At 36.6% G+C, this 72,089-nt stretch overlaps 2 protein-coding genes and 1 long non-coding RNA gene across 7 annotated transcripts; 1 reads left to right on the top strand and 2 right to left on the bottom strand.

The window, feature by feature from the left end:
- Window positions 1-5,371: 5,371 nt before the first annotated feature.
- LOC140183825 (uncharacterized) lies at window positions 5,372-7,366 on the bottom strand. The gene is made up of 3 exons (XR_011880073.1): window positions 6,872-7,366; window positions 5,958-6,130; window positions 5,372-5,867 (listed from the first exon to the last, which is right to left on the bottom strand). It is a non-coding gene; the product is annotated as an uncharacterized lncRNA (long non-coding RNA).
- Window positions 7,367-42,815: 35,449 nt separating this feature from the next.
- On the top strand, window positions 42,816-47,669 carry LOC112790841 (uncharacterized). 5 transcript variants are annotated; one of them, XM_025833429.3, is made up of 7 exons: window positions 42,816-43,432; window positions 44,140-44,448; window positions 44,534-44,686; window positions 45,540-45,880; window positions 46,118-46,625; window positions 46,706-46,738; window positions 46,893-47,669. In XM_025833429.3, exons 1-7 carry the CDS (start codon window positions 43,264-43,266, stop codon window positions 47,414-47,416), a joined length of 2,037 nt encoding a protein of 678 aa, XP_025689214.1. In that variant the 5' UTR covers window positions 42,816-43,263; the 3' UTR covers window positions 47,417-47,669. The 5 variants fall into 5 exon arrangements, with proteins under 5 accessions (XP_025689214.1, XP_025689216.1, XP_025689215.1 ...); XM_025833431.3 differs by having other exon boundaries at window positions 46,706-46,773; XM_072233249.1 differs by having other exon boundaries at window positions 43,004-43,432; window positions 43,508-44,448.
- On the bottom strand, window positions 46,892-49,641 carry LOC112790842 (protein LURP-one-related 17). Its single transcript, XM_025833432.3, has 2 exons — window positions 48,429-49,641; window positions 46,892-48,351 (listed from the first exon to the last, which is right to left on the bottom strand). The coding sequence occupies exons 1-2, from the start codon at window positions 48,717-48,719 to the stop codon at window positions 47,959-47,961; spliced, it is 684 nt and encodes a 227-aa protein (XP_025689217.1). The 5' UTR covers window positions 48,720-49,641; the 3' UTR covers window positions 46,892-47,958.
- Between the last annotated feature and the right edge of the window lie 22,448 nt (window positions 49,642-72,089).

The raw sequence follows: 72,089 nt of genomic DNA, 5'->3' as shown, positions 1-72,089 counted from the left end.
CCAACCCCATTCAACAAGTCGGAATCTTAATGGTTCAAGAGTTCTATGCCAATGCATGGATCACCAAGAACCATGATCAAAGTGTGAACCCGGACCCAAAGAATTGGCTTACAATGGTTCGGGGGAAATGCTTAGATTTTAGTCCGGAAAATGTAAGGTTGGCATTCAACTTGCCCATGATGCAAGGAGATGAACACCCTTACACTAGAAGGGTCAACTTTGATCAAAGGTTAGACCAAGTCCTCATAGACATTTGTGAAGAGGGCGCTCAATGGAAGAGAGATTCAAGAGGGAAGTCGGTTCAACTGAGAAGGCATGACCTCAAGCCCGTGGCTAGGGGATGATTGGAGTTTATCCAACGCTCAATCATTCCCACTAGCAACCGGTCCAAAGTTACTATAGACCGGGCCATCATGATTCATAGCATCATGATTGGAGAGGAAGTAGAAGTTCATGAGGTTATATCCCAAGAACTTTATAAGGTGGCGGACAAGTCCTCTACCTTGGCAAGGTTAGCCTTCCCTCATCTCATTTGTCACCTCTGTTATTCAGTCGGAATTGACATAGAGGGAGACACCCTCATTGATGAGACAAGCCCATCACTAAGAAAAGGATGAAGCAAACAAGAGATCCCACTCATCATGAAATCCCTGAGATGCCTCAAGGGATGCACTTTCCTCCACAAAACTATTGGGAGCAAATCAATACCTCCCTAGGAGAATTGAGTTCCAACATGGGACAACTAAGGGTGGAGCACCAAGAACATTCCATTCACCTCCATGAAATTAGAGAAGATCAAAGAGTCATGAGAGAGGAGCAACAAAGGCAAGGAAGAGACATTGAGGAGCTCAAGCACTCCATAAGATCTTCAAGAGGAAGAACAAGCCGCCATCACTAAGGTGGACCCGTTCTTTAATCTCCTTGTTCTTTATTTTCCTGTTTTTCGAATTTTTATGCTTATGTTCATCATCTATGTTTGTGTCTTATGATCATTAGTGTCTTAGTGTCTATGCCTTAAAGTTATGAATGTCCTATGAATCCATCACCTTTCTTAAATGAAAAATGTTCTTAATTAAAAAGGAGAATAATTGCATGAATTTTGAATTTTATAGCAGATTAATTATTTTGATATGGAGGCAATACTTTGACTTCTGAATGTATGCTTGAACAGTGCATATGTCTTTTGAATTTGTTGTTCATGAATGTGGGCTCTTGAAAGAATGATGAAAAAGGAGACATATTACTGAGGATCTGAAAAATCATAAAAATGATTCTTGAAGCAAGAAAAAGCAATGAATTCAAAAAAAAAAGAGAAAAAGAAATAATAAAGTTGTGATCCAAGGCAAAAAGAGTGTGCTTAAGAACCCTGGAAGACAGAGTGCTTTGGGCCACGGCCAAGACTCATAAAGTAGCTATGTTCAAGAATCATCATACTTAACTAGGAGAATCAATAACACTATCTGGATTCTGAGTTCCTATAGAAGCCCATCATTCTGAATTTCAAAGGATAAAGTGAGATGCCAAAACTGTTCAGAGGCAAAAAGATAAAAGCCCCGCTCATCTAATTAATACTGATCTTCATAGATGTTTTTGGAATTCATTGCATATTCTCTTCTTTTTATCTAATTTGATCTTCAGTTGCTTGGGGATAAGCAACAATTTAAGTTTGGTGTTGTGATGAGCAGATAATTTATACGCTTTTGGCATTGTTTTTAGTATGTTTTTAGTATGTTTTAGTTAGTTTTTATTATATTTTTATTAGTTTTTAGTTAAAATTCACTTTTCTGGACTTTACTATGAGTTTGTGTGTTTTTCTATGATTTCAAGTATTTTCTGGCTGAAATTGAGGGACCTGAGCAAAAATCTTATTCAGAGGCTGAAAAGGACTGCAGATGCTGTTGGATTCTGACCTCTCTGCACTCGAAGTGAATTTTCTAGAGCTACAGAAGCCCAATTGGCACGCTCTTAACTGCGTTGGAAAGTAGACATTCTGAGCTTTCCAGCAATGTATAATAGTTCATACTTTTCCTGAGATTTGATGGCCCAAACAGGCATTTCAAGTCAGCTCAAGAATTCTGGCGTAAAACGCCGAAACTAGCACAAGAATGGGAGTTAAACGCCCAAACTGGCACAAAAGCTGACGTTTAACTCCAAGAAGAGTCTCTACACAAAAATGCTTCAATGCTCAGCCCAAGCACACACCAAGTGGACCCGGAAGTGGATTTTTATGTCATTTACTCATCTTTGTAAACCCTAAGCTACTAGTTCTCTACAAATAGGACCTTTTGCTATTGTATTAGACATCTGGGTAGCTATCTTTGAGTAGTCTTATCCTATCTTAGATCATGGGGGCTGGCCTCTCGGCCATGCCTAGACCTTGTTCTTATGTATTTTCAACGGTGGAGTTTCTACACACCATAGATTAAGGTGTGGAGCTCTGCTGTACCTCGAGTATTAATGCAATTACTATTGTTCTTCTATTCAATTCAGCTTATTCTTGTTCTAAGATATCACTTGTTCCTCAACTTGATGAATGATGATCTGTGACACTCATCATCATTCTCACCTATGAACGTGTGCCTGACAACCACCTCCGTTCTACCTTAGATTGAGTGGATATCTCTTAGATCCCTTAATTGGAATCTTCGTGGTATAAGCTAGAATTGATGGCGGCATTCAAGAGAATCCGGAAGGTCTAAACCTTGTCTGTGGTATTCTGAGTAGGGTTCAAGGATTGAATGACTGTGACGAGCTTCAAACTCGCGATTGTGGGGCGTTAGTGACAGACGCAAAAGAATCACTGGATTCTATTCCGACATGATCAAGAACCGACAGCTGAATAGCCGTGCTGTGACAGAGCGCGTTGAACTTTTTCACTGAGAGAACGGGACTGTAGCCATTGACAACGGTGATGCCCAACATACAGCTTGCCATGGAAAGGAGTAAGAAGGATTGGATGAAGACAGTAGGAAAGCAGAGAGACGGAAGGGACAAAGCATCTCCATACGCTTATCTGAAATTCTCGCCAATGAATTACATAAGTATCTCTATCTTTATTTTATGCTTTATTCATAAATCATTCATAACCATTTGAATCTGCCTGACTGAGATTTACAAGATGACCATAGCTTGCTTCATACAAACAATCTCCGTGGGATTGACCCTTACTCGCGTAAGGTTTATTACTTAGACGACCCAGTGCACTTGCTGGTTAGTTGTGCAAAGTTGTGATAGAGAGTTGAGATTGCAATTGTGCGTACCATGTTGATGGCGCCATTGATGATCACAATTTCGTGCACCAGTCATGATTTTTTAACTGTAGCCTATTCTAGCGTGGCCATAGACATATGGCCATGAATTTTTTTATCTATAGTCACGGTTTCTATGGTTACGGTTGTAGTGATCAAATTCTGGCACTTTAGGCCACGTTTTTTTACCGTGACCATAGGCTACTCTATGGTCATGCATAAAAACTATGACCATAGCTTACACCTCTTTATTACAACCGTGACCATAGCCTAATTTATAGTCACAGTTTTAGCGTGACCATAGTTTATCTATGGTAACTCTTTTGTAAAACCGCGACTATAGCTTACTCTATGGTCACCCCTATTTTATACCATGACCATAGCCTAATCTATGGTCACAGTTTTAGGGAGACCATATGTATCTATGGTCACCTTACTTTAAAACCGTGACCATAGCCTAGTCTACACTTTTTGTGAAAATCGTGACCATAACTTTATCTTTGGTCACAGTTTTAGCTCATCCATCGTCACTCCCTTTAAAACTGTGACCATAGCCTTATCTATGGTCACGGTAATTATCTATGGTCACCCTTCTTTAAAACTATGACCATAGCCTTATCTGTGGTCACAATTTTTAGCCTATTCTATTTTATGAGATTTATTTATTTAAAGCATAATCGCATCCCGAATTTATGATAATCACAGAATAAATCTAAAAATGAGAAATTCAAGAAATCTAGATCGTAAAATTTACATTATAAGTTAGATATATTTTTAGTCCAAACAACATAAATCAAAATACAGTGTAATTTATCCATTACATGTAATACCGGGTAAAGTTTGTTTACAAAAAGTACAGAACACATCAAAATATTACATTGATAACTAAAGTATATATATATATATATATATATATATATATGAGACCCACCCCATCTCATATTGCTATGGAGAATATTTCTTTATATCATATCCTCTTGCTAGCAAAAGAAATAAACATGTTAGAATAGAGAAATCAAGTTCAAACACTAAATAGCAAGGAGCATTTGCTAGAATTTTGAGCCACATAAAAAGAAAACCTTAGCCAAAACCTATACATATACATGTAATAGAAGTTGTTCACTTGTTCAGAGCCTATATAAAGAGTATTCTTCTGTGTCTACACCTTAGCTTAGCCTCTTACATAAAATGGACTTGTAATTATCATGCACATAAATTAATGAGGATACTTTATAATACAGTACCCGCAATTAACCAACATTAATTAATATATAACATGAATCAAATAAAGAGGAGACAAATTAAAACACCTGGGTCTATATTAGTGAGTTTATTATTTAAAGGAGATATGACAACATCAAAATTCCATAATTAACTACTACAGTAGTCTAGTACATACTACTTACAACAAGAACAAGCAACCTTCTGCTAACAAACTAGATTATAATATAGATTTGTTTATAGCCAATAAATCAATAGTAAAATTAACATGAATAGCAATCAGCCACTATTAATTTAACTACTAATTTGAACAGTACTTACTTTCAACTTATAAAACAAAATAAAAATACATATATACGTTTTATGGACCTTTTGTCCAAGAAAAGTTCTGGAATCTAAAAATGCTTTCTTGTTTGATCATCCCCACTATATATTGTTAAAGTTTATTGAAGTAATGTTAAAGTCCGCGTGACATATAGTATATAGTACGAAAATTTCTTATCTACTCTATAGCAAATCCATTTTTACTCCAAGTTGTGAACTACTATATGTCTATATATATCATGGTGCTCACACATGCGCACATGTGCACACACACATATATTAAACTGACTTTTTATAAATCAAATATGTATAATAATAGTAATAGTGTTAAGATGATATATAAAATATTTTATTTTTATGATTGTTAAAGAGTATTTTAGAAAAGAAAGTTTTATATTAGATTTCTCCTATACTCTCTTTATGTATGGTAAGTACATAGTATATAGTAGATTATATATAGTATATAGTAGATAAAAAAGAGTGTAAATATTTTTTCTACGTGTATTTTGTACACCTACTTATGTAGCAATTTTGCTGAAGTATATGCTGCTAGTGCTAGTAATGGTCTCTCGAGAGGATATGCAACACTACTACATTCGAGAAATGAAGATTGTTATGATCCTCTAGGCACTTCATACATTTTTCCTCCATAAATCTATAGCTTCGGATGCTCTTAGTTACATGTTGGACAATAAGACCAAAACCTCAGCAAATATATGTTATGTTGGGTCCATGTTATGTTATGCACAGCATAATGTAACACATATAGTGGATAAAGGACAAGCAAGAATTTCATTTGTAACACAACTAGATGAATGAAGTCTAAAAATACTTACAAGATCAGACTTTCCTTTTGCACTTGTGAGTCTTCAATTGCCTGATAATATATTGGATAATTTCTTTTAGTGTGGCACTCCTTCCTTCCTTCCAGCTCCAAATTTCTGGCACAGTGTACCTTCCACTGGAATTGTATTCTTCTATTTCCATCAATGCATCTATGACAGCCTTGTATACCACTTCACCATGCTTATCTCTTAGCAACTTCAGCTTTTCATCATTTTCATCTATTATCTTCTAAAATTACCAAAATTTCTCAAAATAATTACCTTGTCTTCGGTAGCATTCTTCACAATAATCTAACACATGATTGAAAATATTGTATACCTATAAAATGCCATTGACCTCAGTTATTTTGAAAGGATGCCAAGCTGAATTCTTCAGATTGTCCTCCCATGATGAACATAGCATGGCGGATATCTCTTACCATGGTTCATTTGAGTTTTTTGGGAGCATGAATCTCCAAGTTGAGATCAACTACAGAACATGTCTTGTAAACTCTACAAGAAAATATGATAAATAATATGCATCTAAGATAGTTAATTGTGGCAGTGTTCAAATTACGAACACTTTCTTTATCACTTTCTACATCATTCTAATTGTGTAACTCTCTTCTTAACTGTATGAACAGTCAAAAGTATATATTCAAGGAAGAAAGTATCAACAAAGATAGAAATTTAGATACAAGTTAAAGTATTCAATTGTACATTCAGATTAAAGTTCCTTCTTTGAGTCATATTTCACATGTAATTGCAAGTTTAAGATCCCTAAGATTCTCAAATTTTTTTGTCATATTCTCTTCTTGCTATTATTAATAGAAAACACAGATTTTAATTTTAACTTTGAAGATATGGATGGACACGAACTTTAGCTTCTAGGAACCATCTTAGCCAGAAAATGCTATTAAATACTAGTAACTTTGAAGATACTATTGAATGCAAAACAAAACAGACAAAATGCTAAGAATATGAATTTTCAACCAAGTTATGTAATTAAACTGCTACAATACTTGATGCGAATGTTTGATCACAAGAAACCACATAAGCATCCTAAATAATCAATAATTGAAGGATATGATCAATTGTGACAAAGCAAAGCTTCTATCATCAAGCAGTGACAAAGCAAAACTAATCAACTAATAACGAATTTAAGCACTAAGCAGAGCAACCATTATCTTTGCTAAGTGAAGGAAGTGAATAGAGTATGAGGAAGAGTAGTTGAATGCGATGGATGATGGCAACCTAGCGATGACCACCACGATGACAACCTTGCGATGACCACGATGACAGACCACAGGCGAATAGTGGCAGAATAGGTCCCGTGGATATTGCGATTGGCAAATCTAGGGTTTGGTTTGAGGCTTTAAGAACAATGAGACAAATGGTGAGGGGTTTGGGACTTTGAGAGACAACCACGATGGACAACTCCACAGACGATGACAACGAGGGACAGTGGGCTGGCGACTGATGAGCAGAAGAGAGGGACTGGCGACAGTCGATGCTTTGATATCCACGAGGAAGGAGCTGGTGACTTGCAAATGACGAGAGGGGCTGGAGCAGGAATAGAGGTGGCGTCGTGCGTGATGGGGAGGAGGGTGCGTGGCTAGGAGAGAGGGAATGGGAATTTTGGCACCAAGGGTTATCTTCACCCTTTTCTCCAGTGAAAAATGACGAGTAATGGAATGGAGATTTTTGGGTGGAAGGATGGGGGGACGGGGGGATTGGGGAATTCAGTGGAGGAAACGACGCTGTTTGGGGAGGGGTTTAAAAAAATTAAAAAATCGTACTCTATGGTCATCCCCCAAAACCGTGACCATAGGCCACTCTAAGTCACCCCTTAAAACCGTGACCACCCATTTAGGTCACCCCCAAAACCATGACCTTTTAGGTCACCCTTTTTTGAAAAACCGTGACCATAGACCTCTTTAGGTCAGTCCAAAAAACCGTAATCATAGACCCTTTTTGGTTACCCCAAAAAATCGTGACCATAGACCCCTTTAGGTCACCCCCATAAATCGTGATCATAGTCCCTTTTAGGCCACCCTTTTTTAAAAAACTATGACCATAGGTCCCTTTTTTAAAAAAACTATAACATAGCTTTTTTCGTCACGGTAAAAAACCGTGACCATACCTTCTACCGTGACAAAAAAAACTATGGCCATAGACCCAAAATGTTATAGTGGCGTATAACTCCAAATCTTTTATGATGGAATTACTCATGCTTCAAGGAATTTAATGGAGTCCTTAGCTGAAGGACCCATGCACATGAAGACATCTGAAGAAGCCTTGGAATTAATTGAGATAGTGGCCAACAATCAATACTTGTATTCTTTCGAAAGAACAATGAAGAGAAGAGTGATGGAATTGGACACACTAGACATTATTTTGGCACATTATAAGGCTATGTCCCAACATATCAGTGCTCTCACTAAACAACTAGGACACATGTAATTTTCAATAGTGGGAATACAAGGCATCACCCGTGACATAAGTGGAGGAAACCATCAAAATGAAGTCTTTCAAAGTGAAGGTTGTGAGCTACTTAACCATGACCAAGTCTCTGTTGAACAAGTGAACTACATAGGAAATTCCTTTAGGCCATTACAGAATGACCCATTTTCCAAAACTTACAACCCTAGATGAAGGAACCACGCTAATTTTGGGTGGAAAAATCAAGGCTAAAAAAACAACAACTTTAACAACTTCAATACTCTTTACCAACAATAAACATCTACCACACAACCATCCCAAAATCCTCAAAAATCCTCCCCTCTTGAGAATGCCTTGGAGAAACTCTCTCAAAACACATCCATATTTATCCAACAAATCTCAAGTTTTGTGCAAGAAACTAGAGCTAATTTCAAGAATCAAAAAATCTCTATCAGAAACTTAGAATTACAAGTGGGCTAACTTGCCAAGCAATCTGCTGAGAGACCCATAAATACTTTTCCTAGTGATACCATTCCAAACTCAAAAAAAGAATGCATGGCCATTAATTTGAGAAGTGAAAAAGTGGTGGGTAAAGAAGTCACATGCAATGACAAGCAAGCTGAGGAAGCCATGGAGGAAGCCAACCATCAAGAAGAACATGCCACTGCACCTCCAATTCAAGCTCCAAAAGAGAAAGCAACAGAGAAGGCAAAAGTGCAAGAATACAAGCCCAGAATTCCTTTCCTTCAAAGGCTACAAAAGGAGACCAAGGACAAGCAATTCTCTAAGTTCTTGGAGGTATTTAAAAAATTACAAATCAATATTCATTTTGCTGAAGTCTTGGAAAAAATGCATCTTTATGCCAAGTTTATGAAAGAGTTAATGGCAAAGAAGAGGAATTGAAAAGAAGATGAAACAGTGGTCCTTACCAAGGAATCTAGTGCAATTATTCAAAAGAACTTGCCCGAAAAATTGAAAGATCTTGGGAGTTTCTTAATTCCTTGAATAATTGATAAAATCACTATTAAAAGAGCTCTTTGTGATTTGGGGGTAGCATTAATCTAATGCTACTCTCATTGATGAAAAAGACGCAAATTGAAGAAGTGAAGCCCACAAGAATCTCTCTTAGCTGACCGTTCCATCAAATTCCTACATGAAGTAGTTGAAAATTTGTTATTACCTATACACATAAATTGTTATAAAAAATATATCATCTAATATCAATAGAAAATAGAAGAGAAACCACACTACACTACAAAAAATAGTCTATTGCCACGCTTTTAAAGTGTGCTAAAAAGTGGAAAAAAACATAGCGATAGCTAGTGGTGTCAATATGTTTGGCCCTATAGGGCTTTGGCCCTACTTGATAGGGCCAGAAGAATAAAAAGCCCTTTAACTAATAGGGTCAAATTTTTAAAAAGCCCTCAGGGCCAAAAGCCCTCATGGGCCAAAAGTCCTAGGGCCAACCCATGGGTTACCTAATCTTCTTTTTTTTTTTTACATTCTCTATTTGAACAACACACATAAAACTTATTAAAAGTCATTAGTTTATTTTATCCCTTTATTATTTTTATGAGTAAAAAAAAATTGAAAAATAAATGTTAATAATGTACATTGATCATATTAAATCCAACTTTTAACTATATATATCAAGAAATCAAACATGGCATTCACTATCTCATCCCCCTTTTTTCTTACTCTCTAGTATTTACCATCAATAATGTCTCTAGAAAATCAAAATAAAGTTGACACAAAAATTCATCATCTAAAATCATAAATGTTGAGGGGGATGCATCGTTTTTGTTGACACTTCTTCTTCATGAATTTTACCAATTTCATCATCTAAAATCAAGCAATTAAAAAAAGTTAGAAATTCAATTTAAAATATTATTTGAAAAAAATAGCATAAATATTTACCATCATAATTTGGAACAAATCCACGTAACCAACTCCTTGTGCAAATAAGCATTTGGACATGCTCATGAAGAGTGGAACTTCTATATTTTGTTAAAACACGTCCATCAATACTGAATGCAGACTCAGATGCTACTGTAGTGATGGGAATACTTAAAATATCTCTGACCATAACTGACAGAGTGGGAAATCTATCCTTATTAATCTTCTAAAAATTCAGCACATCATACTTCAAATCATCTTCATTGGTGTGAATCAAACCTTCTTTTAGATAAATCTCTAATTCATCTTTATCCTTGGAAGTTTGGGTTTCACAGTTAAATTCTCTGAACTCCTAAAAAATGTAGTATAAAGACTATTTAAGTAACGAATAAACATAATAAGAGAAAAATAATACTATATTAAAATTAAATACCTTCATCACCATTTTGCTCTTCTTTGTAAGCCTTCCTTCTTCAGGTGACATAAGAGATTGATTACTACTTTGAGAAATTGTTGAACCACCAAAAGTATTTATGTACTCTCCATACAACCTTTTAAATTTCTCCAATACTTCATTTGCCTTCAATTCAAAGATTGAAGGATCTAGTTTTTTATAACAAAACCTCAAGAACTTTAACTTTAATTGAGAATCAAGAATTGCCCTAAAAGCCAAGACAGTGCTATAATCCCTCCAATATTTATCAAACTTCATCTTCATTCTGAAAGCCATGTTCATAATAACAACATCATCACAAGTTTGATTGTCTTCCAAAAGACATTTAATTTTCCAAACTTGCATAAAATACAAATTTGATGTTGGATATGATGAACCCGAAATGAGGTTTGTAGTTTCATAAAATGACTCTAAAAATTCACACATTTTTTTTGCTAAGCTCCATTCTTCATTTGTTGGACAAACTTTATAAGCTCCATCTAAAACACTAAGGATGTCAAACGCTTTTTCAAATTTAATTGCGCTTTCCAACATCATATATGTAAAATTCCATCAAGTTGGAACATCTGATTTTAGACCAACACCTTCTTCAATTTCTGCTTGTTGCACACAATCTTTGAATTTCATCATTCTCCCATCAGAAGTTTTCACATATTTCACACTCTCTCTGATTTTAAATAAAGCTCCAGCATCCACCTTTAACCCTTCTTGCATAATCAAATTTAAAATGTGAGCAGAGTAACGCAAATGAAAATATTCTCCATCGTAAAACAAACTATTCTGCTTACGTAGATAAGTATTTAAGATTTTTTGCATGTTGTCATTTGCAGAAGCATTATCTAAAGTAATAGAGAATACTTTCTTATCAATACCTCATTGCTTCAAAGAGTTAAATAAGATTGCTTCCATATCGGTTCTAGTATGGGGAGGAATCATTCGACAAAAATTCAAAACTTACTCACTAGTTGCCAATTCTTATCAACAAAATGAGCTGTCAGACAAATATATCCTTCAGTGGTAGATGTTGTCCACACATCAGATGTCAAACAAATTCTATTAGGTATCCTAGACATCTTCTGCCTCAATTTCTCTTTCTCTGTTGAATAAATTATTTGAAGATCTGAAACTAAAGTGTTTCTAGAAGGCATTATAATCGTTGGACTAATGAAATTAATCCAATCTCTAATACCCTCATACTCAACAAAGCTAAACGTAAGATCATGTTTTGCTATAGCCTGAGCGAATTTCTATGAACATTCTGATCAATTTTGGTTGGCAAACCCTCTATATCATCATCAAATCTAATATTGAGGGGTATAGATTTACAAGAAATTATATGACGACTTAAATGAGAAGTCCCGTAACCATTCTTAGTTTTCTGATTTTTTCCAATTTTGTATTCATGATGACAAAAATTGCATTCAGCCTTTTCAATACCATCTCTGTCTTTTCCAATCTTCTTAAAAAACCTCCAAACATTACATTTTTACCAGAATCAACACTACCAGAAGCTTGAACAGGAGTCTCAGAAATAATCTCATCATCCATGTTTATAAACTTCCTAATCATATCCAAATAATGTGTATTAAAATTCTATAGCAACAACAAAAACATTCATTAATTCATATTAATTATTCATCTCTCAAGTTTCAATAAGAAGTAATTGAAGAGAAAACAGTAACAATCAATCAAACAAGCAAAACATGTATTAGGAATGGAAAAGCAAGAGAAGCTGAAACATAGGCTGAAAAAAAGTATCACTCCACCAGCAGGCACAAGTATCAAGTCAATTAATTAATTAGCCTCCTAGGACTAATCTATAACATATAGTCAAATCTCCTTTTCATCCAAAGATTTTGATAATCTTCTCAATCATACAGGAAGCTGAATAGAAAATATTAACGAAATCTATGGTCATAGGAAAACTCATGGCAGAGAACTTCTAACTATATTATTATATTAAAACTACTAAGTTGTGCTATAAATTTTTATTGCAGTACCCACTTATGTAACCCTCACTTACTTGAGATGGTTGAGTCAAAATAGTTATTCTCCCATGAAAATTAGCTATCAATAATGCACGGGGACAAGAAGTAGGGGACCACTCAATAAACTGTACATAATCACGAGGAGAATCTGCGGAATGTATACAGTGTAACTGATCAAATTCTCATAGATATATAGATGAAAAGATAGAAAGAAAACAAAGCAGTTCAATTGAAAGGAAGTAATGAAATTAAAATACCTGCTAGGACATCGAATACTGCACATTCAGTAGGCTTCTCTAGGATCACAATATGTATAGGGATCCAAAATGGTGGATTTGCAATTAAGCTATGAAAACAAAAGATCAGAAAAAGCAACAGACATTACAAAAGATTATCAGTTATCCAAACTAATAGACATGTTGGCAACAGAACATTTAGTACATAATCAAAGATAAGGCGAGAAACACACGCACTGGATAACAAGTGTACACTAACCTGGGAATTCTAGCACATGTTTCAGAGGCACAAGCTATAGCATTCAGTTTTTCACACCAGGAAACTGCACTATGAAAAAGACACACAATCAATAAGTTCTTTCACATACAGTTCTGAAATAAACACAACTAAATTTGCTCTACACAAGGTCCTTAGGAGATCAAAAGCATAATCTCAGTTTCACACCAACAAAATTATAGACTGCAAAATCAGTCTACAGTCTACACTACATAAGCATCAAATCACAAAGTTCTTATAATTTAAAATCAAAAGATGTCATAATAGAAAACCTCGGAATCCTTTAACAATATAACTTTGTGATCAGCTCCCCTTTTATTTTTTGTTAAAAAGATAAAGTTATTTCTTAAATTTAGACGAAGAAGCCTTTAATTAAATAAATGAAGCTAGAATCTTAAAGAAAGTAACATATGGAACAAGTGGTGGAAAATAGACAAAAGACAAGTGAAAAAGAAATCAGACATCTGATCCAATAAGTTGAAGAAGATGGTGGTACATGTCATCCTGTAACAGAATACCAAACACCATGGTTTTTATCTAAAATCAGCAATACAACAATGTTCACTTTTTCTTCCTTTATCTCTAAGTATCTTTTCCAAGAATATGTATAAGAAACAAGGAAAACAGTTGCTACTGTTATACATAATATGTTTCCAAACCAGTAATATAAGAATTGTAAAATTGTAACTTGTAAGTAAAATAGTAAAAAGAAATTATTACTGATAACCAAAAAGGAAGAGAGTAAGAGACTATGCAGCATGAACATAATTCATCAAATCCAGTGAAATCATATCTCCAATTTTTTACTTTACTCATCAAATCCAGTAAAATCATAATTTTTTACTTAATAAAAGCAGAACAATTGCTTATGTAGAAGTCAAATAGCTGATTATTGAAAAATGGTAACTAAAACTCAACTTTGATTCTCAATTTCATAATCTTCTTTTAGGAAAAAATTGAAAACAAGTTCATAGTTCACAGTCCACAATTCATAGTTCAACCATTTTGAAATCACCCACCTCAGTTTATTAACAGCAGTCAACAGAATTAAAATGGGTGATGCAATTGCAAACAAACAAAGAAGAAACTCAGAGAGGGACAGAAAACAAAGAAACCCACCTCTGATTTCGCGTGAAGGAGGAGAAGTAGCCATGGATTTCGTAGGTAGAACATAGATCCTTTCACAGTTTCACCGTTTCAACGCAAATCCTTTCACAGTTTCACCATTTCAACGCAAGTAGTTCTCAGCCTAAAATCTCAGGTCAGAGTCTCAGGGAGGAGAAGATTATATTTGGGGCTTGTATGGCTTATAGGGCCAGCCCTGTTTTGCTTTTTTGTTGGGAGGGCTTAATTAGGGTTGGGCTTACAAAATATCATTTTGTAATTTTACGGTTGTAGGCTAGAATTTTTTTGGAGGGTTGAGGGCTAGCCCTAAGATTTGGGCTAAATTGATACTTCTAGCGATAGCTCCTCGTCATGTTTTTTAAGCTATCGGCACATTTTTAAAAGGGTCACATCTGTGAATGTACCGGTTACTCTATCTCTACACTTTTGTCAATCTATTAGCACGCTTAAAAGTGTGGCCATATATATAACCTTGTAGCTATGCTTTTAAAGCGTGCCAAAAAGTGGACAAATAACTACGCTTTTAGAAACATACCCATTGGTTTGGTTTTGGTTATGCTTCAAAAGCATGCCGATAAGGGACATACAACATGCTTTCTTAAACGTACCTAGATGTGAACCTATTGCCACGCTTTTAAAGCGTGGCTGTATCCTTATCAAATTAAAAATTATGCTGGTATGTGCTTTTACATGTACTCTAATGCGCTCCAAAAATAATAAAAAATATCGACAAAAATATGTGAGTATTATTTAAAAAAATTAATCGATAAAAATTAGTATTACATTAGCAGAATTTAAGCTAAATTAGCTTTATCAATCTCTTATAGCCAAAGTAGTTATAAAATGCATCGGGATAAAAATATCAATTAAGATACAGTTGATTAACAATAATATCGCTATACAAATACAATTGATAATAATTAGGAGTCCTTAAAGAAATTATACCTTCCTGATGAAGCAAATATTGGCTATTCATATGCTATGATAGATAGTAAATTTAATAAATACTGTAGAAAAGGAGACAATGTCTTTGATTTCTTAATCTTTCAGATTGTACTTATTTTTCATCTGCCACACAAAAACATATGAAACAGACATAAGTGTTAGAATTAAAATTAAGAAAGCATGTGACACTAAAAACATGAGAAACAAAAAGACTAAGCTTTTTCAATTGATTCAAGACTATGCTTTTGTGGTGTACAGAACTATGCTTCTAGGCTTGATTGATGATTCAATTACTATTTTAGCTCTTCTAAATATTCATGTTGTCCTTGGAATATTTGTCTTTGAATTTAACATTCTTGCCCACGCTATAATTAAGCTGCTCTAAGAACATTACCTTTCTTCAAATCATGCTCTTTGTCAAATGCTTATCTTCAAATTAAAACCATAACTCTGAAGCAAAAGTGAATGATCAAATGGTATAAAATTTATTTTGGCCCTCCTAGTAGATAGATAGTAAATGATTTTATTTTATTAAAATTTTATCTACTGTATAAACTTGAAAGGACATGACCCTGCCCTTCCTTTAGTGTCAATATTACCGTGTGCACTATATCAAGTTCCATGTCTTTTGTATCCCGGCAAGTGGACAATGAAATTAGTCTAGCCTTATTTAGAGAGGGCCCAAAGTTAGTGAAAGTCCAATTAAATGCTATGCAACATGATTACTACTTTTAGTTTGTTGTTTTTCTATTACTTCAAAAATAAATAATAAAAAAGAGACTATACTCTTACTTTATTTAGAGATCCCAGCTGAACAACACCAAGTGAGATTATAGTTACAATAATGGTCTGCAAAGAAAAGTAGGGGAAAGAATTCTTAATGCCAAGATTTTTCAATTTTCATATTTACATGCTCATAGTTTTCCAAATATACTGTCAAAATTTCATTGTCAACAATTTTTAATATTAATTATTTGAGACAATTTTAAATGTTGAAAAGTAAAAAGATTATGATATAGCAGTTAACTTATTCTAATTCTAGCAAAAAGTTACGACTGCCACCCATCAGCAAACTAAAAATTGAACTAACAAAAGGAAATGAATGAAATGAAATGATGTAATAGTACTTAACATTGAACAATTAGAGACCTTGAAATCTTCCAAGGCAGAGAAATTAGTGTTGGTGACAATATTGAGAACAGAATACTCACCTCAAAAGATGAACCAAAACCTGTGATTTCATTTTCAGCATAGATCTACCTATGCTTTCTAGTAACAGCAGCTACCTATTTAACATGTTGTAAAAAAAAAGTTCTTAGGATGTAATATTCAATCTACTAAACCAAAACTCTAAACAAGAATAACAAACAAGATTCTTTATATATACTACAACACTACAAGAACCTGAATAAATCACAATATACTCAGAGAATTAAATTGGAATAGATCAAACAAAAAATAGAATAATAATGATAACACAAGAAAACAACAAAGCAACCATGGAAATAACTGCCTTTGACCTGGCTATAGACCTCTAGGCACACACTCATAGCATACTCAAAAAATAGTATGAGATTAAAGAAACAATCAACATAACAATACTTGATACACACTCATATTGTACACCTACCTACGTTAAGAAACAATATGAGATCAAAGAAATAATCAACATAACAATACTTGATATTCAACATAACAATACTTGATACACACTCATACCTAACAAAACAGAATATCAAATCCAATGTAACCCAAAAATAGAATATCTCCCTTTTCACATTTGCATAAGAATGAACCATTAGACAAAATAAAACCTAGAAACTCGAAACTTTGAACAATTAAATCAAACCATCAATACCAATCAACAAATATTAAACAAAATCAAAACCCTAACCTGTGTAAGAATCCGATTTTTGGCAAACTGACTTTTTTCTGGCTATTTTGTAACTTATTTCGTAAAATCTTGAACCGCGGCCCAAAAACTATTAGTGAGGCAGGCCCAGTGGTAATAAAAATAAATAAAAATAAATTAAAAAATGGTAATTAATAAGTCAAAATTGACTTTATGAGGTTTCCTCTAAGTCAAATTTGACTTAAAAAAAGTAAACACTTTCTTGCCATTAGTTTATTTTTCTCATTAGGGACTTTTTGAGTTGGGAATTCACTTTTAGTGATAGTTTTGCATGTGCTACAAAAAAGTTAGCAACCGAAAAACTCAGAATCAGTGGTAAAAATAATTTCTACCTTGGTAATTATACTCCAAGATTAATATTAGCCATCCATTCATGATTTATCTCTTTAAGAATAAATCTTAGTCATTAATTATTTTACCACACGGTAAAAGTTACCCTAAACCGAATTTCTGACTAGTATTCTGCAAACAACTTCTAAAGACCCCAAATCCTCTTACTTGCCATCCAATTAACTCGTCCTTCCCTCTCAGCCTCTGAGCCAAGATTATCTCAGCCTCTCACCCCCCTCTGCTATGTTTTTAACCCCTTGTAACTAATTGCGGTTAATTGTCGATAAGCTCGACACACAAGTGCTGACCAAACTTCCTCGTTTTCAACCCTCTTCTTCATTAATACCTATCCCTTGACAAAAAAAATTTTCATCCCTTTTACTATCATAAATTCCTATAAGACTCTGAATTTTTATTTTAAGAAACCTTGCTCACAAATTTTACAAACACTTATGCATTTTTACTACCTTTTTTACCAAATTCCTGATAAAAAAAGAGAAAAATACTGTACCTTCCCCCTCTACATTTCAGCCTTAATTCCAGTAGCTCTTCTATTATTCTTCATGTGTTTTTCAAGAATCCAAGCCATACAAACATAATTCCTTGCCCATTTTCACTGATTCTCATGTTTTTACTGAAAATTCAACAATGTGAGCTGTTGTTCCTTCTCTATTCTTTTCTTTTTTTTAGCAGTGATCATGATTAATTCCTGCCCTCTTATGTGTCTATAAAATCTCTCTTGAAGCCCATATAGAGCATACCTAAGGATCTATACAAATTCAAGCTCAAAGTGATCAAATTCTAACACTTTTTGCAACGCTTTTGGCCAAACAAAAACTGCACCATAGCCTAAGCTGTTCTAACCTTTGTAAGAAACATTTTTGGTTTTTGAAAGGTCTAGTAACTGAATTAAATGAGAGGTAAGGGTTAGAATTAGTTAAAATATGTTTATGCTTGTTTTTGGTATTCATATGAGCCACTAGTGGTAAATTTGTTCTTGATTTGCAAACCTGAAAATTCTATGAGTTATCTCTATTTTGGTTTGCTAAATATGTGTAATATGAAATATATTTTCCTCTAGATTTTGTGTGGTAGCAGCAAAAAAATATGAAAAGAGTTAAGAAAAATTTCAACCACTAAGAGCACAAAATGTAAAAACTAAGAATTTCAAGTCTTAAAAGTCATTAAAAGCTAAGAAAAATGTAAAAACTACACCTCTAAAAATTTCAACCACAAAGAGCACAAAACTAGGGTGAAAAGGAGTTAAAAAGAAGTTATAAAAATAGTTTTAATCCTATAGAACAAGTAGGTAAGAATAAAACGGGTGTTATGGTCATTTTTGGATAAAAAGAGGGTTAAAAATGTGATTTGATGAAAAGAAGAGTAAAATTCTGAAATTAGTGTCATTAGGATAAAATAATAACTATATAAACTATTTGGATCAAAATTGTATTTAAAATAAATTTTTATGCCTAAATAAAAATTTTAGTAAAAGTTACAAATAAAATGGTAAAAAGTGATAATTAGAACAAGTAAATAATTAACAAAGGGTAAATTGATCTTTTAGGTCCCTAGTAATAAAAATTGGAATTTAATAAAAATATTAGGAATAATTTAGTCATAGAAAACTATTAGGATTAATCTGTTAAAATTTTGACGCTAAACAAGGTTAAATGGTAAAACTAGAATGCTTAGTGGAAAAAATAAAATTTTTAGGCATAAAGCACACAATTAAAAATGATTAATTAACTTAATGAAAGGTAAAAAGATATGTTAGGAATGATATAAGGGTAAAATAGTAAAGTAATAACATTAATGGTGAGAACTGATGAGTGGATAATTTATATGCTTTTTGGCATTGTTTTTAGGTAGTTTTTAGTAAGTTCAAGCTACTTTTAGGGATGTTTTCATTAGTTTTTATGTTAAATTCACATTTTTGGACTTTACTATGAGTTTGTATGTCTTTCTGTGATTTCAGGTAATTTCTGGCTGAAATTGAGGGACTTGAGCAAAACTCTGATAGGAGGCTGACAAAGGACTGCTGATGTTGTTGGAATCTGACCTCCCTGCACTCGAAATGGATTTTCTGGAGCTACAGAACTCCAAATGGCACGTTTTCAATGGTGTTGGAAAGTAGATATCCAGAGCTTTCCAGCAATATATAATAGTCCATACTTTATTCGGGAATTGACGACGTAAACTGGCGCTCAACGCCAGTTCCATGTTGTTGTCTGGAGTAAAACGCCAGAAACACGTTACGACCCGGAGTTGAACGCCCAAAACACGTTACAACTTGGCGTTCAACTCCAAAAGAAGCCTCAGCTCGTGGATAGATCAAGCTCAGCCCAAACACACACCAAGTGGGCCCCAGAAGTGGATTTATGCATCAATTACTTACTCATGTAAACCCTAGTAGCTAGTCTAATATAAATAGGATAATTTACTATTGTATTAGACATCTTTGGTCTCAGTTTTATTTTATTCTTCATCTGAGGAGACTATTGATCACGTTTGGGGGGGCTGGCCATTCGGCCATGCCTGAACCTTTCACTTATGTATTTTCAACGGCGGAGTTTCTACACACCATAGATTAAGGGTGTGGAGCTCTGCTGTACCTCAAGTTTCAATGCAATTACTGTTATTTTCTATCCAATTTGAATTATTCCTATTCTAAGATATTTGTTGCACTTCAACTTGATAAATGTGATGATCCGTGATACTCATCATCATTCTCACCTATGAACGCGCGTGATTGACAACCACTTCCGTTCTACCCTAGACCGGGCGCATATCTCTTGGATTCCTTAATCAGAATCTTCGTGATATAAGCTAGAATTGATGGCGGCATTCATGGGAATCCGGAAGGTCTAACCTTGTCTGTGGTATTCCGAGTAGGATTCTGGAATTGAATGACTGTGACGAGCTTCAAATTTCTGAAGGCTGGGCGTTAGTGACAGACGCAAAAGAATCAAGGGATTCTACTCCAACCTGATTGAGAACCACAGATGATTAGCCGTGCTGTGACAGAGCATTTGGACCTTTTTCACTGAGAGGATGGGATGTAGCCATTGACAACGGTGATGCCCTACATACAGCTTGCCATAGAAGGGAGTGATAAAATTGGATAAAAGCAGTAGGAAAGCAGAGATTCAGGAGGAGCACAGCATCTCCATACGCCTATCTGAAATCCCCATCATTGGATTACATGAGTAACTTTATCTTTATTTTATGTTTATTATTTATTAATTTTCGAAAATCCATAATCAATTACTATTTGCCTGACTGAGATTTACAAGATGACCATAGCTTGCTTCATACCAACAATCTCTATGGAATCGACCCTTACTCACATAAGGTTTATTACTTGGATGACCTAGTACACTTGCTGGTTAGTTGAATGGAGTTGTGTCCATACATAGCAAAGAGCCATTATAATTATTTCATACAACAATAAAGAGTACAACATTGATGATCACAATTTTGTCCACCAAGTTTTTGGCACCGTTGCCGAGGATTGTTCGAGTATGGACAACTGACGATTCATCTTGTTACTCAGATTAGGTAATTTTCTTTTTGTTTTGTTTTCAAAAATTTTTCAAAATTTTTTTTCCTTTTTTTTCGAAAATAAATAAAGAAAATACCAAAAAAATCATAAAATCATAAAAACAAAAAATATTTTGTGTTTCTTGTTTGAGTCTTGAGTCAACTTTTAAGTTTAGTGTCAATTGCATGTTTTAAAAAAAATTATTATGCATTTTTCAAAAATTCATGCATTCATGGTGTTCTTCATGATCTTCAAGTTGTTCTTGATAAGTCTTCTTGTTTGATCTTGATGTTTTCTTGTTTTGCATCTTTTGTTGTTTTTCATATGCATTTTTTGTTTGTTAGAGTCCATGCATTAAAGATTTCTAAGTTTGGTGTCTTGCATGTTTTCTTTGCATCAAAAATCTTTCAAAATTATGTTCTTGATGTTCATCATGATCTTCATAGTGTTCTTGGTGTTCATCTTGACATTCATAGTGTTCTTGCATGCATTCTTTGTTTTGATCCATAAAGAAAAGAGAAAAACACAAAAATGACGTTTTTTATTTTTCTCTCTCATCATTAAAAATTCAAAAATCAAAAAAAAAATCTTTTCCTTTTTTCTCTCAAAATTTTGAAAATTTGAAGTTGACTTAGTCAAAAATTTTCAAAATTAGTTGTTTCTTACAAGTCAAGTCAAATTTTCAAATTTTAAAAATCTTATCTTTTCAAAAATCTTTTTTTTTTAATCATATCTTTTTCATTTTTTTCTTTTTTTCGAAAATTTTAAAAATATTTTTAAAAATATTTTCAAAATCTCTTCCTTATCTTTATTTCAAAAATTTCGAAATTACACTAACAATTAATGTGATTGATTCAAAAATTTGAAGTTTGTTACTTTCTTGTTAAGAAATGTTCAATCTTTAAATTCTAGAATCTTATCTTGTAGTTTCTTGTTAGTAAAGTAATTAATTTTAATTTTAAAAAAATTAAATCTTTTTCAACCATATCTTATCTATCTTATCTTTTTATCTTATCTTTTTCAAAATTTTATCTTTTTCAATTTTGATTTCAAAATATTTTATCTTATGTTGTCTTCTTATCTTTTCAAATTTGATTTTAATATCTTTTTAAACTAACTATTTGACTCTTTGTTTGTTCCTTATCTTTTTCAAAACCACCTAACTACTTTTCCCTCTCTAATTTTTGAAAATACCTCCCTCTTTTTCAAAAATTCTTTTTAATTATTTTAAATTTTAATTTTAATTATATCTTATCTTTAATTTTCGAAAATCACTAACCACTTTTTCAAAATTATTTTCGAAATTCTCTATCTCTCCTTCTTCTATTTATTTATTTATTTACTAACACTTCTCTTCACCTCTCTTCATCTCAAATCACTACCTCTATCCTTAACCATTCTTCTTCACTACTCTGCCCTTTCTTCTTCTACTAGAGATTCCTCTTTCTTTTCTTGTTCTCTTCTTCCCTATATGAGCAGGAACAAGGAAAAAGACACTCTTGTTGAAGCTGATCCAGAACCTAAAGGGACTCTAAAGAGGAAACTAAGAGAAGCTAAACTACAACAATCCAGAGGCAACCTTTCTGAAATTTTCGAACAAGAGAAGGAGATGGCAGCCGAACCCAACAACAATAATACAAGGAGAATGCTTGGTGACTTCACAAAACCAACGTTCAAATTTGATGGAAGAAGCATCTCCATTCCTGCCATTGGAGCCAACAATTTTGAGCTTAAGCCTCAACTAGTTGCTTTAATGCAACAGAACTGCAAGTTTTATGGACTTCCATCTGAAGATCCTTACCAATTTTTAACTGAGTTCTTACAGATTTGTGAGACCGTTAAGACAAATGGAGTAGATCCTGAAGTCTACAGGCTCATGCTTTTCCCTTTTGCTGTAAGAGACAGAGCTAGAACATGGTTGGACTCACAACCTAAAGATAGCCTGGACTCCTGGGATAAGCTGGTCACGGCCTTCTTGGATAAATTCTTTCCTCCTCAAAAGCTAAGCAAGCTTAGAGTGGATGTTCAGACCTTCAAGCAAAAAGACGGTGAATCCCTCTATGAAGCTTGGGAAAGATACAAGCAGATGACCAAAAAGTGTCCTTCTGACATGTTTTCAGAATGGACCATATTAGATATATTCTATTATGGTCTATCTCAAGTTTCCAAGATGTCATTGGACCATTCTGCAGGTGGATCGATTCACCTAAAGAAAACGCCTGAAAAGGCTCAAGAACTTATTGACATGGTTGCAAATAACCAATTCATGTACACTTCTGAGAGGAATTCCGTGAATAGTGGGACGCCTCAGAGGAAGGGAGTTTTTGAAATTGATACTCTGAATGCCATATTGGCTCAGAACAAAGTGTTGACTCAGCAAGTCAACATGATCTCTCAAAGTCTGAATGGATGGCAAAATGCATCCAACAGTACTAAAGAGGCAGCTTCTGAAGAAGCTTATGATCCTGAGAACCCTGCAATGGCAGAGGTTAATTACATCGGTGAACCTTATGGAAACACCTATAACTCATCATGGAGAAATCATCCAAATTTCTCATGGAAGGATCAACAAAAGCCTCAGCAAGGCTTTAACAATGGTGGAAGAAATAGGCTCAGTAATAACAAGCCTTTTCCATCATCTTCTCAGCAACAGACAGAAAATTCTGAACAGAGCCCCTCTAATTTAGCAAACTTAGTCTCTGATCTGTCAAAAGCCACTTTAAGTTTCATGAGTGAAACAAGGTCCTCCATTAGAAATCTGGAGGCACAAGTGGGCCAGTTGAGTAAGAAAGTCATTGAAACTCCTCCCAGTATTCTCCCAAGTAATACAAAAGAGAATCCAAAAGGAGATTGCAAGGCCATTGAAGTAATCAATATGGCCGAATGCACAAGGGAGGAGAAGGACGAAAATCCTAGTGAGGGAGACCTCCTGGGACGTCTCTCAAGCAAGAAGGAGTTCCCTATTGAGGACCTAAAGGAATCTGAGGCTCATATAGAGACCATAGAGATTCCACTAAATCTCCTTCTGCCATTCATGAGCTCTGAAAACTATTCCTCCTCAGAAGAGGATGAAGATGTAACTGGAGAGCAAGTTGCTCAATATCTAGGAGCTATCATGAAGCTGAATGCCAAGTTGTTTGGTAATGAGACTTGGGAAGGTGAATCCCCCTTGCTCATTAGTGAACTAGATACATGGATTCAGAAAATTCTACCTCAAAAGAGACAAGATCCTGGTAAATTCTTAATACCTTGTACCATAGGCACCATGACCTTTAACAAGACTCTGTGTGACCTGGGGTCAGGCATAAATCTTATGCCACTCTCTGTAATGGAGAAACTGGGGATCATTGAGGTACAGCCTGCCTTATTCTCACTTCAATTGGCAGACAAGTCAGTAAGACAAGCTTATGGATTAGTAGAAGACGTGTTAGTAAAGGTTGAAGGCCTTTACATCCCTGCTGATTTCATAATCTTAGACACTAGGAAGGAAGAAGATGAATGCATCATCCTTGGAAGACCCTTCCTAGCCACAGCAGAAGCTGTGATTGATGTTAGCAGAGGAGAATTAGTCCTTCAATTGAATGGGGACTACCTTGTGTTTAAAGCTCAAGGACCTTCCTTTGCACCAATGGAGAGGAAGCATGAAAAGCTTCTCTCAATACAGAGTCAAAAAGAGACCCCGCAGTCAAACTCTAAGTTTGGTGTTGGGAGGCCACAACCAAACTCTAAGTTTGGTGTTGAGAAGCCCTCTCATTCAAACTCTAAGTTTGGTGTTGGGAGGCCCTCATTATGCTCTGAATATCTGTGAGGCTCCATGAGAGCCCACTGTCAAGCTAATGACATTAAAAGAGCGCTTGTTGGGAGGCAACCCAATTTTTATTTATCTAATTTTAATTTTATTTGATTGTTATTTTGTGTTTTATTAGGTTCATGATCATGTGGAGTCACGAAAAAAATACTAAAATTAAAAACAGAATCAAAAACAGCAGAAGAAAAATCACACCCTGGAGGAAGGACTTACTGGCGTTTAAACGCCAATAAGGTGCATTTGGCTGGCGTTCAACGCTAGAACAGAGCATGTTTCTGGCGCTGAACGCCAGAAACAAGCAACATCCTGGCGTTTGAATGCCAGGAATGTGCCTTGAGGAAAGCTGGCGCTGAACGCCAGTAACAAGCATGAAACTGGCGTTCAACGCCAGAAACATGCTACACATGGGCGTTGAACGCCCAGAGTGTGCATCACTTCGGCGTTTAAACGCCAGAATAGTGTGCAAAGGCATTTTACATGCCTAATTGGTGCAGGGATGTAAATCCTTGACACCTCAGGATCTGTGGACCCCCAGGATCATCTCAGGATCTGTGGACCCCACAGGATCCCCACCTAACATATTCTCCCCTCTTCTCACTATTCATTCTCTCCTCCCCATAAACACACTTCCCAATAACTTCAATCTCTCTTCCCAATTACCCCCTTCACCACTCACATCCATCCACTCTTCCCCATAAACCCCACCTACCTTCAAAATTCAAAAATCTTTCCCACCCAAACCCTCTTCTACACCTTGGCCGAAACACCTTCCCTCACTCTCCTCTATATTTTCTTCTTCTTCTTCTTCTCTCCTTTCTTCTCTTGCTTGAGGGCGAGCAATATTTTAAGTTTGGTGTGGTCAAAGCATAATCTTTTTGTTTTTTCATTACCATCAATGGCACCTAAGGCCGGAGATTCCTCTAGAAAAGGAAAAGGTAAGACAAAAGCTTCCACCTCCGAGTCATGGGAGATGGAAAGATTCATCTCCAAAAGCCAACAAGACCACTTCTATGATGTTGTGGCAAAGAAGAAGGTGATCCCTGAGGTCCCTTTCAAACTCAAGAAAAATGAGTATCCAGAGATCCGACATGAAATCCGAAGAAGAGGTTGGGAAGTCCTAACCAACCCCATGCAACAAGTCGGAATCTTAATGGTTCAAGAGTTATATGCCAATGCATGGATCACTAGGAACCATGATCAAAGTGTGAACCCGAGTCCAAAGAATTATCTCACAATGGTTCGGGGGAAATACTTAGATTTTAGTCCGAAAAATGTGAGGTTGGCATTCCACTTGCCCATGATGCAAGGAGATGAACGCCCCTACACTAGAAGGGTCAACTTTAATCAAAGGTTGGACCAAGTCCTTATGGACATATGTGTGGAAGGAGCTCAATGAAAAAGAGACTCCAAAGGCAAGCCGGTTCAACTAAGAAGACTGGACCTCAAGCCTGTGGCTAGAGGATGGTTGGAGTTCATTCAACGCTCCATCGTCCCCACTAGCAACCGATCTGAAGTTACTATGGATCGGGCCATCATGATTCATAGCATCATGATTGGAGAGGAAGTAGAAGTTCATGAAGTCATCTCCCATGAATTCTACAAAATAGCCGATAAGTCCTCTACTTTGGCAAGGCTAGCTTTTCCTCATCTTATTTGCCATCTATGTTACTCAGCTGGAGTTATCATAGAAGGAGACATCCTCATTGAAGAGGATAAGCCCATCACTAAGAAGAGGATGGAGCAAGCAAGAGAGACCCTCCACGGATCTCAAGAGATGCATGAGGAAGCTCATCATCAAGAAATCCCTGAAATGCCTCAAGGGATGCACTTTCCTCCCAACAACTATTGGGAACAACTCAACACTTCCCTAGAAAATTTGAGCTACAATGTGGAACAATTAAGGGTGGAACATCATGAGCACTCCATCATTTTCCATGAAATAAGAGAATATCAAAGAGCAATGAGGGAGGAGCAACAAAGGCAAGGAAGGGACATAGAAGAGCTTAAGGACATTGTTGGTCCTTCAAGAAGAAGACGCCACTAAGGTGGACTCATTCCTTGTTCTTACTTTTCTGCTGTTCGGTTTTTATATTATATGTTTATTTATGTTTTGTGTCTCTACTTCATGATCATTAGTAGTTAGTAACTATGTCTTAAAGTTATGAATAACTCCATTAATCCTTCATCTCTCTTAAATAAAAAAATGTTTTTAACTCAAAGGAACAAGAAGTACATGAATTTCGAATTTATCCTTGAATTTAATTTAATTATATTGATGTGGTGACAATACTTTTTGCTTTCTGAATGAATGCTTGAACAGTGCATATTTTTTATCTTGTTGTTTATGAATGTTAAAATTGTTGGCTCTTGAAATAATGATGAACAAAGAGAAATGTTATTGATAATCTGAAAAATCATGAAATTGATTCTTAAAGCAAGAAAAAGCAGTGAAAAACAAAATCTTGCGAAAAAAATAGAAAGAAAAAGAAATAGCAAGCAGAAAAAGCCAATAGCCCTTAAAACCAAAAGGCAAGGGTAAAAAGGATCCAAGGCTTTGAGCATCAATGGATAGGAGGGCCCAAGGAAATAAAATCCAGGCCTAAGCGGCTGAATTAAGATGTCCCTAACCATGTGCTTGTGTCATGAAGGTCCAAGTGAAAAGCTTGAGACTGAGTGGTTAAAGTCGTGACCCAAAGCAAAAAGAGTGTGCTTAAGATCTCTGGACACCTCTAACTGGGGACTCTAGCAAAGCTGAGTCACAATCTGAAAAGGTTCACCCAGTCATGTGTCTGTGGCATTTATGTATCCGGTGGTAATACTGGAAAACAAAATGCTTAGGGCCACGGCCAAGACTCATAAAAGTAGCTGTGTTCAAGAATCAACATACTTAACTAGGAAAATCAATAACACCATCCGAAATTCTAAGTTCCTAGAGAAGCCAATCATTCTGAACTTCAAAGGAAAAAGGAGATGCCAAAACTGTTCAGAAGCAAAAAGCTACAAATCCCGCTCAACTAATTAGAATTAATATTCATTGATATTTTGGAATTTATAGTATATTCTCTTCTTTTTATCCTATTTGATTTTTAGTTGCTTGGGGACAAGCAACAATTTAAGTTTGGTGTTGTGATGAGCGGATAATTTATACGCTTTTTGGCATTATTTTTAGGTAGTTTTTAGTAAGTTCAAGCTACTTTTAGGGATGTTTTCATTAGTTTTATGTTAAATTCACATTTCTGAACTTTACTATGAGTTTGTGTGTTTTTCTATGATTTCAGGTAATTTCTGGCTGAAATTGAGGGACTTGAGCAAAACTCTGATAGGAGCCTGACAAAGGACTGCTGATGTTGTTGGAATCTGACCTCCCTGCACTCAAAATGGATTTTCTGGCGCTACAGAACTCCAAATGGCACGCTCTCAACGGCGTTGGAAAGTAGACATCTAGAGCTTTCTAGCAATATATAACAGTCCATACTTTATTCGGGAATTGACGACATAAACTGGCGCTCAACGCCAGTTCCATGTTGTTGTCTGGAGTAAAACGCCAGAAACACGTCACGACCCGGAGTTGAACGCCCAAAACACGTTACAACTTGGCGTTCAACTCCAAAAGAAGTCTCAGCTCGTGGATAGATCAAGCTCAGCCCAAACACACACCAAGTGGGCCGCGAAAGTGGATTTATGCATCAATTACTTACTCATGTAAACCCTAGTAGCTAGTCTAGTATAAATAGGATAATTTACTATTGTATTAGAAATCTTTGGTCTCAGTTTTATTTTATTCTTCATCTGAGGAGACTATTGATCACCTTTTGGGGGGGCTGGCCATTTGATGAGCGGATAATTTGTATACTTTTTGGCATTGTTTTTAGTATGTTTTTGGTATGATCTAGTTAGTTTTTAGTATATTTTTATTAGTTTTTAGTTAAAATTCACTTTTCTGGACTTTACTATGAGTTTGTGTGTTTTTCTGTGATTTCAGGTATTTTCTGGCTGAAATTGAGGGACCTGAGCAAAAATCTGATTCAGAGACCAAAAAGGACTGCAGATGCTGTTGGATTCTGACCTCCCTGCACTCGAAGTGGATTTTCCGGAGCTACAGAAGCCCAATTGGCGCGCTCTCAACGGCGTTGGAAAGTAGACATCCTGGGCTTTCCAGCAATATATGATAGTCCATACTTTGCCCAAGATTTGATGGCCCAAACCGGCGTTCAAAGTAACCTCAAGAAATCCCAGCGTTAAACGCTGGAACTGGCACCCAAATGGGAGTTAAACGCCCAAACTGGCACCAAAGCTGGCGTTTAACTCCAAGAAGAGTCTCTACACGAAATTTGCTTCATTGCTCAGCCCAAGCACACACCAAGTGGGCCCGGAAGAGGATTTTTATGTCATTTACTCATTTCTGTACACCTTAGGCTACTAGTTTCTTATAAGTAGGACCTTTTGCTATTGTATTAAAAATCTTTGGATCTTTATATCTTTGAACAATTTTAGTTCTTAGATCATTGGGAGGCTGGCCATTCGGCCATGCCTAGACCTTATGCTTATGTATTTTCAACGGTGGAGCTTCTACACACCATAGATTAAGGTGTGGAGCTCTGCTGTACCTCGAGTATTAATGCAATTACTATTGTTCTTCCATTCAATTCCGCTTGTTCTTGTTCCAAGATATCACTTGTTCTTCAACTTGATGAAGGTGATGATTGACGCCCATCACCATTCTCACCCATGAACAAAGTGACTGACAACCACTCTTGTTCTACAAGCATTCGAGGCTTAGTGAATATCTCTTGGATTCCTGATTGCACGATGCATGGTTGATCGCCTGACAACCGAGTGCTCGCCTGACAAACGAGCCAGCCATTCCGTGAGGTCAGAGTCTTCGTGGTATAGGCAAGAACTGATGGCAGCATTCAAGAGAATCCGGAAGGTCTAACCTTGTCTGTGGTATTCTGAGTAGGATTCAATGACTGAATGATTGTGACGTGCTTCAAACCTGTAACTTACTGGGCGTTAGTGACAGACGCAAAAGAATCACTGGATTCTATTCCAGTAGGGGAGGGAACCACACCGGTGATTGGCAGCACTGTGACAGAGTGTGTGCATTAGCTTTCACTGCGAGGATGGGAGGTAGCTGCTGACAACAGTGAAACCCTACACGAGCTTGCCATGGAAAGGAGTAGGAAGGATTGGATGAAGGCAGTAGGAAAGCAGAGAGACGGAAGGGAAGGCATCTTCATGCGCTTATCTGAAGTTCCCACCAATGAATTACATAAGTATCTCTATCTTTACCTTTGTGTTATTTTCGTTCATCACCATTATCATTTGAGTCTGCCTGACTAAGATTTACAAGATGACCATAGCTTGCTTCAATACTAACAATCTCCGTGGGATCGACCCTTACTCACGTAAGGTTTATTACTTGGACGACCCAGTGCACTTGCTGGTTAGTTGTGCGAAGTTGTGTAATGCCATGGTATTGAGCCACCAAGTTTTTGGAGCCATTACCGGGGATTATGAGAGTTGTGAAAAAGTAATGTTCACAATTTCGCGCACCAAGTTTTTGGCGCCGTTGCCGGGGATTGTTCAAGTTTTGAGCAAGCTTTGGTAACATCAGTGCCAAGATCCGGCAACAACATCAAGTTTTTGGTGTTATTGCCCGGGATTGTTTAGGCTGGACAACTGACGGTTCATCTTGTTGCTTAGATTAGGTATTTATTTTTTTTCAAAATTCTTGAAGATGAATCCCAGAGTTTCATGATGATTTGTTGAAATCTGGCTGGCTGAGAAGCCATGTCTAATTTCATTGGACCGAGGTTTCAACTCATCACCACAAGAGCTTGTTGATTTCGTGTCAATCTTGCTTTTGGAGCAGTGATTTGCTAAGGCTTGGCTGGCCTCTGGCCATGTCTAGTGTTTTGGACCGAAGCTTTCTTTGAAAGCTTGGCTGGCTGTGAAGCCATGTCTAATTCCTGGACCGGAGTCTTAGACTAGCATTGCACTGATTCCTGAAATTCTCACCAAGAATTTTGATTTCTTTTTCCCATTTACTTTTCGAAAAACAAAAAAAAAATTACAAAATCATAAAATCCAAAAATATTTCTTGTTTGAGTCTAGAGTCTCATCATACGTTTGGTGTCAATTGCATGCATTCATGTGTCTAAGTGATCTTCAAGATGTTCTTGATGATTTACCTACTCTGATCTTTGAATTCAATTTGACTTGATTGTTTTGAGTGTCTCATTTGCATTTTCATTTTGTTAGTGTCAGTAGTATACAAACTGCTAAGTTTGGTGTCTTGCATGCATTGTTATTTGATTATTGTTGCATTTTGGTTTGTCCTTATTATTAAAAATCCAAAAATATTTTTAATTTGTGTCTTTTCAAGTCAATAATACAGAGAATTGAAGATTCAGAACATTCAGCAGAGGAATTGCACAGAAAAAGCTGGGCGTTCAAAACGCCCAGTGAAGAAGGACAGACTGGCGTTTAAACGCCAGCCAGGGTACCTGGTTGGGCGTTTAACGCCCAAAAAGGTAGCATTTTGGGCGTTTAACGCCCAAAAAGGTAGCATTTTGGGCGTTAAACGCCGGAAAAGTTTATTCAAAAAGTGTCGCGGAAAAAGAAAACTGTAAACCCCAAGGTGCTAAGAGATTATTTGGGGAGTTGGAGCATCTACTTCGATGGAACTAGAACCAACCTAAGAGATTATCTAGGGAGGAGGAGCATCTGCTCCAACGGAACTAGAATCATCCAAAGAAATTATCTAGGGAGGAGGAGTTTCTGCTCCAATAGAACTAGAACCATGTTAAGATGTAGGGATGCTCACTTTATGTTGAAACATGTTTCTCCAACTATTAGCATACTATGGCCAAAATGCATGTGGCTTTGTCCATTAGGCACGTATGCAGAACGTATGCAGTTGGAAAAATCATTTCCGGGCTTAGTCCTAGGTTACGTCGGGTTGTGGGTAGTCAACCGACACATGAGTTCATGGCCTGCATAGGACTAGGCAAGTATCATATTTGTTATTGCATTTCTCTATGATTGTGGTTTATCTATGTTTCTTGTATTTTCTGCTTGTTTACTATTCTACTACATACTTGTGCTTGTACTTGTTTGCGTGACTTACCAACACAACTACGCAAATTCTTAGACTTAGGCTATGGAACCCTTTAGGATTTTAGTGTAGTACCCTATTGGGAACCTTAGGTTTTCACCCCTTACTTTCCCTCGTTCCGCAGATGGGAACCAGCATGATCTTCTTTAAGTTCTCCTCATTTGGATAAGCAAGCAGCAATATCATGGGTGTGTCTACTCTCTCCTTTCTTCAGCACAGCATTTTCTCAGCTACCAAGATATCCATGAGCAGCAGCAGTAATAGTAGTATTAGTAGTCTTTGCCTTTGCTATATGTATACTTTTAGAGGGCTTGGTCCTTTTGTAAATATCTATATAGATAAGTTAGAACGGGTTCCAGAATAGGGTGGCTTTTGTGAGTCGGGACCTGTTAGTATAAATAATGGAATATGTGGATATTTTTATGAATAAGCAATGACGTAACTTGACGCAAACTATGATGTACTAAATGAGCCTTTGGACATATATGTATGATATTTTTATATTTTCTGTATTTTCTATGCTTCATGTAGATATTATCTATTTAACTATTACCTATTCCGTTATATCTATTTAACACGCAATCTCAACTAACGCTACATGCTCATATGTATATATTTAATATAAGGTCTAGAGTCTCTAAGGAAAGCCGTGAAGTAGCACCTAGTGGCTAGCATTGGTCATGACGTGCTAGAAGTTGGGTCGTTATACTATGAATGCTTAAATTATGAAAAAATTAACCTGCTAATAGTTGATGTTGAAAAACTAGCAAAACAGAACAAGCAAAGCAGTAGTAGTTTAACACCACATAGCAACAAATTGAGCACTACCATAGTTATAGCAAGATAGAACCAAATATCAAGACGTTTAGAGGGAAAAAAGCCTTAAACCAAATATCAGGATAGAACAAAAAATAGAAGTTTAAAAAATAAAAAAATGAAGAACTAAGAAAATCAAAACAAAAAATCAAATTCAAAACCAAATAATCAGATCAACTGAACATGGCGACAGTTGGCGCTAATGAGTGGTGAGGAGGAGGGTTGAGAAAGGGAAACAGAGGTGCAATGAGTGCGGGAAAGGGAAACGGTGGCGCGACGACTTCAGAGAGGGAGACGGCAACACGACGGGTGCCGAGCCATGAAGGAGGAGCAACGATTGAGGGTTTGCGAGAGAGAGTGAGCGCCGAGGGAGGCCTTGCTAGAGAGAGTCATCACTGAGGGAAGGATAGGGGTTTACAGGAGAGAATGTTATTGGCGGAGAGAGTGAGAGCGCCGCGAAGAACATCCATTGTTCTTGTGTGAAAAGGATGGAGGAAGAGGAGAAGAGCGTTGTGGTTGGGACTCGCAACAGCGCTATGAGAGCGATGACAAACCCACCACCACTATTGCCGTCCTGCGTGTCTGCATGAGAAGGATAGAAGAGGAGTGCTCGAATGAAGAAAATGAGGGAGAGTGTACTGCTGCTACGTGAATTAGGGTTAGGGGAATAAAGGTTTTGTTCTCACTTTCAGTCACAAAATTGTTTTGGAGAAAAAGTGGTAGAAAATTTAAATTTTTTTACTAAGAACCTTGTAGCTACACTTTTTAGGGGTGCCAAAAGAGTTAGAGAAAACGGGCACTCTTTAAACACATGATGGTAACAAAAACATTTCGCGACGTTTCAAAAGTGTGCCTGTCTCTTTCTATGGCCACGATTTTGAACCGTGGCAAGAAAAGGCGTGTTCAAATTACTAATCAATTGCCACCCTCATAAAAGTGTGGCCATTGACTCTTTTTGGCTACGCTTCAAGAAAAAGCATGGCGACAAGGGTTTTTTCTTGTAGTGCTAAAAAGTGAATCATAACCACTTATGTAAAGAATATAGATGCGTCTAACTTTAGCTAACACATCTTGCATAGCTATTTCCTTACCTAAACGCGTGATAAAGTGTCACATTGCACTCTTTTACTAGCAAAATTTATATCACTACTATAAGAGGGAAAGTTGCATGAGAGTCGTGAAAACAACTCTGGCAAAGCTCTAGAGCTATTATAGAGTTTGTTTCCCTTGGATGTTGCTATATTCTCGTAGAAAAGCAATGAAGAACCTAAAGAATAATTGATGAAAATACCATATGGTGATCTCAAAGGAAGCCATGCAAGTTGTCGATCCTAAGCCAATAATAAATCCATCTGTGTTGATCTTTATCCAAGGATCCAATAGGCCAGGATATGCCATCTATGTAAATAATAGAGAATTCAATCATGTGAACCTTACTCTTATTTAAACATTCAATCGATGAGAACTGATAATCCTTTTCCAGGCTCAAGCTTTGACGGAGGCATGAATTTAGAATATAGTCCAAACTCTCAAAACTCCAGATGTTATGCTGGTACCAAATGTTGCAACAAGTTGTAGCAAAGAATAGAGGCTACAAAACTCCATTGAAGTTACGAGTAGCTTCCTTCATATTGTAATTGATCCATTCTAGTAGTTGTAAATCCTAAAATAATTGATGGAAGTTGCTAATGCTAGTGCTAATATAATGTTATTTGCTACTAGACAATCTTGAAAGATATGGATTATGGAGCACTAATTACTCTTCATCCACACATATCCCATAGGATGAATCCATAGATATATATCTTCTCACTTGTTTCGATTAGTTAGAAAAATATTAATTCTGGCTAGCCATAGAAAATACCTAATCTTTTTTAATATGTTCCTAGTTTAAAACTTTATAGTTTCTCAATTGAACATAACTAAGACAAGCCACATGCGTAGATTTGCAACTAAATAATCTAAAGAGTTGTGGGAGCCAAGCAATGTAATCTGTAGATTCATATTAAAGTGCACTCAAGGACCGAATAAGATTCAAGTTATACGAGGGAGAATTTGGCTTAGGAACTTCCAGTTTTCAATCTCCAGTGACAGTGAAAATATCATTTACTATTAAACTCAACAAATCATTTGCCATATCAATGTCCACAAAATCTATTAGGTAGCATTTGATAACTGAGACTAGGACTAAAACTAGAGGACTAGGACTCAATATTGTGTTTAGTTGCCAAAGACTAGAACTAAAATTTCAGTTGCAAGACATAAAATTTCAGTCCCTTCAGCACCTCTAGAAAGTGGAGACATAAGAGACTGGAATTTTTAGGGACGGATGATGAGCGGATAATTTATACGCTTTTTGGCATTGTTTTTAGGTAGTTTTTAGTAAGTTCAAGCTACTTTTAGGGATGTTTTCATTAGTTTTTATGTTAAATTCACATTTCTGGACTTTACTATGAGTTTGTGTGTTTTTCTGTGATTTCAGGTAATTTCTGGCTGAAATTGAGGGACTTGAGCAAAACTCTGAAAAAGGCTGACAAAAGGACTGCTGATGCTGTTAGAATCTAACCTCCCTGCACTCAAAATGAATTTTCCGGAGCTACAGAACTTCAAATGGCGCACTCTTAATGGCGTTGGAAAGTAGACATCTAGAGCTTTCCAGCAATATATAATAGTTCATACTTTATTCGGAAATTGATGACGTAACTTGGCGTTGAACGCCAAGTACATGCTGCTGTCTGGAGTTATACGCCAGAAACACGTCATGATCCGGAGTTGAACGCCCAAAACATGCTATAACTTGGAGTTCAACTCCAAGAAAAGCCTCAGCTCGTGGATAGATCAAGCTTAGCCCAAGCATACACCAAGTGGGCCCCAGAAGTGGATTTATGCATCAATTACTTACTCATATAAACCCTAGTAGCTAGTCTAGTATAAATAGGATAAGTTACTATTGTATTAGACATCTTTTGACAGTTTAATCTTTGACTGTTTGAGTCTTTGATCATTTGGTCTTTTGATCATTCAGGGGGCTGGCCATTCGGCCATGCCTGAACCTTTCACTTATGTATTTTCAACAGTGGAGTTTTTGCACACCATAGATTAAGGGTGTGGAGCTCTGCTGTACCTCAAGTTTCAATACAATTACTATTACTTTCTATTCAATTCTCTTTTATTCTTATTCCAAGATATACGTTGTACTTCAACTTGATGAATGTGATGATCCGTGACACTCATCATCATTCTCACCTATGAACGCGCGTGACTGACAACCACTTCCGTTCTACTTTAGGCCGGGCGCATATCTCTTAGATTCCCCAACAGAATCTTCGTGGTATAAGCTAGATAGATGGCGGCATTCATGGGGATCCGGAAAGTCTAACCTTGTCTGTGGTATTCCGAGTAGGATCCTGGGAATCCGGAAAGTCTAACCTTGTCTGTGGTATTCCGAGTAGGATTCCGGTATTGAATGACTGTGACGAGCTTCAAACTCCTGAAGGCTAGGCGTGATGACAAACGCAAAAGAATCAAGGAATTCTACTCCGACCTGATTGAGAACCGACAGATGATTAGCCGTGCTGTGACAGAGCATTTGGACCATTTTCACTGAGAGGATGGGATGTAGCTATCAACAAGGGTGATGCCTCCAGATGATTAGCCGTGCAGTGACAGCGCATAGGACCATTTTCCCGAGAGGATTAAAAGTAGCCATTGATGATGGTGATGCCCTACATACAGCTTGCCATGGAAAGGAGTAAGAAGAATTGGATGAAAGCAATAAGAAAGTAGAGATTCGAAAGGATTCTAGCATCTCCACACGCCTATCTGAAATTCCCACTATTGATTTACATAAGTATTTCTATCCTTTTGTTTTATTTATCTTTTAATTATCTAATCCAATTACATTTGACCCTATGAATCCACTTAACTGAGATTTACAAGATGACCATAGCTTGCTTCATACCAACAATCTCTGTGGGATCGACCCTTACTCACGTAAGGTATTACTTGGATGACCCAGTACACTTGCTGGTTAAGTTGAACGGAGTTGTGTCCACACATAGTTGAAAAAGCAATGAATTTTACAAAATACAATAACAAAGGAATCACAATTTCGTCCACCAAGTTTTTGGCGCCATTGCCGGGGATTGTTGAGTTTGAACAATTGATGGTTCATCTTGTTGCTCAGATTAGGTAATTTTCTTTTCAAAAAAATCTTTCAAAATTTTTTTTATTTATTTTTCGTTTTTCTAATAATTTTTTTCGAAAAAATTAATAAAAATACAAAAAAATTCATAAAATCATAAAAACCAAAAATATTTTGTGTTCTTGTTTGAGTCTTGAGTCAATTTTTAAGTTTGGTGTCAATTGCATGCTTTAAAAATTTTTCTTGCATTTTTTTCGAAAAATTCATGCATTCATAGTGTTCTTCATGATCTTCAAGTTGTTCTTGGTAAGTCCTCTTGTTTGATCTTGATGTTTTCTTGTTTGGTGTATTTTCTTGTTTTTCATATGCATTTTTTGTTTGTTAGAGTCCATGCATTAAAGATTTCTAAGTTTGGTGTCTTCCATGTTTTCTTTGCATCAAAATTTTTTTTCAAAAATATGTTCTTAATGTTTATCATGATCTTCAAAGTGTTCTTGGTGCTCATCTTGACATTCATAGTGTTCTTGCATGCATTAAGTGTTTTGATCCAAAATTTTCATGTTTTGGGTCATGTTTGTGTTTTTCTCTCTCATAATTAAAAATTCAAAAAATCAAAAAAATATCTTTTCCTTATTTTTCTCATAATTTTCGAAAATTTGAGTTGACTTAGTCAAAAATTTTTAAAATTAGTTATTTCTTACAAGTCAAGTCAAATTTTCAAAATTTAAAAATCTTATCTTTTCAAAATCTTTTTCAAAAATCATATCTTCTCCAATTTTTCCTCTTTTTCGAAAATTTCAAAAATCTTTTTCAAAATATTTTCAAAATCTTTTTCTTATCTTTATATCAAATTTTCAAAAATTAGCTAACAATTAATGTGATTGATTCAAAAATTTGAAGTTTGTTACTTTCTTGTTAAGAAAGGATCAATCTTTAAATTCTAGAATCATATCTTGTAGTTACTTGTTAGTTAAGTAATTAATTTTAATTTTAAAAATTAAATCTTTTTCAAACATATCTTTTTATCACATCTTCTTATCTTATCTCTTTATCATATCTTTTTCAAAATTTTATCTTTTTCAAAAAAATTTGATTTTAAAATATCTTATCTAACTTCTTATCTTCTTATCTTTTCAAATTTGATTTTAATATCTTTTTCAACTAACTAATTAACTTTTTGTTTGTTTCTTATCTTTTTCAAAACCACCTAACTACTTTTCCCTCTCTAATTTTCGAAAATGCCTCCCTCTTTTTCAAAAAATTCTTTTTAATTAACTAATTGTTTCAAATTTTAATTTTAATTTTAATTCATCTTTAATTTTCGAAATTACTAACTCCTTTTCAAAAATATTTTCGAAAATCCCTCTCTCATCTTCTTCTATTTATTTATTTACTAACACTTCTCTTCATCTCTTATCACCTCCCCTATCCTTACTCTTTATACAGACTATTCATCCCTCTCCTTCCATTATCCCCTTTCTTCTTTTATTAATAATAAGGATCCTCTTTACTGTGACATAGAGGATTCCTCTTCCTTTTCTTTTCCTCTTCTCTTTCATATGAGCAGGAACAAGGAAAAAGGTACTCTTGTTGAAGCTGATCCTGAACCTGAAAAGACTCTGAAGAGGAAGTCAAGAGAAACTAAAAATCAACAATTCAGAGAAACCTCAAAAAAAAAAGAGAAAAGGGAAGACAAAAAGCTTCCACCTCCAAGTCATGGGAGATGGAGATATTCATCTCAAGGGTCCATAACTCAGTAGAAGAGCATTTGACTGCACATCAAGAGAGCATGAGAAATTCCCTCATCAAGAAATCCCTGAGATACCTCAGGGGATACATGTTCCTCCACATAATTATTGGAAGCAACTAAGGGTAGGAACACCAAAATTACTAGGAATCATTCAACAGAAGCAAGGAAGAGACATAGAGGAGCTCAAAGAGCACCATTGGTTCTTCAAGAAGGCGCCACCCTCACTAAGGTGGACTCATTCCTTGTTCTTATTTCTCTGTTTTTTGATTTTTTATGCTTCATGTTTATTTATGTTTTGTGTCTCTACTTCATGATCATTAGTGTTTAGTAACTATGTCTTAAAGTTATGAATAATTCCATTAATCCTTCACCTTTCTTAAATGAAAAATGTTTTTAATTCAAAAGAACAAGAAGTACATGAATTTCGAATTTATCCTTGAATTTAGTTTAATTATATTGATGTGGTGACAATACTTTTTGTTTTCTGAATGAATGCTTAAACAGTGCATATTTTTTATCTTGTTGTTTATGAATGTTAAAACTGTTGGCTCTTGAAAGAATGATGAACAAAGAAAAATGTTATTGATGATCTGAAAAATCATAAAATTGATTCTTGAAGCAAGAAAAAACACTGAAAAAGCAAAAGCTTGCGAAAAAAAAGTGGCCAAAAAAAGGTTGCGAAAAAATAGAAAGAAAAAGAAAAAGCAAGCAGAAAAAGCCAATGGCCCTTAAAATCAAAAGGCAAGGGTAAAAAGGATCCAAGGCTTTGAGCATCAATGGATAGGAGGGCCCAAGGAAATAAAATCCAGGCCTAAGCGGCTAAATCAAGTTGTCCCTAACCATGTGCTTGTCATGAAGGTCCAAGTGAAAAGCTTGAGACTGAGTGGTTAAAGTCGTGATCCAAAGCAAAAAGAGTGTGCTTAAGAGCTCTGGACACCTCTAACTGGGGACTCTAGCAAAGCTGAGTCACAATCTGAAAAGGTTCACCCAGTCATGTGTCTGTGGCATTTATGTATCTTGTGGTAATACTGGAAAACAAAGTGCTTAGGGCCATAGCCAAGACTCATAAATAGCTGTGTTCAAGAATCAACATACTTAACTAGGAAAGTCAATAACACTATCCGAAATTCTAAGTTCCTAGAGAAGCCAATCATTCTAAACTTCAAAGGAAAAAGTGGGATGCCAAAACTGTTCAGAAGCAAAAAGCTACAAGTCCCGCTCATCTAATTATAATTAATATTCATTGATATTTTGAAATTTATAGTATATTCTCTTATTTTTATCTTAATTGATTTTCAGTTGCTTGGGGACAAGCAACAATTTAAGTTTGGTGTTGTGATGAGCGGATAATTTATACGCTTTTTTGCATTGTTTTTAGGTAGTTTTTAGTAAGTTCAAGCTACTTTTAGGGATGTTTTCATTAGTTTTTATGTTAAATTCACATTTCTGGACTTTACTATGAGTTTGTGTGTTTTTCTGTGATTTCAGGTAATTTCTGGCTGAAATTGAGGGACTTGAGCAAAACTCTGAAAAAGGCCGACAAAAGGACTGCTGATGCTGTTGGAATCTAACCTCCCTGCACTCAAAATGAATTTTCCGGAGCTACAGAACTTCAAATGGCGCGCTCTCAACGGCGTTGGAAAGTAGACATCCAGAGCTTTCCAGCAATATATAATAGTCCATACTTTATTCGAAAATTGACGACGTAACTTGGCGTTGAACGCCAAGTACATGCTGCTGTCTGGAGTTAAACGCCAGAAACACGTCATGATCCGGAGTTGAACGCCCAAAACACGCTATAACTTGGAGTTCAACTCCAAGAAAAGCCTCAGCTCGTGGATAGATCAAGCTCAGCCCAAGCATACACCAAGTGGGCCCCAGAAGTGGATTTATGCATCAATTACTTACTCATATAAACCCTAGTAGCTAGTCTAGTATAAATAGGATAAGTTACTATTGTATTAGACATCTTTTGACAGTTTAATCTTTGATTGTTTGAGTCTTTGATCATTCGGTCTTTTGATCATTCAGGGGGCTGGCCATTTGGCCATGCCTGAACCTTTCACTTATGTATTTTCAATAGTGGAGTTTCTGCACACCATAGATTAAGGGTGTGGAGCTCTGCTGTACCTCAAGTTTCAATACAATTACTATTACTTTCTATTCAATTCTCTTTTATTCTTATTCCAAGATATACGTTGCACTTCAACTTGATGAATGTGATGATCCGTGACACTCATCATCATTCTCACCTATGAACGCGCGTGACTGACAACCACTTCCGTTCTACTTTAGGCCGGGCGCATATCTCTTAGATTCCCCAACAGAATCTTCGTGGTATAAGCTAGATAGATGGCGGCATTCATGGGGATCCGGAAAGTCTAACCTTGTCTGTGGTATTCCGAGTAGGATCCTGGGAATCCGGAAAGTCTAACCTTGTCTGTGGTATTCCGAGTAGGATTCCGGTATTGAATGACTGTGACGAGCTTCAAACTCCTGAAGGCTGGGCGTGATGACAAACGCAAAAGAATCAAGGGATTCTACTCCAACCTGATTGAGAACCGACAGATGATTAGCCGTGCTGTGACAGAGCATTTGGACCATTTTCACTGAGAGGATGGGATGTAGCTATCAACAAGGGTGATGCCTCCAGATGATTAGCCGTGCAGTGACAGCGCATAGGACCATTTTCCCGAGAGGATTAAAAGTAGCCATTGATGATGGTGATGCCCTACATACAGCTTGCCATGGAAAGGAGTAAGAAGAATTGGATGAAAGCAATAAGAAAGTAGAGATTCGAAAGGATTCTAGCATCTCCACACGCCTATCTGAAATTCCCACTATTGATTTACATAAGTATTTCTATCCTTTTGTTTTATTTATCTTTTAATTATCTAATCCAATTACATTTGACCCTATGAATCCACTTAACTGAGATTTAAAAGATGACCATAGCTTGCTTCATACCAACCGAATCCTACCACTAACAACAATAATAACACCAAAAATAACAACAATATCATAACATATGCCAAAATCAGATTCAACAATCTCATAACATAACAAGAGGACTTCAAAATCAGAATAGAAAAGAGAAGAATACAAGGGCACAGAGGCGACACAGAGGCGCAAAACAAGAACAGAGGCGGCATGACTAACTATCGACGAGCACAAATAGCAGAGTTACAATAACCGTAGCCTCAGTGGAGCGCCGCTTCAGAACATTCCCGTGTTGCATAGTTACAGAACAAGCCGCCAACAAGAGAGAATAAAACTTTCGTGGAGACAAAACTTCGAAGATTAACAGAACAAAATCTGTAGAAGAGTCAATATGATGACGACAGAAAAAGTAGAGCCAAACGAGGTACAATGGTTTGCCAAAAAAAGAGAAAGACAGAGATGAGACACGACATTTTTTTTCCTTTGGGTTTACATAACTTTTTCTATGAAAAGTCTTGAAAAACAATTTTTTAGGTAAAAAATATTAAAATTTATTATTTTGACTTTATTTAATACATTTTACAATAAATAAATATTAAATAAAATAATTTAAATTGTTTAAATTGATCTTTTTTATTTCTTTAGTATTACTGTTTTTTATAATTAAGAACATAAATTTTTCTTTTATTTGCTAAACCGCTCCTAATCTCTTTACTCTCTGCGTCTTTTTTTTTTTTTTTTCTTTTCTCTCATTTTATAAACTATGAAAACTAAAAGAAATTCAACTTTAATTAATTAAGTAGTTTGACTAATGCGTTAGGTTGGATAATTTGACCAATGCACCAATGTGGTTCACATTATGCGATTTTCCTCCCGACACGTTTACCCCTTGATGAATTCGTTAGCATGCTACACTATTGCTGCCGTTTGAAGCGAATGCATTTGAAGTTTAAAGAACGTGCAATTATGCTGCCATCATTCTAGTAATTGTTGGTTCTTACTCAATTTAATTTTTTGTAATAAAGTTTAAATATTTCATGTGATAAATATAGTTATTTTTTATAACATATTAATATGAAATTAAATAGACATACACATGCAAAAAATTATTACAACCAAGTAACTTAAGTACAAAAGTTAAAAAAGAAAATCATCAAATTAACTCATCTATCAAATTCTTCTTCTTCTCATTATTATTATTAAATTAAAGTCCTTGTTAAAGAAAGAAAAAAAAAAGATATATTTGAAAGATGAATTTTAGTTTTTAAATAAATTATGTTTATTGTCTTAATAATTAATATTTTTAAAATAAAAAGAATGAGGAAATTACCTTGATTTTTAAAGCAAAATACATTTTCTTGATTTTTATGTTTATAAGTGTTGAAGATCATCACTCGTTGACAACGTGAGCACTAAACGCTAAACACCGGATTAGTAGTTAGTAGTGCGTTACATCCACCCTTCAGAATTCGGCAAAGTGGATAATGCCACGTCAAGAACCTTCAAAATAAATAAGAATAAAAAAATAAAAAAACCGTAAGAAAGGTTACTAAGTAGGAATTAGCCTCACCGGAATATTCCCCACCGACGAAGTGTATGTAGACACATGCGGCAATTTCCCGAAAACTATATATACCGATCTTTCAATCCCCAAATTTTGCCCTAGAATACGCTTCTAACAGCCGCAACCCCAAAGCCTCTCTAGTCTCTACCAAACCACTCTCCTTTCCCCCTTTCTCTCTCTACTCTCCTTCCTCAAATCCCACTATTTATCACTCCATTCCTACCTCCTAATCACTCTCTTCGTAAGATTTCCCTCTGTTTTTTTTCTTTGTTTTATTGCGAGGTTCTTCTGAAGAAGGGAAGAAAAGGGGTTTTGGGAGTTCTTGTGTTTTTTGGTTGGTTTGGTCTATGGAATTATGGATGCTGTAGAATTGCCTCTCCCCGTAGACGTGGCGGCAGCACCTAAATTGATGGGATCGGAGGGTTTTGGCAGAGTTGGGGTTTCCGTTAAGGACGAAGACCCTCGCCCCCACAGACCTTATTCTACCTCAATTGAGTGCTGCAACTCTCGTCTTCTTGAAACTGGTTAGTGGGCACTTCAAATTTATCTATTTTTCACCTTAATTTTATTGGTAATAATTGCATGATCTCTTTTTTTAGGTATTTCTCTGCCTTTTGTGCTTTGATCTGTGGTATTCTGTTGTTTGATTGACGTGAAGACTTAACTGTATGAGAAATCAGCTTCCAACTGAATTTTTGCACTTTTTTTTATTTGTTTATTTTATTTTGGTGGGGGTAGGGGCACTAATGGACAGTTTCTGACTAGGAAGTTCATACTTCATAAGTCATAACTTCATTAACATGGTAGTTACAACTGAAAATCATCCCAATGGCAATGAGTGCTAAAACTGCAGCTGGAGTGGAAAGTGTTCCACTTGTCAATCTAGTGAGATAACTCAGCTAGAATCCCATTGTAATGGAGAGAGCATTGGCTGCATTGCTAATGCATGGCATATATTTATATGCTAGTTTAGTGTTGTTGCACAGTGGTGAAGATGCCCCCTGCTCCAGGACACTGGCCATAAGTCTCGCCCAACTGTTTAGCTTTAAATAGCTGTTATTCTTATGGTCATAGATATGGTTCCAATAATACCTGATAAGTCTCTGGGGCTAGGCACCACCTCCCACTGCCTTTTTTATGCATCCATACAAAGTGGTGCCATTTTTGGTATAACCTATTAATTTGAGTCCTATTAACCTTTTAACATACTGGTTTACATGATTTTATCCAGCCAGTGTTGTCACACCAGATGTTATAAGTATGAAAACCAATGCCGAGTTTCCTTCTCTCATCAAGGGTGAGGAGTTATCCAAGAATCTGCCTGGTGTTATTAGCAAAATTTGTCCTGTAGATAGTGCAAGACTAGAAGGTGTACCGTTACAACGAAAAACAGCAAAAGCTAGCAGGAGTAATAATAGTTCATGTTCAAAGAAGCCACGAATATCACAATTAGAAGATTTTACTAGCCCTAGTGGGATTGAGGAGTCAAAGGATAGCTCTGATAAGCTTGGATTGCAGAATTTGAAGTGTACTTCTCCAGGTATTTTCTGCTTAAATAAACTACCACCAATTACTTTCGTATCTTTAAGCAGTTAACTTTTTCCCTTGACTTTATTTTGGTATAGATAAAATCCAAGTATCAAAGCAGAAGAGCAATGCTAGCAAGCGTAGTGATAGGAGGAACTTTAAAATCCCATCAGTTAAGTCAAAATTTGAGTCATCTATGAAGATGGGTGCATCCATGTTCAGTTCTGCCTGTGGAGGGAACAACTTTTTTGGTATGTAATTATTAGGCCTATTGTAGTCTTTCTTCATAAAGATCCTATAGTTACCCATCTTCATAAAATTAATGTTTTCTTGTATTTATTTACTATGCATCCTACATATACACATTCTGATTGGTCAAGGTGTTTATAGCATTAACAGGTAGGTATTAATTAACCTACCTATAGTTGTCTTGTTGACTGTTTGAATCTTGAATTTTGAAATCAGTATTGCTTTGCTTATGTTCGCCACTCAAAGGCATTTTATAAATGTTCTTTTCTTTGCACTTAGAGAACTGTATAGAGTCATCTATCTCAGTTCTGTTTTCAATTGCATTTCTTATCTCTAAGGCAGCATGTTCTGCAAACATATCAAAACTACAGCCCTACCAATACAATTTTATATGTTCAACGGAAATACCTGATGTTTTATATCTAACCCAGATGTGGCCATAAGTCAGAAAGACAGAAATGATAAGGCTTCTATGAGGAGACATTGTGTGTCTAAAGTGAGATAGTAAATATATAATGCCTAACAGATGTAACTATACTTGGTCAACACATGCACCAAATCTGTAACCAAGAAATGATCTAACAGTGGATAAATCCATACTTTATCACATAAGGGACAAGTTCATTTTAGATAATCTTTTCTTTTTCCCCACTAGAAAATTATTTATGCTCTGATTCATCCCTATGTCAATCCACAATTTGTAGGAACTCCTTACTTATTGATACTTCAAGTTTTTAAGCTTAGACCATCTCTATAATATAAGAATGCTTTGTTTATTATTTATTTTTCCATCAATTGCTGCCATTACTCTAGAGATTAATTAGATTTGAAATGGAATTTTTCGGAAACTTGTAGGATTATATGGTCTGAAACACGACTTTCATGATGCCACTACGCTTGTGGATGAACCACCATTGGATGAACTCCTAAAAGGAGCTTTTGATCGGCTCTCTTTAAGCAAAGATAAAGGGAAGAATGCATCTCGCACGAATGAAAGTTTTGTGAATTCAATCAGGAAGGCTTGCTCTATTATTCAATTCCGAAACTCTGTTCAGACCCAAAATATGGCTGAGATGGATTGCTCCTCTAATAAGTCGATGTCTAATTGCCAATTGAGCTCAGGATGTGTAGGTGAAGGTTTTGGTGATGGGGATAATGAACAGTCTTGCACAACTGTCATGTCTTCATGTACGAAGGTTAGTATGAAAATTTAAATAGTTTTGGCATTAATATAATAATTTTGAAGTTTAATGGACTGCCATGCCATGTCTTGTCATCTATGCTACATAATGGTAGCATCCATCGCATTTGATTTTTTTGGCACTAAAGCAAAATTGTTGCTTGTGCTTTTTCCTGTATGCCATTATTAATTTACTTTAATCAAATGAACTCTATTTTATGTCAATTTATACTTACTGGTGCTTGACATCCAGGATCCTAGTAGTGAAACAGAAACTAGAGCTAGTCCACTTGACTTTCCATTATGTCAACCTAAAGATGTTTTGGAACGGATTGCACTCCATCCATCCCGAGATTTGGAGTCTTTGCTACTTGATGTATCCAAGCCTGCCATTACCACAAAGAATAGTAGTGACCTACGCTCAGGCAAGCAGGTATTACGTAGGCCATGTTTGCCAGCATTTCCATGGTCACATGGTTTTGGTGGTCATTCTAGAAGCAACCCTGACACGGTTAAGTTATCAACAAGTAGAAACATATGCCAAGGTAAATGGGCAAGAATAAATGTCGTTGCTAGCTCTACAGCTATTGATCGCAGTTGTTTCACAAACCTTGATTCATTCAATTATGATCAGAGCCTTGTTCCTTCAACTGGTAGATCAGCCAATAAAAGTTGTCCATCTTTATTTGCTAATCTTCCTATTCGTCAGTGCGATTCATCATCTACCGTCACATGTTCTAAGGATTCTCAGGCCAATGCAGGTACAAGTTTTTAATTACTGTTAGTCTTCTTGCTCTCTTCCCTTTCAGCCGTTTGATTGATTTTTGTCCTGAAAATGTAGAATATGAAAGCCAAGCAGACACCAAATTTTATGGTATGATATTACTGAGTATAACACATCATGTGCATGTATGTTTCCATACGACATCTTTTTCAATATAGATAGTTTACTGAAGCTGTTAGCATGAGTAGATCTTTTTGCTATATGTCTTTCCGTTCCTCTGCTTAAACAATTTTGTTTGTGGCAGAGGAACAGTGTCCACGAGTATTAGCTGCTGCGAGAACTCTATGTGAAATTGCAATTCATTCACCAAGGCAGAACCAAGATGGATTCCTAAGATGGCAAAGGAAAGCTTCACATAAGGCCACAAAAGCATACAATTTCAAATCAACTGAGAAACTGGAACAAGTTCCCTTGACACCTGTTTCAGTGGCTGGATCTGACATGGTGGTCCGAAGGGTAGAGCAGATAATGCCCTCAAAGAAGCCAAGGATTTCAACTTTTGAAAATAAGAATATTGTTCACTCCAACAATAATAATGTTAAAAAGGGAAACTACACTTGGTCGACTTCAAAATCAAGTAGGTCATTCCCTCCTAAACCAGTTAGGGACTCAGTTTTGGAAAACAAACGCACAACTGCCAGCACCCATAGACAAAATTCTATGATGCCTCCACCTGCCAGAGATTTAGATAAGGCTTATGGTGGTCAACAGCAAGTTGGAAAGTTATTGTTAACGGATTGGAAAAGGGGAAGAGACAAGTCTGATTGATCAATTGATATTCAGTGTAAGATGCATTAGTGGTTGACTGCCATTGTGATTTGTAAGTGTTAGGTTAGCTTAAGGTTGCTTTGTGTATATATTAGTATATTATGCTTGCTTTAGCTGCAAGCCCGCGATGAGCTTGTTGCAAGTGCTCATGTTCAAGAGCAAACATGATTCAAATGTTGTAAGATTAAATACATGTGTACAAAACAAGAGAATTCTTTGCTTAATGTAGAGCACGAGGCAATGGCATTCTGAAGTTCTCTCCCTCTGTCATTTGGCTTCTAAAGCAATATGTGCTTCCGGGCGGTGTTTATGTGCATTGAATTTTAAGAGAGTTTTCATTGTTTATAATCGTTTGTCATGCTCCTCAGAAGCATAGAAACGGAACTAATATCGGTTTCTGAAGATATGGTTTGACTCTCGAGACGAGGTGAAGTTTAATGAAATTATCATTTATCAACCACAGCAAATCAATAATTGAAACTAGTTACCACAATGATATATAGTGTGCCTTGCTTATTTGAATTGGATTAAAAGCTGGAAATTTATGAGAACATTTGGTCGAGTAGTAAAAGGAGTGCCATGGCAAATGTAGGATCAAAGCCAGGGTGAACAATTAAGTGAAAAATGTCTATCCCAAAAGAAACGTGTTTGGAATTGGCTTCTTTTCTCTTGATTTCAGCCACCACACTCTTGGACTTATCCAACACCTTACATGTTCTATCTGCATAGGAACCTTCAACTGTAAACGCGGCATGTCCATGTCGTTTTTTATCTGACTCTGGACCTAATAGACAATACACGCATGCCTCAACCCTGGGATTGCCATTGCCCTTTAAGATATTCACACGCTTCCTCACACAACACACTGCACTCTCTTTCTCTCTTCCCTCATTCTCCCCTTCGTACACATACCAGCTATATACAAGTCCAAGCTTCTGCAATCAAAACAAAAACAACAAATCTGAGTAATTGTCAACTCGCTTAGCAATGCTTAAATGGGAAATATATATACCGTGCGGCGGCGGTGCATGGTGAGGAGAGAGTTTCCAGAAGCATCCATGAGAGTGAGTTGGTGAGGGTGGACGCTGTAATTGTCAACTCGGTACGCCAGATTTCCACATGAATCGATGACTGTGAATCCTTTGCAGTTAATGACAAGGGATTTTTTCCAAACTGTTAGACAAGTCCCCAACCTTGTTCCTTCTGTTGTAGGGTACATTATTCTTTGCACCTCACTATGATCATGATCCTCGTGCGCCACTGCTCTTGACACAAACTTGAACCTTGATGACAACACCCTCATCGCTCTGCTTCAATCTTCTCTCTCTCTCTCTCTCTCTCTCTCTCTCTCTCCCCCCATTGTCTACTACTTGCTTTTATTGTAATTTTGTAAGATGATCTACGTGTTTACACCACTAGTGGTTGTTACACTTCCATTGAATTCAAGAAAAATATATTATAAGGTAAATCACAATGTGCACATGATATTAGGTAATATTGTTGTAATATTCGTACATTTTAAAAATAATGTCCCTGTCATTTTGTGAAATATAAAGATATCAGATGTAATGTTACTTAAAGTTGTTTCGTATTCGTCACATATATATCGATAACACATTTTATGAATGAGCAATGTTAGGTAATTAATTTTTTTCTAATTATTTTATTTATCTTAAATTTTAGATTTTAAATTATAATATTTTAATTCTAAATTATAAATTTAAGTATTAAAGTTGACTAATGTCAATTAACTAAAGTTAGTTTCAATTTTTTTATGAAATATAATAAAATGATTATGCTACGTGTATATCAAAATCAGCTATTAAAGTTAGCCACTAGTATAAAATACACGTTGAAATATAAATACATATTGAAATGTATTTATATATAAATACATTGGTGACTGATTTTAGTGTATAAATAATATTTTTGATAATGAAAATAGTAGATATAATAACATTGGCTAAAGATGTTTAATATTAACAGGGAGCGAGTGGTACAACTTATCCATAAACAATGTTGAAGTTGGTTTACAATTTGCCGCTAGCAACAAGGGGGACAATACGATTCTTTGAAGCACACGGAATTCTTTTGGAAGCTAGTATCATAGGACGAGAATGTTTATGTACCTTTTTTTGGAAGTTCTGCTGTCTTCGACCACATGGATTATTGTTCATAGTCATTTCTTTCACTTCTTTCTTCCAATTCCCACCTTTTTATAATTGCTATTTGGAAAATAACAAACAAATGCAGTTTAATAAAGATACAAGTTGAAGTATGAACACTCATGATGGGTGTCGAAATATAATACTCTATGCAATTGCAAACGTCACCTGCACAACACCATGGTGGTCTCTCACTTCATCAGGGATATCTATGCCTCCTACAAAATAAATATTCAAATCTTTGATGAATAAATTCAATCTTTTTAGATTTCGTTCGGAGTATTTTCGATCTTCCGATTTCGTTGAGATAGGGGAACTCGTAATCTAGAGCTTGAAAAAAACTTTTGGGGGTTAACATAAAAATTATATAATAATATATATATTAAATCAAAATTTATAAATATAATTAATTTTTATGTGTGTTACTAATAAATAATAAATAAATAATTATACAAAAAATTAGAAAATATTAAAATTTATAATATTTATTAAATGTCTTTCTTCGACCAAAAAAAATCAATTAAGGAATCAACAAACTTAAAATAGTAATGAATTAAATTAAATGAAGAAAAAAGTTATCTAATTTAATAAAAATAATGAAATAAAATATAATTGCTTGAACTCGAAATTTAACTTGAAAGATTGAAATTTCTTAACTTATAACTTATAAATTTTTTTTCTATCAATTTATAAAAATACAACGATATCAATACTTATTAAATATTTTAATCTTTTTTATAACATAAATATTTAAATTAAATAAACAATAAAATATAAAATAATACTAAATTAAATAAATAAAAATACCTAATTTTAATGTGAAAAATTTTTGGAGTTAGCAATTTTTAGTATTTTGGGCTAATATTTTATCAGCACAAACATTAAATTGTCTTTAACAAATAAATTTGACTAATTTATATATATAAATTCTAAAAGATATTAATATAAACCATATTGATTTATGTGTGTAAACTCTAATAAATATAAGTGCAAATTATATTTTTTCTATACAAAATTTCTGTAAATATAAATACAAATTATTACTAACTATGTAGCATTATTTTTTTTATTATAAGTACTAATTTCACTATTAAAATTGAAAATTCTTATGTCCTATAACGCGACACTGTGACTTGCTCTAATACTTTCTTCTTTGTTATTAGCGTTTCTTATTTTTCAGGCTTGAGTGGCAGTTTCTTAATAGCATGTTTGGACACCTTTAAATGATGGAACTAGAATTCAATTCCATCAAAAAATGAATTCTTAAAAAAATGGAATTCAATTCTATAGTTTGAAACAACTAACTCATTTAATGAGATAGAATTGAATTCCATTGTTTGAAATGACTTGTTGATAAATTAAATTATTTTTCTAAGACATTTTTATCCCTCACTAAATATTAAGTATAATTTTATTTATCAATTAAATTAGATAATATAATTATATAAATTACTTATAAATAAAATTGGTCTAATACAACCTCACCAATTAGATCTATCTCACCCATAAAATCATGATAGGTAGAATTTTTTTAAAAATGAGAAATTTAAATTATTTTTTAAAAAAATTAACATCTCATAACTTTTTCATTTTTTTCTATAATCTTATTTGCGTGTGATTATGACACTCATTTGATATGATCATATTTTTGTTAAAAAATAATAAAATTAAAAATGAGATAATCCCATAAGTCATAAACATAACAAAGTTTAATTTAAAACAAAATACTCATAATCCATATCAATAAATCAACCTCACATGATCCTCATAGAAGTTGAGTTTCCATCACGCTAAACATAACATAAAAGTCTAAATAGTAGAGATTTCATCATACAAAATACCATGAGAAACATTTAGATTATCTTCATTATGAATTGTATTTTCTAAAATTCTTGAATCTGAAGCGGAGCCCTTCCACCCAGGTAAGACATAAGTAAATTTCAAATCAAATGTGCAAGCTTCCAATACATTCATGGTAGAAAAACCTTTTCTTCCTCTATACATTGACACATCTTCTTTAGGAACCTTAACTCGGATATGTGTTTTGAAGAGAGAACTTTTGCATGGTCTAGAATTTAGAATAAATTTTCGTTGCAAGTATAGCTTCTAAACCAACAAAAGTCCTTTCTTACAAACGTTTTGGTTGTCACAAGTAACAAACCCCTGATAAAATTGATAATCAAAGTATTTAAACCCCGGGTCGTCTTCTCAAGGAATTGCAGGGAGGTATGTTCTTCTTATTGGTTATGAGTCTTGTAAATTGGGGTTTTTGAAAGTAAGGAACAAGTATGTTAAATGATAAGAAAAATAAAATAGTAATGATAAAATAAACTCTTGGCAAGGTATTAGAATCGGAATTCCTATCCTAGTTATCCTTATCAGGTGTGATGAGAATTGGGTTTTAATCCCACTTAGTTATCCTTTATTAAACAAGAGAAGGTCAAGTGGACTAATTAGCTTGATCCTCAAGTCCTAGTCAATCCCTGTGGGAAGACTAGCTTTAGAGCGATCTAGATCAATTAGAATCTGCCAATTTCAACCACTGCTGAGTTTGACAACTCAAGTGTTACCAATTACCTAACCAAAGCCAAAAGGGAAAAAAATCTAAATTATTTATATAAATAAAAGAAAATAATCATGAGTCTGAAATACCTCAAATTATATTAAATAGAGAAAATCCTAACATGAATGGTTCATAAGCCAAATAGGCAACATAAGTAATACAAGCATTAAAGTATCTCAAAGTAGAAGAGAAGTCAAAATAAAGGAATATTGAACCTGATAGAAAGATGAGATAAAAATATTCCTAAGTTCTAAAAATCCTAATCCTAATCCTAAGAGAGAGGAGAGAACATCTCTCTCTAAAAACTACATCTAAATCCTGAAACTATGTATTCCGTCTCTCCCTGATGTATGATGTATTCCCTCACTTTATAACTTCTAATCTGTGCCTCTTGGACTTGGATCTGGGCCAAAAGGGGCCCAAAAATCACTGGAAATGAAATCTGTAAATTCTGCAGATCGCGCACGTCACGCGTCTGCGTGGGTCATGCGGTCGCGTCATCTGGAGTGTTGCTCTTTCACGCGGTCGCGTCAGTCATGCGCCCGCGTCAATTGTATTTCGCAAGTCACGCGTTCGCCTCATCCATGCGTTCGCGTCGAATCTCTTTAGCGCGAACCACGCGTTCGCGTCGTCCATGCGGACGCGTCACTGCCAATCTCTCCAAAACTCCAATTTATCCTTTCCTTTCATTATAGTATGTTTCCTTTCCATCCTTTAAGTCATTCCTGCCTTAGAAGCTCTGCAACTACTCAACACACAAATCACGACATCGAATGTTAATAAAGGGTAATTAAAATAATTACTTTTAAAGCATAGAAAACATGTATTTCACATATATCATATAATAATGAAGGAAAAGCAAAACTATGCAATTTTCATGAATAAGTAGGTGAAGGGTTGAATAAATCACTTAAATTGAGCACAATATATATTATAAAATATGGGTTTATCAACCTCCCCACACTTAAACAATAGCATGTCCTCATGCTAAATCCAAGATAAAGAGTAAGGTAAAGTGGTAGAATCTCATGCAATGCAATCTATCCTAGATGCAACTACCTAAATGAGTCATGCAAATCTAGTTATTATTCACCTATATATAAAGCTTTACATGTGGTTAAATTAATTCACATTCTCAAGAAATCATATACGCATAGCCAACCTTAGATAATGTTAAAGCACTTTTACAATTGAGATGAGAAAAAATATTTTTCAAACTTGCAAGACAATTAACAATAGAAGTAGAGATATATGGTGATGAGCTATTGAACCCTCACTGGATTTTGTGTTTACTCTCTAGTCACTCAGTGTTTATTGGGTTAATCACTCTATTCTTCTTTTTATCCTTACTTTCTATAACTTTGTTCTTCATCTAACCAATCAACAATTATAGAATACAGACATACAAAAATCATAAGGTCTTTTCCAAGGTTGTAATGGGGCCAAGGTAGAGGTAAAGGTATATGTATAAGGCTAAGTGAGCTAATAAGTGAATCCTTGATTAGTCTAAGATCTCACCTAACATACATACTTTTATATAAACCAAAGTTTCTTAACCTACTTGCCCAAATTTTTCCACTTTGTATTGCAAACTCATGCATTTAAATTTAACTTTGTCCCATGTGCATTGATTCTTCTTATTTTGTGTTTGGGGAATTTTTGTATCCCCTTATTGAAAATAAATTTTTTTTATATATGCACATGGTGACTTTTAATTGTTTTGATTTCACATGAGCATGCTTCCTAAAATTTTTAAATAATTTATTCAATTTAAATTCCTACTTTTTCTATCATCCTATGTTCCCATAAAATTTCTCACACTTAAATGTTACACAATATCTATCTTAAGCTAACCAAGGATTCAACTCGGAATTTTTTATTTTGTTTTTCTGCTTAAGGCTAGTAATATGGTTATAAAATAGAAGGGGATTAAAAGGCTCAAGTGGGCTAACAAGGATGGCATAAAAGGTAGGCTTTATTTGGGATATGTGAGGAAAAATTTAAATGATGGCCTCAATCACTTTCTTAGTATGTATCTATATTCTATAATCGGAAATATAAATTAAAACAAAGCAAAGAACATCAGAATAAAAAGAAGGGCGAAGCACACAGGAACGAAATTTATGGTTTGAATGTAACCATACAATTAAGCTCAAAACTCACAGGCTGTGTGTTCTCAAACTCATAAATCATATATCAATTAAGTATGTCATGCAAGTAGAAATTAAGAGTTTCCATTATTCTCAATGTAAAATTTATTTGGGTGGCTTTAAAGTTGTAGTGTTTCTCTTTGAAGAAATATTGTTAACTAACTAACATGTAATGCTATATATACAAGGGGTGTGGATTGTTTTGATTCTGTTAAAGTCTCTAGCTTACTTCCTTTTTATTTTCAATCAAATCAACTATCATATGCTAAAAAGGGTAAACTATACTAATTAATCCACTTAATATATAACTAGTAAATGAAGGTGCAAATTAAGCTAAAATATCCAAGATATTATACAGCCTAAAGTGCATAATGCAACAGTATAACAAAAACAAAAGAGAGAAAAGTGTGCAAATAAAATACAGAAAATGGACAAAATAAGATAAGAGTCTGTAATGGTTCACCAAAAGAAATAGATGCTAGAGATGGCGACCTCCCCACACTTAAAATAAAGCATCGTCCTCGATGCTCACTCAAGCTGGGTGTGAAGAAGTGTCATCTCTGGAAGGATGGGCTGCTGGTGTCTCGATGGTAGTCTGAGGATCTACAGACTAGGAGAAGGTAGGAGGATCTGTCTGCTACAGAGGAGGCTCTGACTGGACAGGAATCTCAGGATCAGCAGCCTGTATCTGGTATGGCTCCTCAGGATGTGGTGCAGCCTGCTCCGGGCCTGCCTGCTCAGCCTGGGTGGGTGTCTCATCCTCATGAGGGCTCGCCTCCGCCTCAGATGTGTCAGAAGGGGTGTCAGGCTCAGAGGGAATGTCGCCGCCGGACCGGATCATCAACTTGAGGTGCTCATAGCGTCGCTTGTTGCGACGCTCCATACGATCCAAGCGGGCGAAGAGTCAATGCACCAAATGGTAGATAGGCTCAGGAGTAGCTAGAGGTGCAATGGGCGGGGCAGGTGCAGCAGTGGAAGAAGAGGGGGCAGCTGAAGGTGTGGCTGTCTCATCAGAAGCAGTAAGGAATGAAGGTCTGTAGCCTAAAGCCAGAAAGTTCCTGCTGTGAGAAATGATCTTCTTGCAGTCCGCAGCAGGTGGCTTCTCATCAGCATCCTCCCAAGGCACGTCAGCTCGACGGCCTAGCTGGGTGACCAGATAGGGGAAGGGGAGGGTGCCTCTGATATGGACCCTGGCCATATAGTGCCGGATGAATCGTGGCAAGTACAGGTCCTTACCCTCCATCACACACCAGAGGAGGGTGATCATAGTAGCAGGCAGCTCTGTCTCATGAGTGCTCGGCATAATAAAGTTACTCAGGATCTGGTGCCAGAGCCGAGCCTCATCATTCAAGTATATCTGCTTGATTCCTTTAGGCATGGTGGTGTTCTTACCCATGACCCATGGGACAGTAGGGTCAAGGGCTATCCTCTCCTTGACAACATCCTAGTCAAATCTCAGAAAGCGCATGTCTTCTTCAGCCCTTTGGTAACCGTCAAGCTGATCTGACTTAGGCTGAAGGCGCAGAATATCCTCAATGGCCTCTTCAGTGACCAGTATCTGTTTCCCTTTGAGGTGCACTGCATCCAGGGAAGTCTTGAAATAATTACAGTAAAACTCTCTAACCCAGGAAGCATTTACCTCAGTCAAGTTTCTCTCTAAGAAGAACCAGCCTCTTTGTTTGATTTGATCGGAGGTGTACTGCTGTAGTTCTTCTGGAATTTTCAAAGTCCTCTCTAGGTACAGATTTCTGGAGGTAGTAAACACTGGAAACTTCAGCTCACACTATCGGTTTGCAAACTTAATTGGATCATTGGCAGGGAGGAGCTGGTCAGCCTTCTCCTGCGCGGTAAAATTTTTCTCCCGCCAGGAATCATCATGTAAAATGCCAAGGATGGAACCAGATGATTCACCTCTTTTTCATTTGCCAGTAGTTACTTTGCCCTTTCCCCTGCCTTGAGAGTCAGACATCCTGAAAAATAGAAGTTTCAAGATATAATTGAGGAATAAAAGCAAGAACATAAGTAGGCAAAAAGGATAATAGCAATATAGGCATAGAGTGGCAAAAGAGCGAGAGAAGTGAGAATTGAGTGAAAGATGTGAGTATTCGGGATTGTGTTTAAGGAAAAAGTCTAAAAATAAAAATGACAATCCAAAATACATGCTAAGTGGAATTCATGTTAATAAGGAAAAATAGTAATCATGCCTTTGAATTAGAAGGTTAAAGTAAGTAAAGGAAAGCAGAAAGGAGAGGTTTTGAAAATTAAAATGGTTAGGAAGGAACGAGGAAGTTAGAAAGTTAAAGAGTGAGTTGGTGAAAAGATGGTTAAAATTAGTGGCATGAGAATGGTTTCCTAGGTAACAATAAATTCACAAAGTAAAAGAATAAATCACTCATATTCAAGCAGGGATAACAGGGTATTGATGATGATTCATATAGATATAGAAGTAGTAAAAAGTAAAATCAGATCATCAATAAACCAATTTATTAACAAGGAAATCAAAAGTAATAAGAATGCTGGCCCGTGCATTCAAGAATTGGTTTGGTAATCGTGGAGTAGTGCAAAATAGAGAATTGCCAAAACCAATACTTAAATGTAAAAAGGAAACAATTTGCAGAAAATTGGGCAGCATTCCGGCTAAAATCAGATGTTCCCGGAAAATAAATAGTAAGAACAGTTCATATGAATTGAAATAAGGCTGCAAAAATAGCAAGAATAAGAAAGAGTAGTGTAACAGCAGCATGAAATAGTTAAGCGCAACATATGAACAGTATTAACATCATAGCCAGAATAAAATTGCAGAACAGATAAACAGATAACAAGAACAGAGCAATTATCAGGCCTAAATCCGCTAACCACATCCTAGCTACCTAACCACCTAGAATCCACTATGTACATGCATCTCTAACTATCCTAAATTGAACAAATTCTGAAAAATGTGCAGCTAACTAGGAATGAAAAGAAATTGGTGTACAGCGGAACCTGGTATGCGAAGAACAAGGGATAGGACAGAGGGAAGGTAGTGGGAATGTGGCGGCACCGGGAGGAAAGCACGGCGGCGCTGGGTGAACGGCGGTAGCGCGGTGGTGGGGCAGGGGCGGAGGATAGGGTTGAGTGGTGGAGTGTTGGGGTGGTGGCCGGCGAAGGTTGTTGCGGTGGACTGAGGCTTGCGGTGGTGGGGTTCCGGTCGTGGTAGGGGCTGGCCGCGGAGGGGGTAACGGCGGTGGAAGGAAGAAGAGAAGAGAGAGAAAAGAAGAGAGGGGAGGAAGAAGGGGGTGTTGTGGCAGCGGTCGCGGTGGTCTGGGGTGGTTGTAGGTGGTGGCTGGGGGTGGTTGAGGGAAGAGGGAGAGTTACAGAGGAGAGGAAGGGGGTTTGGGGTTTGGGGGCGCGAAGGGATAGGGTTCGCGTGACTTGGGGTTAGTGATCGCGAATCGACGCGAACGCGTGGAGGACGCGATCGCGTGAATAGGTGAAATAGGGTTGACGCAATCGTGTGGGTTAGGGGAAAGATGGGTGACGCGGACGCGTAAAGAACGCGAACGGGTCGCTGGTATTTGTGCTAGACGCACGATTCCAGCATCGTTTCAGCGCAACTCTCTGTCTGATATAGGGGGTCATAATATCCGCGCGACGCGATCGCGTCGCTCATGCTTCCACATGGGATGGGTGTTGTGTAAGTGATGCGTTCGCGTCAGGGACGCGTACACGTGGGTTGTTTTGTGCAAAACGCATGCCAGCCGTATGATTCCAGCCCAACTTTCTGGGCGTTGGATCTTTACGCCGATATCCAGATCACGCGTTCGCGTGAGTGACGCAAACGCATGGGAGGTATTTTCCGCAACTGACGTGATCGGGTGGGGCACGCGGTCGCGTGGAACAATTTATGCCCAAGGCACGCCTCCAGCCTTGTTTTAGCGCGACTTTCTGTTCACTTTCCTTTTTCATTTAATGCACTTGTGACGCGGACGCGTCATCGACACTGTCGCGTCGCGTGCTTTCGATCTTTTTTTTTATGCAGCATGCAGAATGCAAAATGCAATGAATGTGATGCAGAAATTCCAGGTTCAAACAAAATTCAAAAACAGAGTAGAACGGAGGAGGAACGATCATACCATGGTCGGTTGTCTCCCACCTAGCACTTTTAGTTAAAGTCCTTAAGTTGGACATTTGATGAGCTTCCTGCTATGGTGGCTTGTGTTTGAATTCGTCCAGAAATCTCCACCAGTGTTTGGAATGCCAGCATCCTCCGGGGTCCCGAACAAGGCACATAAAACCTTTGAGCAGTTTCAAACAGGTTTCCAGGCTCTCGGGGTGTTGAATATCAAAAGAGATTCCAGGATCCCAAACTCTACTTTTACACCCATTTTTATCTCGATCTGCATTTTTCCAGCCGGGTGATAAGTAATCTGAATTCTCACTGCAGTGACCAAACAGCTTCCGAGATCCTTTCAATTGAGCTTGACACCAATCCTTGCACCTCAAATTGAAGTGTGAAATCTCATTGAATCTCGTATACCAGCGCTGAGTGCGAGTCATTTCCCTTTTACTCTTAAAGCCGCAGAGAGCTTTAAGCTGGCCATCTGTCTCAAGCAAACCATATTCAAGTGGAAAATTGAAGATAAAGGTCAAGGATTTTACCACTTGAAGTTTGTGTTGGGTGGTAATGGCCTTGGGATCAGTGTTTTCAGTGGTTTTGCAAGCTCTACTCCCTTGTTGTCTTCTGTGAATTCCTCCACTTCTTGGCAAATTTCTTCCATTTCAACCATGTCTTGATCAAAGTCTTCGATATCTTCCTCATCACTCGAGTCATAATTAGGAGGTTGAGAAAAGTCTACCTCTACATCATCTTCGTATTCACTTGGGGAAGATTCTTCTGTCTCACAGAATTCACTTGCTGATGCAAGTTCATTACTAGGAGAACTCGACTTGTGATTATCATCATCAAGGAAACTTGTGTTTTGGGTTATTCCGTCCAATTCCTCATAAGATGCCTGCTTTGCGGGTTGTGCACTATCCTCCTTAGCAACAATTGTAACGTCTTCGACGGAATTCTCCACAACTCTGGATTCTGGCGGAGGTTCGGCATCTCCTAAATCTTCAACCAACTCTTCTTCTTTTATAATGACAACTTCCTCTACTTGTTCTAGTACGAAGTTATGCTCTATACTGTCCACTGGGGTATCAAGTGTTTCCTTCATGCTACGTTCTTCATTAGATTCTCCACATGAAGCCCTGGGGATTTGTTGAGTATCCGAACGTCTAGAAGATAATTGATTTATTGCTTGCTCCAGTTGATGAAGGGTTGAATGAAATTGGTCTATTGATTCTTTGAAGCGAACCTGTGATTCCTGGCTTGATGGATATGGAAATGGTGCATAGGGGAGTGGTGTTTCTTGGGAGTAATTGGATTGGCGTTGGGGTGGATAAGGATCGTACGGTGGTGAATGGCAAAAAGAAGCTTGTGGGTGTGGTGGTTCGAAGCTTTGTTGAGAGGATGGTCTCTGAGCATAGGGTGGGGCTTGTTGGTAGCTACAAGGGGACCCACCAGATCTATCAGTTCGGTATGCATTGTAGAATGGTATCTATTCATGATATCTTGGAAGGTGTTGTTGCCTCAAGGGTTGATCATATCCTCTTGGCTCCATCCATCTTTGATTGCTTAGACCTTGATGCATATTCCTGTTATAGTTTCCATTCCTTTCAACAAAAGTAGAACCAAACTCAAAGCGAGAGGGGTGAGAATTCATAGTAGTTATTAGAAATAAGAAGGGAAAACAAAAACAAATAAACAAGTAAAAAAATATTTACAATAACCAATAATAAGGCACACGTTTGCAATTCCCCAGCAACAGCGCCATTCTGAAGAGAGAACTTTTGCGTGGTCTAGAATTCAGAATAATTTCCCGTTGCAAGTATAGCTTCTAAACCAACAAAAGTCCTTTCTTACAAACGTTTTGGTTGTCACAAGTAACAAACCCCTGGTAAAATTGATAATCGAAGTATTTAAACCTCGGGTCGTCTTCTCAAGGAATTGCAGGGAGGTATGTTCTTATTATTGGTTATGAGTCTTGAAAGTTGGGGGTTTTGAAAGTAAAGAACAAGTATGTTAAATGATAAGAAAAATAAAATAGTAATGATAAAATAAACTCTTGGCAATGTATTAGAATCGGAATTCCTATGCTAGTTATCCTTATCAGGTGTGATGAGAATTGGGTTTTAATCCCACTTAGTTATCCTTTATTAAACAAGGGAAGGTCAAGTGGACTAATTAGCTTGATCCTCAAGTCCTAGTCAATCCCTGTGGGAAGACTAGCTTTAGAGCGATCTAGATCAATTAGAATGTGCCAATTTCAACCACTGCTGAGTTTGACAACTCAAGTGTTACCAATTACCTAACCAAAGCCAAAAGGGGGAAAATCTAAATTATTTATATAAATAAAAGAAAACAATCATGAGTCTGAAATACCTCAAATTATATTAAATAGAGAAAATCCTAACATGAATGGTTCATAAGCCAAATAGGCAACATAAGTAATACAAGCATTAAAGTAGCTCAAAGTAGAAGAGAAGTCAAAATAAAGGAATATTGAACCTAATAGAAAGATGAGATAAAAATATTCCTAAGTTCTAAAATTCCTAATACTAATCCTAAGAGAGAGGAGAGAACCTCTCTCTCTAAAACCTATATCTAAATCCTGAAACTATGTATTTCGTCTCTCCCTGATGTATGATGTATTCCCTCACTTTATAACTTCTAATATGTCCCTCTTGGACTTGGATCTGGGCCAAAAGGGGCCCAAAAATTGCTGGAAACGAAATCTACAAATTCTGCAGATCGCGCACGTGACGCGTCCGCGTGGGTCACGCGGTCGCGTCATCTGGAGTGTTGCTCTTTCATGCAGTCACGTCAGTCATGCGCCCGCGTCAATTGTATTTCGCAAGTCACACGTTCGCCTTATCCATGCATTCACGTCGAATCTCTTTAGCGCGAACCATGCGTTCGCGTCGTCCATGCATACGCGTCACTGCAATTTCTCCAAAACTCCAATTTATGCTTTCCTTTCATTTTAGTATGTTTCCTTTCCATCCTTTAAGTCATTCCTGCCTTAGAAGCTCTGCAACTACTCAACACACAAATCACGGCATCGAATGGTAATAAAGGGTAATTAAAATAATTACTTTTAAAGCATAGAAAACATGTATTTCACATATATCACATAATAATAAAGGGAAAGCAAAACTATGCAATTTGCATGAATAAGTAGGTGAAGGGTTGAATAAATCACTTAAATTGAGAACAATATATATCATAAAATATGGGTTTTTCATGTTCCATCCAAAGCACCAATACAATTCTAAAGTTTCAACATAAATTAATAGTTACGACCATGTGTTAGTACAAAAATTTATTAAAAAGTTTACATTTATACAAAAAATATACCTTGAAGTAAGGATCAAATCTTCCTCCACTATTGAATATTTAGGGTGGGACAGTTTAACCGTTCACTTGAACTAAAAATTGATCCTCTAAGGTTATTATAGCTCTAAGGACTTGGTGAAAATGTCGACTAATGGTCTCAATAAACCGACGAAAGAAAAAACTTTCTGTCCAAGTACTTGAATGACCACTTAAAATATGTAAAAACTTTGCCACTTGCTCTTCAACAATACTATATTGGTTATCTCTAAGAAGCCCTCATTGACGAAGTATTGCAACTAATCTAGTGAAAGCATCATAACTCATACGTATTATAGAACGTGAGTTATCATGTGTTTCTAATTGAGCAATCAATTCTTGACGTATTTGTTCTCTACTATGACGTTGAGATTGGGTGATTGATATTTCAATACAAGACATTTGCTGAATCATATATCACATACAAGCCAAATAGCCAGCAAAAATAACTATGGCTAAAATTGCATTTATTTCAGATTCTATCATATTAGATACCTACATAATATCAAAGTAATAAAGAAATGGTATGTTGAAGATAATAAAGAAACGGAATGACATTGCATTGGATAGGAAAAGGATACATGTTTAAAGAAAGAAACTTAGTTTCCTCTTATACCCAAAAGAACCATTGCATGAAAGGGATGACATCACAATCACAAACCCATACAAAAGCCTTGAAAATTAATTAACAGTAAAAGGCTCAAAACAAAATAGCCATTCCATCCAAATTTGTAATCCATGTGTCAAAATATCTTTCATCGAAAACGGTTCTTTAATTGAGTCCTATCCAATTTAACATGGGAGCAACAAAATAATCTATAATGAAATAGCCTGTGATTTACATAAAACAATACACCACACTATAACAATCACCAAACAGTAGCAACAAAACCAATTATACATGAGAACCGCGGGCTAAAAATAAAATCATAAGTTGTTGTGGGTATGAGCATGAAGAAGTGATCAGTCATCAAACAGATTGGAATCGCGTGCTCAAAATAAAAACAAAGATTGAAGATTATGACTATCAGCAATAACAAGCCAAAAAATCATGACAATTTATGGAACTAGAAATTAAATTAGACATTTCATCAAACAGATTGTGCACATTAAACAAATACACAAATCTAGAGTATGGGTAACAAATTTTTACCAAAGTAATCAACATTCTCCTACCTCTAATTCCAGCTCCTAGCAATTGACAGAGTGAAGAGTTTGCATTGCTCGAAGAGGAAGGCTTCACGGCACTGCAATAAAGAGCTTGCACCTTGTCAGAGAATGGTGAAAGTAGTGAACAACCCTGACGAACACGAATAGGGCTTCACGGTGTGCAGCTTCAATCCTCTAACAAATAAGAAAAATAGGGTTTAAGAAAGTGAAGGGATTATAAAATATTATAATTTGGATAGGGGTATTTTTGATATTGCACAGTTTAAGTGAGATTTAGTTAAAATTGATTTTTAAAAATCAGACCAAAGTAGGTCTGATTTGTAAATGGGGGGTAAAATGAGAATTGGAATTCTCATCGGAATTCAACTTCATGTTTTTTTCTATTCCAAAGCAAGGAATATAATTCAATTCATCTATGATTTCAAATCAGATGCATTACAAATAGGTTGTAAGAGTTGAGAAGCCAAAAGAATTTAATTTTATCTTCTTTTGGTTACCGAATAAGAGAGTAAATGCAAGAGGTGAGTATTCAACATAATAGCTTTAATAAGAGAATAAAAAAAATTATATCCCTTGAACTAAAATTTTTCTAAGGAACTTGGTGCACAAAATTGTGATCTCAAAGGCGTCAACAACTTGGTACGCACAATTGTAATCTCAACTCTTTTTCACAACTTCGCACAACTAACCAGCAAGTGCACTGGGTCGTCCAAGTAATAAACCTTACGTGAGTAAGGGTCGATCCCACGGAGATTGTCGGCTTGAAGCAAGCTATGGTCATCTTGTAAATCTTAGTCAGGCCGATTCAAATGGTTATGGAGTTTTGATAATTAAAAGATAAATAAACATAAAATAAAGATAGAGATACTTATGTAATTCATTGGTGGGAAATTCAGATAAGCGTATGGAGATGCGTTGTTCCTTCTGAATATATGCTTTCCTACTGCATTCATCCAATCCTTCATAATCCTTTCCATGGCAAGCTGTATGTTGGGTATCACCGTTGTCAATGGCTACCTCCCGTCCTCTCAGTGAAAATGGTCCTCTACTGTTTCTGTACGGCTAATCAACTGTCGAATTTCTCGTCTCGAATGAAAAATACCATGCACAGATATCGTATGGCTAATCAGCTGTTGGTTTTCAATCGTGTAGGAATAGGATTTACTATCCTTTTGCGTCTGTCACTATGCCCTACAGTTGCGTGTTTGAAGCTCGTCATAGTCATCCCATCCCAGATCCTACTCGGAATACCACAGATAAGGTTTAGACTTTTCGGATCTCAGGAATGCTGCCAATAGATTCTAGCCTATACCACAAAGATTCTAATCTCAGATTTAGATGCTCCATTGTCAGAGGGGAGTCGATGTGAAGCGTTGATAATAAACCCAAGAGATATACATTCAAGCTTGTTTGCATGTAGAACGGGAGTGTTTGTCAGGCACGCGTTCATAGATTGAGAATGATGATGAGTGTCACATAATCATCACATTCATCATGTTCTTGTGTGTGAATGAATATCTTAGAATAAGAATAAGCTCGAATTGAATAGAAGAACAATAGTATTTTGCATTAATACTCGAGGAACAACAGAGCTCCACACCTTAATCTATGGTGTGCAGAAACTCCACCGTTGAAAATATATAAGTGATAATGGTGTTCATTGGCTTTGGCCCAAAAGAGGGAACCAGAATAACCAAGACCTCGGTCTAAGGACTAAACATCCAAAGATGAAAATACAATAGTAAAAAGTCCTATTTATACTAGACTAGTTACTAGGGTTTACAGAAATAAGTAAATGATGCAGAAATCCACTTCTGGGCCCACTTGGTGTGTGCTTGGGCTGAGCATTGAAGCTTTCACATGTAGAGACTTCTCTTGGAGTTAAACGCCAGTTTGTAACTTGTTTCTGGCGTTTGACTCTAGCTTGCAACTTGTTTCTGGCGTTTAACGCCAGAATAGGGTAGAAAGCTGGCGTTGAATGCCAGTTTGCGTTGTCTAAACTCGAGCAAAGTATGGACTATTATATATTTCAGGAAAGCCCTGGATGTCTACTTTCCAACGCAATTAAGAGCGTGCCATTTGGGTTTCTGTAGCTCCAAAAATTCTATTTGGAGTGCAGGGAGGTCAGAATCCAATAGCATCAGCAGTCCTTTTTCAGCCTCTGAATCAGATTTTTGCTTAGGTCCCTCAATTTCAGCCAGAAAATATCTGAAATCATAGAAAAACACACAAACTCATAGTAAAGTCCAGAAATGTGAATTTTGCTTAAAAACTAATAAAAATATACTAAAAAGTGGCCAGATCCTACTAAAAACTATCTAAAAATAATGCCAAAAAGCGTATAAATTATCTGCTCATCACAACACCAAACTTAAATTATTGCTTGTCCCCAAGAAACTGAAAATCAAATATGATAAAAAGAAGAGAACATACAATGAATCTCACAATATCAATGAAACTTAGTCCCAATTAGATGAGCGGGGCTAGTAGCCTTTTGCTTCTGAACAGTTTTGGCATCTCACTTTATCCTTTGAAATTCAGAATAATTGGCATCTATAGGAACTCAGAATTTTAGATAGTGTTATTAATTCTCCTAATTCAGTATGTTGATTCTTAAACACAGCTACTTTATGAGTTTTGGCCATGGCCCTAAGCACTTTGTTTTCTAGTATTACCACCGAATATATAAATGCCACAGACACATAATTGGGTGAACCTTTTCAGATTGTGACTTAGCTTTGCTAAAGTCCCCAATTAGAGGTGTCCAGAATTCTTAAGCACACTCTTTTTACTTTGGATCACGACTTTAACTGCTCAGTCTCAAGCTTTTGACTTGGACCTTCATGCCACAAGCACATGGTTAGGGACAGCTTGATTTAGCCGCTTAGGCCTGGATTTTATTTCCTTGGGCCCTCCTATCCACTGATGCTCAAAGCCTTGGATCCTTTTTACCCTTGCCTTTTGGTTTAAAGGGCTATTGGCTTTTTCTGCTTGCTTTTTCTTTTTCTTTCTTTTTTTTCTTTTTTTTGCCATTTTTTTTCTTGCTTCAAGAATCAATTTCATGATTTTTTAGATTATCAATAACATTTCTCTTTGTTCATCATTCTTTCAAGAGCCAACAATTTTAATATTCATAAACTTCACTATAAAAAATATGCACTATTCAAGCATTCATTCAGAAAACAAAAAGTATTGGCACCACATCAAAATAATTAAACTAATTTCAAGATAAAATTTGAAATCCAAGTACTTCTTGTTCTTTTGTAATTAGGCACATTTTTTCATTTAAGAGGGGTGAAGGATTTATGGAATTATTCATAGCTTTAAGGCACAGACACTAGACACTAATGATCATGTAGTGAAGACACAAACATAGACAAGCACATAAAGCATAAATTTCAAAAAATAGAAAAATAAGAACAAGAAAATCAAAGAACGGGTCCACCTTAGTGATAGCGGCTAGTTCTTCCTCTTGAAGATCCATAGGAACGCCTAAGCTCCTCTATGTCTCTTCCTTGCCTTTGTTGCTCCTCCCTCATAGCTCTTTGATCTTCTCTAATCTCATGGAGAATGATGGAGTGCTCTTGGTGTTCCACCCTTAGTTGGTCCATGTTGTAACTCAAGCCTTCCAAAGAGGTGTTGAGTTGCTCCCAATAGTTGTGTGGAGGAAAATGCATCCCTTGAGGCATCTCAAGGATTTCATGAGGAATTTTCTCATGCTCTTGTTGAGGTCCATGAGTGGGCTCTCTTGTTTGCTCCATCCTTTTCTTAGTGATGGGCTTGTCCTCTTCAATGAGGATGTCTTTCTCTATGACAATTCCAGCTCAATTGCATAGGGATCACCTTTTTCTTGGCCACACCTTTATAGAAGTGGTCTTGATGGACCTTTGAGATGAATCTCTCCATCTCCCATGACTCGGAGGTGGAAACTTTTGCCTTTCTTTTCCTCTTTCTAGAGGTTTTTCCGCCTTAGGTGCCGTAAATGGTTAGGGTAAAATAAAAAGCAATGCTTTTACCACACCAAACTTAAAAGGTTTGCTCATCCTCGAGCAAAAGAAGAAAGAAAGAAGGAGGAGAAGAAGAAAATGGAGGAGATGGAGGGAGATAGAGGTTTGGCCAAGGGGTAGGAGAGTGTTTGTCATGTGTGAAAATGAAGGAGTGAAGACGGGTATTTATAGGGAAAGAGAGGAAGAGTGGCCGAATAGAATTGGGTGGGTTTGGGAGGGAAAAGTGTTTGAATTTGAAAGTGAGGTAGGTGGGGTTTTTGGGGAAGAGATATGGAGGTGATTGGTGAAGAGAATATAGGGAAGAGGATAGGATTTGATTGGTGAGTGTTGTTTTGGGTAGAGTGTTATAGAGATGTGTGATGGGGAGAGAGAGGTGGGGTAGGTGGAGATCCTGTGGAGTCCACAGATCCTGAGAGGTCAAAGATTTCTCATCCCTGCTCCTTTTAGGCGTGCAAAACGCCCCTATTGTGCAATCCTGGTGTTTAACGCCAGACTGCTGCTTGTTTCTGGCGTTACATGCCAGATTTTATTCCTTTCCTGGCGTTAAACGCCAAGCTACAACTTGTTTCCAGCGTTTAACGCCAGTTTGTTGCTTCTTTCTAGCGTTTAACGCCAGTCTGGTGCTTCTTTCTGGCATTGATAAACTATTATTTTATGAATTATATTGTGTTTAATTGAGTGGTTTTATCAAGTCTTCACCCACTTATTCATATAATTTGCATGTATTTACAATTCCTTCTTAAAAATGTTCCATGATTGAAAACTTGCTTCCTAAAGATCTTTTAAGTGTATATTTTTATTCTCCTTCGTACCATTCAATGCCGTGATCTGTGTGTTAAGTGTTTCAGGCTTCATAGGGCAGGAATGGCATAAGGAATGGAGAGGAAGCTTGCAAAGATAGAAGGAACACAAGGAATTAAGGAGATGACCAGCGAGAAGTGATGCGGACGCATGGCTCACGCGGCCGCGCAAAATGGAGGAAATCACAGTGACGCCCTCGCATGCCTGACATGACCGCGTGGATTGGAAGCTGCACAAGTGACGCGAATGCGTGGACGACACGCACGCATGGCACGGGAAACGCTGAGTGATGCGAACGCGTGGACGACGCGGTCGCATTACGTGCGCGATCTGTAGAATTACAGAAGTCGCTGGCATAGATTCTGGGTCGCGTTTCAACCCAGTTTTCGGCCCAGAAACACAGATTAGAGCCAGGGAACATGCAGAGATAAGGAGAAGAATTCATTCCGCATAATTTCTAGTTTTTTAGATCTGATTTTACTCCTCCCCTAGGTTTCTCTTTTGACATCCATAATTTAGGATTTGAAGATTTTTTGGCTTTGGCTTTTGAGAAGAGTCTACCTCCGGAACTGGTCATTATAGTTTGTTATTTACTTTTCAGTTACTCTTCCATATTCTTAATTTGTCCAGAGTTGATATTGGATTATTTTCAAAGTTTATTAATACAAAACTATTTTTACTTTTAATTAATCTCTTTCATTATTATTTATTATGTCTCTTTTTATTTTCCCCATTGATTTTGTGAAGTCTACATTTATGATGATGGAGTAGTTCCCCAACTTGATTGGGAGTTGATTAAAAGGAGAACATTGAGTTGGAATACTCAAGAGTTCAATTGTAATTGGTTCATTGTTGGTTGGCTTGTTAGTCACTAACTCTAATCCTTCCCAAGGGAGAGGATTAGGACTTGTGAATAGAAGTTGACTTTTAATTTGACTTTCCTTCATTCATTGAGGGTTAACTAAATGAAAACAATGACTAATTATTAATTGATCTTGACACAATTCCAACAAGGATAGAACTTCTAATTAATCTTCTCCCGGTCGAGATTTTATTTAAATCATATAAATTCTCTAATTTAATTTTCTGTTTATCAAACTCAAAAAACCCATTTGGAAAACCTCTGATTGATAAAATAGCACATTTTTCTGCAACTCGTTGGGAGACGACCTGGGACTCATACTCCCAATATTTTATTTCTAAAATTTGTGACACTCTTTTCTAAATTGATAAGTGGATTTTTGCCGGTTAAGAACTGTACTCGCAACGCCATTTTTCTAAATAATTTTTAATCTGCCAATTTTCGCCCACATCAATTTTTGGCACAGTTGCCAGGGAGTTGCAATAGTGTGCTAATTTAGTGATTTGAATTTATTTAATTGCATTTTTATTTTTATTTTGCTACTATGATCTGCATGTTTCTTTCATTGAATGACGTGTTCACTTCCTGATCCAAGCTTGCCAGTATTTGACCCTGAGATTGAAAGAACTATTTCACGTATAAGGCAAGCTCGGCGTCGGCTAGTCCTCTCCGAGGACGAATCTGAAACGTTATTTAAGGAAGAAACAAGCTCTCTTTCTACTGATTCAGTTGATTTACGTGCAGGTGACATGGCAGCACCTAGGAGTGTAAAACCCGGTTAATTAACGGCTAATTAACCTATAAATGAGAATTTATTCTAGAAAGCCCTAAATGTGAATTTTATGGCTAAATGTGATAGAGGAGACTGAGACAAGAATTTCGGTACCAATTTTATAGAAATCGGACCAAGATTGGACCGAACGGGCCAAACCGGGCCAATCGGACCCAAAGTGGGCCCTTGGCCAAACATAACTAGACCAAAACCCTAGTTTTCAGCATTCTCTCTCCTCACTAAACACACTCACATGCTGAAAATGGAGGCCATGGAGGGAAGAACACTCTCTCAAGTTCTTTCTCTCGATCTTCAAACCACCATAACTTTTGATCTAGAGCTCCGATTGCCGCTCCGTTTGCGGCCACGCGTTCACCGCGAAGAGCTCTACAAAACCCATACAGTTAATATTGAGGTAAGCCACGTTTTTCTCTTCGAAATTCCAGCCTTGTTTTCGAGTTTTATGAGCAAAAATGTTGAGATTTTGGGCTCTTTGATGTTATAGGACCCAACTCTCTTGAAGGAGAAGGTTAATCTTGTCTCCTTGGACCTTGGGTGTGGTAAGATTCTCAACCCCAGTGTAGTTTGTTGTTCTATGATGTTTGGGTATTGAGATGTTGTGTATGGGTATGATGATTGTGGCTTAGGTTGTGTATATGTGAATATTGGAGCTTGAGTGGTGATTTTGAAAAGCTTGAAAAACGGATTTGGTGGTGAAAAATCTATTCTTGGAGGTGTTGAGGCCCTGAGAGCTTGTGGATAAGTGATTTGGAAGTGCTCCGGTTGAGCTTGGGAAATCGGCTAAGGTATGGTTTCGGTTTCCCGTATCTAATATGTAATGTGGTAGAAAATACTTAGGCTAGAGGCCCTAAGATAGGCATTGAATGGTTGATGTTGTTGAATGATTGAGATATATGATGTGGTCATATATGTGATGATGATTATTGATGCCTTGGTGGTATGATGTATGAGAAATATGCATGTTGTGATATATGCTTGATGATTGGTTATGGTTGAATTGTGGGTTGAACCATGTTGATGGTGAGTATGATATTGATTGTGTACAATGATGATTTATTGGAATTGGTGTTGTTGAGAATTGGCATGAGGAAGAGTATATGATATGTCAATATGTTTGAGTTTGAGCCACTTGGGTAAAGTGTGTTAAAATGATGAGATAGTGATTTTGATAAATTGTGGTAAAGTGTCAATGTGTGAGTTGAGGAGGCTTGATGTTGAAATTGATATATTTTGATTGATTTCAAAGAAAAGGGATGAAAATGGCATGTTTTGATTGATTTTGAAAAGAGTTTAATATGGCTTGTTTTGAAAATGGCATGTTGTGGTTTTGTATGAAAAACATGGTTTTTGGGCATATTTTGATGGGACATAACTTGAACTACGAATCTCTGTTTTGTACCAAATCTATTTAGAAATGAAATTGGATCCGGGATGTCCCTGCCGTTCGAAGAACGGGTGAAAAACGATTTAAAATGAGGAAGTTATGTCCGTCGGAAGATTGGGGGTTGAAACTGTGAATTCTGCAGCTTTTTACTTAGAAAAATTTTTAGCAGAATGACCCCCGCGCGTAGGCGCACTTGGCGTGTACGCGCCGTTCTTCTCGAAAGCGCCATCTACGCGTGCGCGTGATGTGCGCGAGCGCGCCGATGTGCTGCACCCAATGCCCAGCCATTTTCCAGAGAGTTGTGCGAAAACTGTGCCAGCTTTGTGCCTGGGGCACGAGAGTACCCACACGTACGCGTGGTTGGCGCGTGCGCGTCGTTTGGATATTTTTCAATCCACGCGTTAGCGTGCATGACGCTTACGCGTCGATGAGTTTTTGAGGCCAGCCACGCGTGCGCGTGGAGTGCGCGTACGCGTGGACCTGTTTTCATCCTAAAGTTGATTTTTGAGTTTTAAAAGCCAAATTTCATACTTCTAAGCCTCCGATCTCACCACTTATATCTTAAATCATTATGATATGCCTAGCTATTAGAAAAGGGCTAGTGAATGTGGTAACTTGCGAGTGAAGCAAGGGAAAAATGAATGATCAATGAGGATCAAAGATGATTATGTGAGATGTGGAGGATAGTGGTGGAAGTGCTTGTCATGCCATGGGCCGAAAGGCTGTAATTGTTAATGAAGCGGCTGGTTATGGATTTAACCGTGAGCCGGAATGGCTGTGTATGATATGAATATTGGCTGGTTCTGGACTGAACCGTGAGCCGGATGGCTGATATGGATGTTGATCCATGGATGAGAATTCATGCATGTTTATGCTGAATTATTGATAATTGTGATTTGCACTTCTACTATCTGAGATACGAGTTTCCCTCGGTAGTAGTAGTGGCTAGCCACCACGTGCTCCGGGTTGAGACTTGATACTCTGTTGACCCTATGTCATAAGTGTGGCCGGGCACTGTGAAAGACCCGGATGAGCTCGCCCCCGTAAATATTCACCAGTGAGGGTGATGGATATAGATCATGATTATGATCAAGTTTATAACGAGTATAACTCGAGTTGGGGATGCATGACAGAGGGACAGTCCAATGGTTAGCGACCAGGACTTGTCGGGTTGGCTCTATAACCGACAAGATGATAATATCAGCCACTAGGGACAGGCATTCATCATATGCATACTATATGAATTGTTTGAGATTGCCTATTTGATTGCATATTACTTGCTAATTGTCTAAATGCTTTACTTGTTCCTAATTGTATATTTC

This window comes from Arachis hypogaea, chromosome 3, assembly GCF_003086295.3.
Source record: "Arachis hypogaea cultivar Tifrunner chromosome 3, arahy.Tifrunner.gnm2.J5K5, whole genome shotgun sequence".
NCBI lineage: Eukaryota > Viridiplantae > Streptophyta > Magnoliopsida > Fabales > Fabaceae > Arachis > Arachis hypogaea.
The sequence above is the reverse complement of the archived record's forward strand: the minus strand, read 5'-3'. Positions and strand labels throughout refer to the sequence as shown.

Coding starts and splice junctions, on each gene's coding strand:
- LOC112790842 (XM_025833432.3), bottom strand. CDS start 48,719: ATGAGGGTGTTGTCATCAAGGTTCAAGTTTGTGTCAAGAGCAGTGGCG. Junction 48,352..48,428: donor CCATGCACCGCCGCCGCACG/GTATATATATTT, acceptor TTTTGATTGCAG/AAGCTTGGACTTGTATATAG.
- LOC112790841 (XM_025833429.3), top strand. CDS start 43,264: ATGGATGCTGTAGAATTGCCTCTCCCCGTAGACGTGGCGGCAGCACCT. Junction 45,881..46,117: donor TCATGTCTTCATGTACGAAG/GTTAGTATGAAA, acceptor CTTGACATCCAG/GATCCTAGTAGTGAAACAGA. Junction 46,739..46,892: donor AGCAGACACCAAATTTTATG/GTATGATATTAC, acceptor TGTTTGTGGCAG/AGGAACAGTGTCCACGAGTA.